Source organism: Phaethon aethereus (genome assembly GCF_964289735.1).
Source record: "Phaethon aethereus genome assembly, chromosome: 6".
In the NCBI taxonomy this organism is placed as follows: Eukaryota; Metazoa; Chordata; class Aves; order Phaethontiformes; family Phaethontidae; genus Phaethon; species Phaethon aethereus.
Window position 1 is genome coordinate 10700539 of NC_138580.1, and position 71381 is coordinate 10771919.

Consider the following 71381-nt stretch of genomic DNA (forward strand, 5'->3'; position numbering starts at 1 on the left):
GGGGGGTTAACTTGTCTGCTAAAAGCTGGACACAGGTACCTGACCTCGTGTGGGCCACGGAGCCGTCATGGCAGGGAGCGGCACCCTGCGCCTGGCACGGGCTCAGAGCAGCAGCACGGAAGCAAACGTCGCAAACGTCTCCATCAGCGCCGGAGCTGCCCTACGAGTCAGGTAGTCCAGCCAGCAGCCTCTTCCCATAATTGTTTGTCCTCTGTAATTAATTAAAGATGAACTGGCAAATAAACCCCACGCTCCCAAGTTTTCAATGCGTTCAGCATCCAGAGCTGGCAACTCTTCTCCACCAGCTCCCTAATAAATACCATCCATAGGAGTTTTGTGCGTAATTTCTGTGTAGGCTCAGCTCGAGCTGTACTTGCAATACAGTTTCCAGCTGTTCAGCTCCAATTTGTGCGACGAGCAAAAACTATTTATGAAGCTTCAGCGGCAGTTTATAAATAGTCACATGATAAACAGTGGGTTGTGCTGTGTGCAAGAAAATTCAGCAGAGACGTCGCCACGGAGTATATCATTGCTTATTAGGAGCTAAAAGGGGCCTCAGGAATGTTTCCCAGCGTGGCAGCTTTCTGCAGATCGGTACCCTCCTGCGCAGGCAGGACCACGGCAGATCTCCCTGCCGGGCTTCCCAGCGCCGGCGTGGTACCGGGGTTGGCGTGGGATGCGGAGCCGGGAGGAAAACCCGCATCCCATGGCCATGGGGTGCAAGTCACCGTGGCCACACAGGGAGCCCCAGCGTGCCTGCAGAGCATCCCCACGCCCCTGCCACCCACTCCCACCCCCGGACCTGGCGGGGCCGCCTCCGCCCTGGTTCACTTGAGGAGCACACCGCACAGAGTCCCACGCTGAGCTCATCCTGAGGGTGCCGGCAGCTTTCCTTCCTCCACAGCACCAGCTGTGTAAGGGACACTGAATTTAGACCACAAAACCTTTTTTTTTTTTTTTTGCACAGGCCGGCAAACAGCCATCATCTGGGAACAATGAGAGCTGTCAGGACGGGGGAAGGGAGCCGGCCAAACTGCGAGCGCGGGCTCGAGAGCCGATGGAAAGAAAGGAAACACTCCTCTGGAAAATTTTGTCCTGGAAAAAAAAAAAAAAAAACAAACTTCATTAGCTGAAAATGAATGCTCGGTCTATGGAGATGTGCCTTGTGCCCAGAGAGCAGCGTAACAGGGACAGGTGACCTATTTTCCTTGGAGAGGAGGGAGAGGTTGCTCTCTATCGATCCCACCCTTCCTTTATCAGTTTATATATCAGCTTCTACAGCCTGTGGAGGAAGCAGCCAGTAATGGAGTGAATAATCCACACTGAATAAATCATCTGACTAATTAAGCTTGTTTTTCTGCTCGTGGCTCTTCCATGAATAGATCACCATTTCCCCCAATTTATTCATTATTTAGATTTATCTTGTAGTTTTGGGGTCTTTTTTTTCTTTTCTCTACATTTTTCACTCCTGCAAGTTAGCAACAAATGCTATCAGCTTGGTTATGACTGGACAGATGAGTCGCGTGAGGCTCTTCCTAGCCCTGGACTGGATGAGCTCAGCATGGCTGTTGCAGATATTTGCATTAATAAACAGAAAGAAAAATCGAGTTCTGTAACCGCTAAAGTCAGCAGAGTCCAAAATTCAGTTTCTACAAATGCACAGGTCCTTCAGGGCCGAGTCTCCCAACATCTCTGTAACACAAACACCCACGGTGCCAGCACAGCTGAAAGAAAAACGTAAAATTGTCAAGTTTAGTGTAAGCATTTTTTGCTGCATGTGTGGATTTTAAAGCCAGAAGGAACCATTAGATCATCTGGTCCAACCTCCAGCACGAGTCAGGCCATAAAATTTCATCCCGTCTCTCCTGTATTGAGCCTGATGACTTGTATTTACCCAAAGCATATCTAAATCAATCTATATCATATTCTGGCCAGCAATCATCTCAATGAGCAGCATATGTGGGGTGATGTCACCTAGAGGATCACTTGGCTTTAGCTCTTGCTAAAACGATGGTAAAAGCAATGGCGAAAGCTGCGGTGCTGGATTCGGACGAGGTCTGTAGGATTCAGACCCCATGGTCAGCGTCGGACCAGATTTGGGAAGCCCGGTGTGCGCTGCGTCAGCTGCCTGCTGGCGTGGATGGAGGGTGCAGAAGGGGAGGGAGCCATGGGGCTGAGGGCTGCAGTGGGACTGGCGAGGTCCTCTTCTATCTCCAGAGATGCCTCTTCCCCCAGCAAAGCAAACCAGCAGAGCAAAACCCTGGTGGCTTCAGGCCTCAGTACAGGCCCGTATTTCTTTCAACTTGTATGTATATGTTTATGTTTCTTTTGCTTTCTCTACTTGAGAGCGCTGCACCCTTTCATGAAGATTCGACGTACATAAAAGAAGGAGCCAGGAAACAAACAGGCGGCAAACGCCGCCCAAACTAAAGCACCACCTGCAGCACACAAATACCAGGCAACTCCCACGCACGGCTGCCCCCACCCACCACATCAATGGGGAGCCTCGGTGGCGGAGCGCGGTGCTTGGTCCGTTAGCAAGCCCCAACACCCAGGAGCCGGGCAGAGAAAATTCCCTACTCCATAGAAAATAGGGAAAAGCTCCCATCCTTGCTCCGCAGGAGCTGCAGTTCAAGCACTTCCCAAGTCTCTGCAAAGAGAACTAAGCAAAGACATAGCATCCGGACATGCCAGATCTCAACCTAAGCAGTACTGATGAGTCAAATTTTACATGCAAGCTAATTGCAAGCCGATGCAAGCTGCAACAGAGTGGTGCAACGCTTCTCTGCGTGAAGGGCTGCCCGTGACGTGCGCGCTCTCCTGCGCAGCCGCCGCTCGCTGAACAAGTGCAGCCCCTCCTGATAGCTCTCTGTTGCCTTGCCAATCTGGGCTCAAAACGTAATCGCTGTGAGGAATGGATGCAAGATTCAGACTGGTCAGAAGCTGGGCTCTTCCTGCCAAGACCTGAGGAACTGGCCCATGGCCAGGTAACACTCAAAAGTAGATACGATCCTTCCTCCTCCCTCCTCAAGCTACCAGCAAATTAAGTGTCCAGTGTACTCACTTGACCAAGACATTTAAAATTGCTACAGCACAGCCATACAGTCTTCTGGGGAGTACTCTTCTTCCAAGCCCTCTCCTCATCCCTAAGCTAAGGTTCCAAGCCAACCGCTGACGTTTCCCATCTGAGTGTAAATCAGGGCTCAAAGACACAACTTAGATGGAAGCAAAAGTGGATATAGTTCCAAAGAAAGACAGAAAAGGAGATTAAAAGCTACTCTAATTTACACTACTAATTGTAGTAGCATCTTGGGCAAGGTAATGGAAACCATGTGTAGCTGTGCCATCTACGGTGTGACCAGCCACCGCTGTCCCAGCTGCAGAACAGATTTACCTCTGTGTACCTGAGGGTGCGAATGGGGATATTTTGGAATAGTAGCATGCCCTTTATCCTGGGCTGAAATGAGGGGGCTTTTTCCCCAGATTATACGCTACCCTGAAGGAAAAAAGAGATTTCTTATTCCAGAAGGGGATCATATGTATCTCTATCTCTATCTCTATCTCATCATCTCTATCTCTGGAGTGAATCCCAAATAACTCTTCAGCTTTTCAGTTAGACCTTTTCTTAATTTCCAGCTGTCTTCTGTAGACAAGCCTTGAGAGTAAACCCAACAAATTCCAGAGGTCAAACCCCGTTCCTCACTCAGTCTTTTCTTACATCATTTGACCAGCCAGCTCACCTGGTTGCTCCTCTGTTCCTCTGCTTGCAATATGCTACTTGACCATCCTTTATCTTTTCCTATTTAAGTGCTGTTAATTTTTTTTCCTAACAAATTCACACACTTGTTTACTTGTTTTCCCCATTCCAGTTTCACTTTTTCCGCTGTTGTTCCTGGGAGCCATCCTCTTACGGGAGGATAAATGACACAGTGCAGAGGACCAGACGTGTGCCTTCAACACTAAGGGGATGGGTGGGCGTACGAACAAGCCACCATCGCAGCACAGCAGCAAGCCACAGGCACAGCCCGGCTACATGCTCTTATTCCTCTCTAAGTACTAGGTCACTGAAAGCAGCTTAGCCTCCAAAGAAAGGAGCAGATTTAAGATGAGTACAGGGCTCCACATGACTAATGACTTGCTTCTCTGCCTGTTTTCTCAGAACACCAACAGGAAGCAAAAGGGAGGGGAAAATCCTGAAGATTCTGAATTAAAATAAGTTTTTAAAGTTTTTTTCATCACACTTTAATTTTTAATTTTTTTATTTTGGAGGAAGCAGCTGAAAATTGCTATGCAACTGTTTAGCCATGTCTAATTTGGTAGTACATTAGAAAGACTTTCAGCCTAATACTCTTGAGTCTGTTGTAAATACTCAAACATTCCAGTCAACCAGACTGATAAAAACAATTTAACGGGGCTATTGGCGAGAGTGATCTCAGATTTGCTAAAAGTCATGTCTATGTTCACGCATGCAAAGCAGCACATTTTCACTTACCAGTCTGATTGACTGGTAAAAAATCTTAATGCAAAATAAAGCTACTGACATACACTGAGAGTGTGAGCTTGTTCTTGGCTGGGTCTTGTAGGCGCAAAGAGCATCTAAGAAGTCTGAAGACATTTTTTAAGTGCTCTCAGAAGTTTTTCTTATGACATAATTGAAAAAAGGGTCAGTCATGGTTGCAAAATGAATGCTTCAAAGCATCTTTGGCAGTTTTGTAAGATAAAAATAAGCTCAGATTTTAGGGTGCTTTATGGTGGAAATAAAGTGCTGTGTTATTTGAAGTACACTGGAAATTAATGAAAGCCAAAGAAATACATAAGACTGCAGTAGCTTTTTAAAAATTTACACTGAAATCTTCAAGGTCAGGTTAGTTGCAAGATCTGAGATTTTGGGGGTAGGAAGGACTGTCAGCCTTTTCTCTGATCTGTTCATAATACTTCCTATTTTTTCCCTTTGTATACTCTTTTGGTGATATAGAGAGAACTCTTGTTCCGTGTTGTATAGATGGAAGTGATGTTTCTGGTAACGTTTCTGTTGGTGTAGATGACATGAAGTTATTAGAGCAAAAGATCATGAATTTGTGAGCTTTATGCAAAGAATACAAAATTTCAGAAAATAATTGCACAAAGACTAATTCACAAGCATTTCTCCCAAGACCGAGGTACCTATATGTTCAGTTAAAATATAAGTCATGGGGTTGTTTACAATACACTGTTCTTGCAAAAACTCCTCATTACTAATACAGCTCTGGGATTAACTTTCTTAGTTAACTTAGAGCCACGCAATGTATAGCTCGTTGTGCCTGGAAGTCATTCCTACCACTGTTTTAATTAGATGTACTCTGAGCAAGTCTAACTGATACTGACCTGGACACTGCTGTTGGAACCGAGCAGGTGTCTGTACTGGGTTTCTAACTTCAGCATTAATGTGAAAACTTATCAAGGGGGCCGGAGTTACACACCTACAGAAGAAAATTAAATGATTCAGTTTACCATTAACATAAATGTAGGATGTCTTGGATATTCAGTATTCTATATCAACCAGATATCTATCTCAAAGCTCGCTGTAATACATTATGTCAGAGAATTGCTTTTTGAGTTCAGAGAGAGGACAGATTTCATTACAAATGTCCAGAGATTCAACTTATGGTTTTGCAACATGACTAACTTGGATAAATTAAGGGATTGAAATATCATGTACTTTGGTGGCTAAAAACTCTCTGGAAACAAACTCCAAGTGCGGTCAACGGTACTATGAAATCTTCCTGGTGACCAAAGTCCTCTGGTGGCTTGGGTCACCTCCACCCTCGCTTTCACTAGCAGGCATTTCACAAGCCGTTTGGTTCATTTGCATCCATAAATATCATCATGATGGTGAATGGCGGCATGAAAAAATCGGAGCTATGTACTAAGTGTTAGTTTGTTGTTTGATACCTGGTCTTGCTAAGTGGGACAAAGGTGACGCTGTGTCTGTGAAATGGTCTGGAAGTTTTTGCGTTTCTTTCAGTCTCTCCATCTTAAACTGATTTTGTTCAAGCCATACTGCACATTGTTCTTATCAATATAGATGCTGCTAAATAGTAGATAACAAAGATGCATTGGAACCTTAGTATTTCAGACATGATACCTTAAGCAATTTATGCATTATGGAAATGATTACATGTATCTAATGTTCTCTTGCGTATCTTGCCCTGCGCTTGTCTTTATTACCATGTGTGCTAATGAAGGTTTTCAGCTCGTGTGACTTAAGTCCCACATGTCTTTTGCCTCTCCAAATCAGACAATCAGCACCAGATGGATTCCCATGGGACCTCCTGAGGGCTGACACTCTTGTTTGTCCCAGGTCAGCATTCATGGAGACCTCCTGCACCCCCAACTCCTACCTCTGCCAGTGACCAAGGCAAATTGGACATTATTAAAGGAGGTTATGCCTCAGCTGATTCTCCTGCATTGTCATACCCTATTGGATATAAATCATATGCAGCTGCAGCCCAAGAAGCAGCCCTTGGCCAGACGTCACTCACGTAACTCTAACTACAGCATGACCAATTCAGTCTTCACCTCTTAATATGAGTCCATACAAGATCAGTTAATGTTCCTGAAGCTTTCTTAAGGAGAGCTCTTTCTAGTTCTGAGACTTCTACTGATTCTGAGTATTTTTTACCCAGGCATGATTGCTCAGTATCTTCGTATTTGAGATGGCTGCTGCTTTTGCAAAAGTGAAGATGATATCCCAGCTTATTCTAACAAAATCGTTCAATAGCACATATGAAGCATATGTCTGGCTTTTACTTTGCCTCTGGCTACAGTGGTGGTTTAACTGTAACCCCAAAGATCCCACCATAGGTTACATCTCCTTGCTTTTGTGAAGCACATCTTGAGGCAAATGAATAGGCTTAGGGAGTGACTGAACACCTCCTCCATTGTGGCCCATTAATACAGATAAGAAGTACTTTGTCTTTGATCTGCTTTCTCTTCCAGCAAACAGATGTAGGCTCCAAAACAGTGGAAAAAAGAGCAGCATCCCATTTACTTATTTGGCCATGAAATGTTGTCTTTGGGCAAACCTTTGATTTGCCCATAGGTTCTGAGTTTGGCAACAGGTTCAGTTCTGGGAATAGGCTTTCTCAGTTCTCACGTTACTCTTCATCCTTTATAATTATGTTTGTGCTGTCTGTAAATTTTGAAGACCCAAAGTCTTTTTTTCCAGTTGACATGGGTGTTTTCTTACTCCTTTCTCTGCTAATTGTTTTACAGAATCATACAACCTATTCTAGTATCCACATAGATATCTCTCAAGAAATTGTCTTAGTCAATGAAATTAGTGTCCTTAATTAGACCATCTAGTTTGGAAGGCATTAGTGAGATCGGAACAGGGTGTTTCTGATTGATTACATTAGTTAGATCAATTTAGGAAGCAAAAGCAATGTGAAACCAAACTCTGTGCTGGTGGGAGGGAACCAAGGCATGGGGGAGCATCTACATTCTCCTGGTAACATTTCCATTGCTGGGCATGCTGACACACTCTGCTGCATGTATCTCACGCCAGCAGTGTCTCCACTCTGTAAAGAAACAGCTGTGATGGCTTTAGTGATGCTTAATTGATAAAGCACTTTGGGGAATCTATCATCCCATGCAAAGAGTCTAGTAATAGCTCTTCAACTTGTTATCTGCCAACGAACCAGTTGCTTTGTTCTTCCTTTCCACTGGCATTACAAGATCAGATATACTGTACTTGGGCTGTCACCTTCCCCAGTGTATTATTTTGGATTTCTCAATAGTACTGTAATGCTTTTTGATGTTTCTGATACTGCTGTTATTTTGCTAGATACACAGGTTCCTCCCTCCATCTTATCGCACGCACACCCTCTCTTTCTGTATTTGTATTGTGTCTCTATGTCTTTTCATGCCAAAGAAAGCCAGCACACTAAACACAGTAATGCCATGGTCTCCACATCATCTCTTTAAATATGCTTCAGCCATGGTGACCTCTTTAAACGCTGACTTTAGCCAAGTTTTTTCCTAATTTTAGTAAACACGAACTACGTTGTTCCAAAACAGCTCAGCTTCCTGATTTGTTAACTGTTCTCAGCGCCATCAAATTTGTCTGAACCACCAGTTCGATGTAATTCCATCCCCCCTGCTCACTATATACTCTTCTAGCCAACAGATCTCTCCCGAACACATCTTCAGGTCTGTATTGCCCAGCACACACCTCCATGATGAACTGCTCACAGCGCAGCCGTCCCCTGAACCCCCATCACACCCCACCCAGCCCCGCGTGGGAAGTGGTGGAGCTAACAGGCATCATCTCCCCCTCCATCAGGGGATGGCTCAGCAGGAGGAGACAGGGACCCTCTTCTCCACGTCATCGATGCGTACAACATAGGTGAGTTTCTTCATAAAACCTAAAGACATGCAAAAAGAGGACCAAGCTCAGCAGTCCTTGCCTTCTCAGCTGGGAGATGCACCTTCCCCACTTGCCCGTCTCCTCGCCCACAGCACCCGTGGCTGGACCAGCTCAGCAGCAGCTCAGCTGGTGGTCACTTCTCGGTCACTCACAGCGGTAGGAGCAACATGTCTGGAGCATGCTGCCCAAACTGCCCAGAGGATCTGGGGAGCAGAAGCCAAGGTACCCTGCACCCTTGTACCGCTTTCCTATGCCAAATGCAACAAGCTGGCACAATCTTGGTGACAAAACATCTGCTGTGGTTGTATTCATGTAAATAAAGCTAAAAACACATTTTGAGGTCACTCAATACCCAGGGAACTAAGAAAATAAATTCAGGCTTTTTTTACCTTAAATATACCTAGAAGACAAAAGCCAGGCATCAGTCGTTTAAAGAGGGCAGCAGCAACACACTACGTGTTATTGTGCCGAGGAGCCTCACAAGTGGTTGTAAAATCTCAAACAACCTGGCGTGGTTTATTTTGAAAATTGAAAGCTCCGCTATCCAGAGATCACTCTTCTCCCTTCTCTAAGAGGATTTCTAAAAAAAAAAAAAAAAACAAAAAAAACCCTTGCCGAAAGCAGCTGTCGGCTAATGTAACACACAGCACCGCTGCAAGAATGGATCCACGAGCCCTGGAAAACCGCAGTCCTTGTCAGTGCCCATGAATGGAACTGTGCCAGGGAAGCTGCAGAGCAAGGCTGCGTATTTAGGAAGCTCAAAAGAGAGTCAAAACAAAACCGAGCGGAGCAGGAAAAGCAGCGCAGACATGTCAAAGGGCTGCCCACATGGCTCAACCAGAGGCCGACCTAAAGCCACCGCCACACAATTGCTTGTGAAACTCACAAAGGAGCCAGATGCTCCTGTCAAAATTATACCTTCCGCAAATCAACATGGGAAACCTGCCTAAAAGGAGGAGAACTGATACCGTTTTCTTGACTAAAATGATGTCTTTTCAGTGAATTAGCTGAAGAAAGAACAAGAGCTGTTTGCTTTGGACAAGTATATTTCCAAGCATGTCATCCCCACAAAAGGTCTTTCTTTTGCTCTACTTTCATGCGACCCTGAAAGCAAATATCTGATGGATATGATCGGGCTGGCTCCACATCTCCAAACAAGGCGAGGGAGCTGGTGGCCACTGGGATTCTTCCGTTGCTTTGACCTAATAGATATTAGGAAGAAAAATGCAGTTCTTGTCTTGGCTGGCTTTGAAACGTACTTCACTTTTCATTCACAACGTGCTGCTTATATCCACAAAGCTCAACAAGGCAGTGACTGTCATTGGCCTGTTTCAGAGACAAGAGGAAAACGCGCTGCCCGAGGTCTCGCCACACGTCACAGCAACACGGGTACGGACGGCGAACCTGCGTCTCGGCTGCCGGGCCACGTGGCCCCAGTCCTTTCCAGTCCTTTCCATGGTGTTTTAAACCTTGATCAAAATTTAAGTTAGTAGAGGGCGTGCCTGAATCAGCTCATAGTCTCACAGCTTGTCCTGGTTCTCAGATTAATTGTTCTAATTAGCTACTCCGCAGGCAAATATATATTGACTCTTTCCTCATCTCAGACTTGGGGCCAAGCATGATTCAGAAAAACAATCAGCCGTGACTTCCTCCCAAAATTTGCCACCATCTAAATTGTAAACGTCGCAGCTCAACTCCCAGCTCATAACACGGGTAAGCAAACTTGCTTAGTGTTACCGGCTGGTTTTCTCCACCCTTTTTTTAATTTCAGAAGAGGGCCATCTTAATAAAGCATATAAAATCCCATACATTACAGCATGCAGAACTGCATTTCTGCAGTCCTGTTGAGTCTGTTCAAGTCTCGGTATGAGAACAGGAGGAGACATTGACAACCTTTCAGCCTCATCTTCTTGGAGACAGGAAAGTCAAATAAGCTCAAAATCGGCCTAGGAAGTTTTGGTGGGACAAAAGATTTCAAATACAAAACTCAAACTCCTACACTCTAATTCACGACATAGGAAAAGGGATTTTTGGCACAACCTCATCTCAACTCTTCTTTATATTTTTAATGATTTTTCACGATGAAAATATTTACTGTGGGAAAACTTAGCAATCAGTAAGTACAATATCGCCCACATAACGTGTGCTTTGTGTATGTGTTAGCTATAGATTAGATTGCATGGGCGGTGCACATACCTCATCTCTCTTAATAAAGTGCATATAGTTTAACAGATAACTAATGACAGAGTCATTTTCCTAGCTTTTCCGACGTGCTCTAACAATTCCTGTCACTCAGTCGTGTTTATAACCTCTTGTGCTGCTACAAAGCTGCACCTTGCCTTCCGGTGGCTTTTGCACTCACCAGAACCTCCTTAATTCTCTAAATGGGAATGAGGCTTAACTGCCAAGTCCAGAAATAACTACATGAAATGTTAATTGTCTATCTTGACAAAATGGTAAATGTTTGGTGGAGAAACAAAGACAGTTTGATGATAAACATAGATGACGTAAAGAATTACAAAAAAGGTGAAAGAGCAAAATAAATTGTACATGTAAATTCACCATTGCTATTAATATATAGGTCACATTGGGCTTATTTTTACGGCTCCTTTGTATTCATGCTATAGTGTTTTCTTGTGGTGGCAATAGAGAATCTGATATTTTAGAAGCTAAATAAATACTAAAATTTGAACTTGAGTAGAAATGTACTTGAGCTATCAAATATGACTCCAAATGGTCATTATCTTGTAAATTATGAGCACCTGAAGAAATTTAACTCCTAAATTTAGATTGAAATTTAGGGGGGAAGATCTCTTACATCTTTTCATTCAATACCTCTGAACTAGTAACCTTCTATTAATTTCAACAACTATCGCTGGAGCTCTTCTGGACTGAAATTGCCCACTCTCAGTTGATCATTTATTTTTAAGGTTGTATTTGTAAAAGAACAGTGCAGAAATAGACTTGGAAAGGTATTGTGCAGTGAAAACAATGTATGGGCATTTGCAAGAACAAAAAGATTTACGTCAAGTTTCTTCTGTGTTGGGAAGCATCTCTGTTAATTAAAAACAAATCCAGAAAATTACAGCTGAACTGAAGAGAGGCTTGCAAATGCTTTTCATTTCTAATCTGTTGATAATTACAACACAACTACAATTCAGTTAATCTTGTAAGGGAAGGACAGACAAACAAGGTAACTGTTGGGTGGTGAACAGGTAGGCAGGTAAACACCTAAAAATAAGAAAGTTATTCCCTGCAGAGGTAAACAGGAGCAGATTAGAATTGAAATATTTCAGCAGAAGCTAAGCATGGCCCTGCCAAATACATTTGTCTAATATTAACTCTGTACTGCCCAAACATGGTGTCTCAAGTCCTACACAATTTATTTGCTGGAATAAGGTCTTCAAAACAAATAATACAAGATGGGTGTAAAGGTATCTGGGCAAAAATGTATCGCTACATTAGTTTAACTTTTATCCATAGCTCCCACCTATGCTACTTCTGTCTTATTTAGTAGTCGCAAATGATTCCTGTAGAAAAATCCTATCCCCTCACTATTTCCTAAGCGGTCCTGCACACATAATACAAAGAGAGGATGTTATAGATAGTTTTTTATCTGTGTTTTCCTGCTTGGTTCCTTTTTTTTTTCTGCCGTAGCGGGATGTGCGTGTGCCTGTGCACATGGATGTCTGCGGCATCAGAAGTCCCGAGGCCGGTTGGGAAAGGAGCCGGTGGCTCCAGGTACCACTGCCCGCTTCCCCGCGTGGGGCACCGCGCTCGTCTTCTGCTCCCACAGGCGTTATTTACCTACACCCCACCCAGTAATGTGAGTTTATGCACACTCCTAGACTCCTTTGCACATTCTGTATTAATTTAGCATTTTATTGATCATTTGGGAGCAGAATGAATGCTAATCATTAAGTTTTATATGAATGTTTCTATTACGTGAAGCCTTATAGCACATGTGCTGAGTTAAGGGATGTTGCCTACGTAAATGAAAGATAATTCCACATTAAAAAGACATTTTCTGGAGCATCTTTATTCAGTTACATTTCAGCTGATCTAAAGGGCTCCTATCAGCACTAGCACAGAGGGGTAAGGCTTAGGAATGTAAGTGTAGATAATAGTTTGCTAGGCCAGGATACTATTTCTCTGCCGTGGATTTCAAAAAGACTTACTGTACATACTGGTTCTGGCATTTGAAACTCCAGGCTTAGTTGGGGGATGGGGACAGACGGAGGGAAAAAAACATTTAATACGAACAAAACATTTTTTGTGAAAGGCAGATTCCTTTTTGTTTCCATGTGCCATACAGTCACATTTTTTGAGTCTTTACTGATGCTCTCACACAAGCAAAGTGACTCTTGAAACTGCACCATTACAACTTAATACATCCAGTATGTAATTTGTACTTAACAGAAAGATATTTAGGACCATTTGCCTCAGCCATAAGACTTTCAGCTGCACAGTGGGAGGTAGTGCTTCAATGAAACCTTTGTTTTTAATCTTCTGATACAGTCACTAAGGCAGTTGGCTGGCTTTTAAAATTACATCAGTCTTCTTTTTAATCTAGGGTTTGCAAGCAGTAGTTGGTTTGGGGCATCCACCAAAGCACATAATTTCACGGGCAGAACTACCACCCTTTTTTCCTCTGTTGTGTAGGACGCACCGAATTTGGTGTCTAAAAAAGCAGAAGAAAGTTGCCTGGAGAGCACGCATCCTCCCGGAGACGCCGTCCCGGCCGGCGTGTACAGTGCAGCGCAGTTCAGTCACGTTTACTTTGTTTCCTCCACTTCCTAAAATTAGCTTACGATTCCCTGAGCGAGCACAATGATGCCGAAGCCGGACAACGCCGGGTCTGAATCACTTCAAAGCAACCCCCTGTTTTCACCGAACGTCACCCGTCTGCCGCAGCCCTGCGGAAAGCGCGTTGCTCTGCATAGCAAGTTGGGTGGCAGCGGGTCCATAATATAAAAGTGTTGCCTAGTGTTCCTCTAAGCTCTGTCCTCCCCTGGAAAAAAAAAAAATCCCTCATAATTCAGGCAACAGCTGGAAAGCTTAGCTTAATGGTCTGTGCTTAAATGTGGAAGGTCACAGGGTGCTGATCTAAGGCGCGGAGAAGTCTTGCTCAGCCGACTGTTGACACTTAGTAAACGGAGGAGGAGGGGACCGTGTGTGCATCTGAGAAAGCCGTACCCCGGCCGGCGAAGAATAGGAAGCAACTTCTATTCAAGATTTGCAGGGGTCCTGGACCCAGTAGGGAAAAGCAACAAGGCCCTTCACTGCCTCTAAGTTACCTTGTATTATAACAGGATTAAAGTACATTTAGCTTCTCTATTAGCATACTTTAGCCCCATTTAGGCTTACTTGATGTTTCCGATGGCCTTTGATCAGCCTTGCATGGTGCTGGTCAGCTTCAGGACACAGCAGTCAAAAAGCAAGACTGTGAAATTATCCTGATGTTGAATCTCACAGGAGATATTTCTGGCTGTTTTCATTCACTCATCCCCAATATCCGAGTTTCTTTCTCTCTCTCTCCCCCCCCCCCCGCCACTCCCCGCTCAAGAAAATAATTTACACATTGTTTAAAAAAAAGGGGGGGAGGAGAGAGAGAAAGAAAGAGATATTAAAAGAAAAAGGTAGCTTAGTGACCGGTAATAATTAGCTCCTTCTTTGAAATCAGTGCTGGCTTGTGAGCCGGTGCTGAAGCATCTATGAAAAATACTATCATTTCTACAGTGTCTGGCTTTTTATTGCTTACATTTGCATATAAATTAAATCCATATTGTAGCTTTAAGGCAAGCTAGGCTTAGAACGCCGTACAGCTCAGGGTCCTATTGTTTTACATCTACTTTCTATACTGTGGTTAAATGAAAAGGGAGGAGAAAGTAAAGGAGGGAGAAAGTCAGCTTTGTAGCAGTTTTAATTGCTTCTCTGCCAATTATGGCCAAATTAATATTTAAACTTTGTAGTGCTTTGAGAAACTGTTTACGAAATCCACTTCCTGGTGTTCGGTGCTCCCTGTGCCTACAGCAAAATCTATATTGGAATCTTTTGTTGAAGAAAATGAAAAATAATTAAAGATAAATTCTGTTCTCTCTTAAAATATTTTACGGAAACAAATGCTGTTAATTGAACCGTAAATATTTCAAATATAGGCATGATCCTTATTCCCAACAGTAGCCTGAAAAGCCATTACCAGCCCACTTTTTTTTCACCTGATACCATTTATGTGCGCAAAAAGATCTTGTATCATTTACATGGCTTGATCTTATTTTTGTCTTCCTCCTTTGCTTTACGTTGCCGTCTCTGCGCGACCGACTTAGGTTGGCCTTTCTGAGTTCCCGTTTCAGTGCGGCTCAGAAATCCACAGGCTGCTAACGCTAACACATCAGGACAGAGCCTGGGAAGACAAGAGACATTTGCAAAGATGAGTAACAAGAAGCAAATGGCGCCTCAAAGTCTCCCTTTAAAAATTCTTTAATGAGACACAGTACTTTTTTTTTTTCGTTCTTTTCTTGGGCTAATGCCTAGTATGTACCAACCACTGGGCCACATTTTTAGGAAACATCTAAATCAAAAGTCAGAAGATTACACAGGGACATAAGAAAATCTTAAGATGGCAGGAGGCCAGGAAGCCCAGCTAGGCCTACCCTCTCCTCCAGTTAACAGTTGTTCTCCATAATATACTGTTTCTCTCCCCCTCTCTCTCCATATGCTTCTTGCTCTATTTGAAATCTGGTCAGATCGGTCGCTTCTAGAGCAGCATCTGGTAGCTTATAATATACACCCTCTGGAAAAAAAAAATGTATTACATTTGTACAGTGCAAGACCTCACTGGAGCCGTGTCCCTCGTCCTCATATTTGACATTAGCTCTAATAACTGCAGCACTGCTCCCTGCGGTTCCCCCCAGAGCCCTCCGCAGCTCGGCGAGGTCCCCTCTTAATCTTTTCTCTTTGCGAGGGATACAGACCTAGTTTCACTAACCATTTTGGAGCCTCCAATCTCGAAGTCATTATGGGACTTTGTTGTACTATTTCCATTTCTGTAATATTCCTTCCGTAATTAGGTAATCAAGACTGTGCATCTTTCCCATGCGGCCTTTTGAGGTCGATCTTATTTATCAGTTTATTTACCCCTTATTCAGCGTTTTAAAATTTCTAATTGCAATGCCATCTAGCTGGGCACGTTGCTAGTCTTCGCAGCTGTCTGCTTGCTACCGTAATGTCCTTTTTCCTCTTGCTCATCACCCATTTGCTTGTTCTGTCTGAATTGCAGCTGTTCGTATGAATAGAGGATGTTACAAGTGCTCGTACGCATGGTGAATTTTATGAAGAGTCTCTTACGGATGCCAACGGAAGCAGGACGTGGACTGACGTGGCTGAAGATGTTGGCGGGACTGGTTTAAGGTGAATTCGTCTGGCAGAGATAGTCCCTGGCTATGGGATTAGATGATGCCTTATCCAGAGAAGTCCTGCCCCTGTTTGTACATGTCAGGACTGCCAGGCTGGAGATCGCACACGCTGCCGTGTAGCCGATTTCACACGCAGAAGGACAGGGCCTGCCAAGTCTGCATTAGCACTATAAATATTCTTCCCAAGGCAACTGACTATTGCCTGGACTGTGCTGCAACAATAAAAGTCTCACTTCTCATTTCCACCACAGTAAAATAATTGCCTTCAACTTACAGATACCCATCTGTACGTTCAGGGCTTTCTTATCAGCTATAAAACAACACTCTTGAACCCTTCCCCTCATTAATCTTTGGAGCAATACAACTGATAGCTGAGAGGAATCTCCATTTGTTTCCTCACCTATCATAATCTTGTGCTTATCCTTATCTTTTCTTTTTCTGTAGCCTCTGCCCTTCGCTGAGTGAGCCTCTCCTTTACTTCAGCGTACTTTGGGTCAAGCTCAAGCTCTACCCTTAGTTTGATAGCAAGCTACTTCATTATTTTTATCCTTTCTGCTGCTCAAGACCATCAATGTAAAAACCACCATGTTCTGGTTTCAGAGGTGGCTGCATGGTTCCTGGTCACTCCTGTTGCGATGACATTTCGGCACTGGATCATTTTGGGCCACCCCCAGCCCCCACGTCACCGACCTGGCTGCATCAGATAGCTTGGAACTCTTCTAGGGTCCTTCTTCTGGAGGTTCTGATGTGTGTCACTGACGGGACTCACAAAAAGCCTGGGGATCGGTAAGAAAATATCTGCGATGCCATTTTGCAGATGAAGGAAAGCAAGAGAGACCTCCCCCTCACGGAGCTCCCTGTCCCGCAGGGCCAGGGGAACTGAGGGCAGTCCCGCATCTCACCGGGTCCCTGGGATACCTGGGGCACAAAGCCTCATCACGTCCCATTCCACCCAGAAGCAGCAAGCCTGGCTTCCTGAAGGGGAAAAAATGTCCCCAAATTCAGGCTGTCCAAGTGCTTTGGTCTGTCAGACCTGATTTGCAGAAAGGCTTTTTCTTTGCCACCCGAGACTGCCTGTTCAGGGATAATTCCCCAGCCCCATGTATTGTACTAACGGACCTTGTAAGACAGTACCACCAAGCTCTAAGACCATACAGATACTGTAGCTACATATTTAAGAGATTTAATCTACCTTTTCCCCATATCGACCTATAAGTTATTTGTTTATTCCGGGTCTTACGCTTGATGTAATGCCCATCCTATCAATGTAAAGGTGACTGTGAAAACGGTATTTATTAAGGTTTTTTTGTGTATTGATGCCCTTTCTAAATGTTATAATTTTAAGTCTTTCTTTCCTTGTTTCCAAAAAGGGATAGTGAATAAGAGAACACGGACTCCTGGCAACACTGACCAAGGCTTCAACCATAACCAAACACAGCTTATTTTGAAGATTGAAAAAGTTTTTTCCTTGTTTGCCATTATCTTTGTTGCTTTGCTGTTTCATGCTCCTGCTCTTGGTGGGCTACATCAGAGCACAGGAGTCCCATATTCTGCAGTGCACCTGAAGGAGGATCCACTCAAAATTGCCCACTCTTGTGAAATTTTCAGTCTTTACTTGTTGACCCATGAGATTTAAACAACACAGACAGCTGCATTTTATAAGGGCAAAATAAATTGAGTCCAAACTCCACAGCACTTTATATTCCCCTATGAGCAGCTTCAGTGTTTGTTAGTCCTTCAAATTTTAGCTTTGTGTGTTACAAACCCCATCTTCTGGCAGTTTATCAGGTGTTGCCAGTGTTGGTTTCAAAACAGATATTAAACACCGCTCTCGCACCTTGTAAATGCAATCGTATTGAACAGCTTTTCTGCTCTTCAGCCGTCAAAGATTATACACTGAGAATAAATTACTCAGCTGGATATGTTGTTTGTAGGCAAACCCAGGCAGTGACAGTATCCGTAGTCCCTGTGTTTCAAAGCATGTACAACACACTCTCTTTTTCGGTGCTCTACATTGTGATCCTGGAAACAGCGGCTCAGCTACGTCCTCCGCACAAAGGAGGATGCTGGCAAGGATGTCCCAAGGTACCACGGCTGTCAGGCGGTCCCTCACGTATGGATGAGCCCCCCTGCCATGGGAGAGGGAGCCCCGTGGGAGTGGGGTGCTCCGGAGGACACGGGTGGCCCCTGGCTGCCACCCCGGGCAGAGGAACCGTCCCCATTTCATTCCTCACGGCTCCCAGTGACTGCTGGGCTTGGTGTGGTCTCTGGTTTTAGTCTCGATCCTCGCAGAAAAGAAACCCCACAATTTCCAGTGATCTCCTTTCACCCAACACTATAACTTGGATTTTCTTTTTTTCCCCCAAGGAAAAGTAATGTGCTTGCTGAGTATCAATCACTGTTTCCAACATCAGTCAGCTTTCTGAGGTTCCCCTTAATTATTCTCTTCCCTTTTGTAATTTCTTATTACAAGACCCACGTTGTCCGCTGCATCAGTGCGTCGCAGTGCTGTCCCTCAATGACAACATCACATTTCCTTTGAATTGCTGATTCACGTAAGACTGTATTCACAAACCTAGCACCAAACTAGAAACCAGGCCAGAATTTGTTTTATTATCTTTCCTTTCCATAACCCCCGCTTCTTCAGATGTTTCCATACAAGTGCTCGTGAACAGTGATTTCTGCCCTGAAGTTGAAAACAATGTAGTCAGGAGTTGAAATTTGTTTGGGACAGAAGCAGCAACAGTTCATAAATACTACATCAGCTTGCTGAGAACTAAAAACGGCATCTGAATTAACACCAACAGTCATAAAATATCTCAGATATCTTTAACCAGTCTAAACCTTGGCCTGCAGGTCCACAAGGTTTTTCCATAGGGGATAGAAAGAGATAGGTACAACCAAAGGGAATTCGCTCCTTCCTCATCCTCAGAATGAAGCATCTTTTTGAGACACCAATTTCTCTCCCTTTGATAACAGAAGATGCTCAGAAGACAAGTTTAGGTATATTCCTAACTTTTATCTAGCTGCAGCAAATATCTTTCTATGGACGACTGACAAATAATCCATAATTCAAATATGTTTGCAGAAACAATTTGTCTAACCATTTTGACAGAACAAATTTGAAGGGGAAAAAAAATCTGCTTTGCAGGCAAACCGCAAGCATAAAAGATGACTAAATTCCTTTAATTAAAAAATCAGTGTAAATAGTGCTCTTGATATTAAGTACATTTGTGAAGCAGAAATGGCTTAAATCAAACCTTACATATAATAAATACAAAGACAGGTTTCTCACTGTGCATACGATGCCTTCATTATTGCTAAATATAATTCTGCTCTATTCATCTTTGACTAGTAAGGATTGGAGAACTGATGTTTTTAAGAAAAATAAATGCACTTAAAGTCAAGAAACAGGCTTTTTCTTCTCCTGTTTTGTTTTACTTTATGGACTTTTCATGAGTCCTTTGGATATTCTTGATTCTGTCTGATACACAAGACAACCTGCCAGGGTAAAAGAGGGGGAGATGTTGCCTGCTCATTTGCTCTTGTCCTTTCATAACATAGCTGTGACCTCGCGTTATTTTATCATCTGCAACAGATCAGAAGCAGAAAAGACTGCCTGGCGTGACATGCTGCACTTTGATAGATCAGACATAGCACTAAGAAAACTCCTTTTCTTCAGAGAAAGTTTCTTGTTTGTAAGTGTTTGAGGACACAAACTCTTCTTCCAGGTCTCTCATGTCAATATTGCTCAGTGTTAACTCAGTTCCTTGGAGAAGGGTCAGAACACTTTTGGGGAAAGAAACGCAAATATCCACTCATAGTTTGTCCTTTTCTAGTCCTTGCCCCTGCAGTTCAGCCTAAGCAGACACCCAGTTTTCCATCACTGTCATGCAAATGCCTTAACCTGTCTCAAATTTAAACCCATTAAAGGTTTGTGTCTTCGGTATTCAGTACCACTTTGTTCTGGTTAATATGAATATTGGAGATGTAAGGAGAGAAATCCCTTGAAATAAAGACAGTCATGAAGAGATACTCCCAAGAGATGTTTCAAAAATAGATGCTGCCATTTTTATTAGCAAAGTACAGAAGCAAAAGTGGGAAAAAATAAGTTTAGAAAAACCACTCAGCTCGTCAAATACTATTGAGAAATTTGCTAAGAGTCTTAAGTTTAAATTACAGAGTAGAGTTTAAGATACTTTGAAATCTTACATGGCAGAACAAATTCTCTTTCCCACACTAATGTCTGTCTCTGTCTGTCTGTCAGCTCAGAGTTCAATCACGTATTCACAATAAAGTATGGGTCAAGTCCTAGAATGTCTGTGTCTTAGAGTCTTATTCTTGGGTGACAAGTGCTACATCTAAATCAGTGTATGGCATTAAGTTATAGCCTGAAAGCAGGCTAGAGTGGTAAGACCAGTTCAGATGATGAATGCTTCTTGTTCCCCTTAGCCTTCAACCTCACTCAGGCCACTGTTTCTCAAAGACACAACTTCCAGCATCACTTACCTAATTGTAATTCTGCAAAGTGAAAGCATGCCTCAATAGTAATACTGTATGCGACTTGTTTGGGCAAGTTCCTATCATCTGGCCCGAGTCAAAAGATTACACACCAATAATAGAAATTTATTCAGAGCAAAGATATCCTGGCATAATAAGACCATCTTGCTTCATGTAATTAGAATTCATGCATCCAGAGACAGCTGTCCATCAGATATATTGTATTAGCTGCCTTTGATTTCTATAATGAGTTTTATTAGTATATTTATGAGAAAGAACAGCCGCATATAAAGAAGTTATGAATAAGTTATTATGTGTGCAGAAACAACATTTGAGATCTTCTAAGCCTTGCAGAGAAGCCAAAGTCTGAATGGATATAGAGACTGAAATACTCCCCAAACATGGTCCATGCAGACCTGTTTCATAACAGTGTTAGCACTACCCATTACTTTATTTCACAGCCATGAAATCATTGGATTTCTGTAAACAAGAAATCTAAATGGGGTCTGAAAAAAAACCAAAACGGGGAACAAGAATGTCAAGGTTTAACTTATATTTTATATTAGTTTGATATGGTATAAAAGGATCCTCCTTCAAATACAAGAACAGGTACTGTTTGTCCTCGTTTCCCACATCCAAGAGCTTTCAGGCTGTGCTAGATGAGGTACGTTGAATTTAGAAAGTTTTGAGAGAGGGTGGTCTATTCTTCTGGCAAAAATGGTGGAAAGTAATGGAAATGTGGGACCAAAGTAAAGTGAAAGCCACTGAAATAACAGTTTATGAAGACTAAAGGAAAATAAAAACAGCCAGTGATGCAGTTAAATGACACAGAAAAAAAGAAAAAGGGACACGCACTAAGTCTCAGCAGCTCTGGACATACATATCATTGGAGATAACTTTCTCTAATACCAGTACACAAAGATAAAAGTCATTACAAAGTCTATTAAATAGTTAACTACAGTTTATGGTTTTGAAGCCTGAAATAAGACAGCTGATTTTGAAAATGTTTCTTCTTTAAGAGGACAGCCTCAGGACTATACCCTGATATCTGTAACGCTACCTGTTCCTCCTCAAAGGTTTCAAAGAGCTGCCTTCTGCAAAGATAGACTCTCCACCCCTCCTGCCCCCAGGTCTTCAACCTGTGCCCAGACCATCCATGTCATGCTGGTAGATTGAGAGACTTCATACACCTGAAGGCAGGTGCTGCAATATCTAAGGGAAAATTAACTCCCATGCCAAAATTTCCTGATAAAGAGTGTCCTGTTGCCCAATTGTACCTCATTAAAGCAGTTTGCCCAAATATTTCAGGTTTCCTCAGCTACCAGCCAAAAGACCAGATCTCTTGTGTAGCTGAAGTCTGGACCACACACCACCATCCTTCAGCTTTTCAAACTGCACTGCCAACAGCTAGTGCAGTACTTTCTGCATGAAATTTTGATAGGGAGGCCAGTACATCACACACTCTTCACAAACCCTGGATAGTTAAAAGAGTGATCCTCATGCAAAATGTCTGTTTTTAAGGGGACAAATATATGAGTAATCAAGGCAAGGTCTGATTAATGACAGGGTCTTTAGGCAATGGAAAAGGGTGCAGCATGCTTGCCGTGGACAAATAACAAGAATAATTGGATACTGCAAAAGCCAGTAACCTCTTTAGCACATCCTAGATAGGCCCAACTAAGGAAGAAAAGAGACCAGATAAAAGTCCTCAACTGAGCTACAAAACTGGCTAACTTCTCCTGGGTCTACCCTCGCTGGCAAGTCCATCAACCACCTCTAATACCTGTGTCTACATAGCAAACATCATGCTTTGCGGCCATTAGCTGGTCATGTTCGCTGTGGCGATAGCTGAGGGTGAGGTGTCCAGTCTGATGGTTAGATGTCAGAACAGACTTCTGCCTTGCTGGCCAAAAATGCCCCATTGACAGAAGAAGAGTTCAGCACACAAGAGCAGCTTGGTTTCACCACTCAAGTTCACCTACTGCCTAGCTGTCGGGTTAACCTGTCAGTAAGAAACCAAGCAGAGTCAAAAGTGATCCAATTATTTTGCCACAATCTTCTCAAAAGTCTTCCCTAAGACTGAGAGTTTCAGCAAGACCTGTGGTCTGCAGTTGTAGTAAAGATTGTATTTGACCGTCAAGAACTTATTCCACCTCTAGAAAGTAAAAACAAGTGTGGTGCTGAATGATCTTATCAGAACAGTAATTGGAAAAATCTCCACAGTAAGAAATGCTCGACTGTCATCATGTGCGAAGAGCCTTGATTAGCCAGGTTGTTTACTGCTCACAACCGTTGAGCTATTCACGACTTCGCTGACACTATGGTGAAGGGCACGGCAGCCGTTCTTGGCCTCATTCCTAAGCACAACATATTGTTTCCAGAGCCCTTTATGAAACCATCACTCCAATTAGGAGCTAGAATGCCTTCACAAATGTTCTGTCCTCCCACTTCATCAGACAGAGATGATCTGAATACCACAGAAACCTTTGAGAAGGAGAAAATCACAGAAGAGGGCATTTAGGGATCATAATGGCAATGAGTGGCAAGAACAGATAATTACAGAACTTCATAAATTTTAATCAAAATATCAAAAGAGTGTACTGTCAATGCAAAGATATCCTTCTCCTAATATGAGGAAAAACTAAAGGAGTAGCTTTATAATATCCTTTGATGCCCAAGGGCAGCAAGACCCCCAGAGTTGGCTGTTGTATCCCACAATAGTTCATTAGTATTGAGATTCCTAATTCCCTTTATTGGATCTGAGTTTTGGCTTCTAAGATCTGACCCCCGAAGAGCCAGAAACTTGAGTGCTTTTTTTTTGCTACACACTTCCTCACTTTAGGCATTTAACTCCACACTTTTAGAAATAACACAGGCCTTTGCCTCAGTGAGGAAAAAGGACTAACTGTGTTATCTCTTAGCAAAATATTATTATCATCACTCGGGCAAAGACCTGTACCACCAAATCATCCTTCACATTGCTGTTCTCTTGAAACTGTGGGGAAAATATATCTATATTAGAGCTGAAAATTAAAGACAGGAGGATGGAGGTTACGTCTTCTGCTTCTGGCCATGCGCTTTATTTAAAATGGAATTTTGTGACTCATCCTCTTCTAGTCGGGACTCTTGAACAGATAGACATTTCCCACAAGTGGATCTGAAGGGAGTATCCACTGAGTTAGAAAAGATAAGTAATTCCCCTGTCTTATGTAGTAGATTAAAAAAAAATAAAAAGTACATCAATGTTCTGACTAGAGAGAGTTGTCAAGTACCCTACCTAGAAACAAGTATCAGTAAGAGCCCACCGGTCCAGCCACTCAGTCCTTGCACGCTGTTTACTTTTGCCTCACATTTCTCACTCCACTGTCTCATAGAAACTCCCATAGAAATTCACAGGCTTCAAAAGAGCTGAAAAAGGTATTAATTTTCCTCCTTTTTTTTTTTCCATACAAGCTCTAAGTCCCCAGACAATGAGGGAATGAGGGACCAGACTCATATGTCCCTTAAAACCAGGACAAAGTAATGCACTTGGAAGAGAAGCTGGGAAAGGGAAGAGTTAACCAGGTTTATAATTGTTTCCAGAGAGCAATTATTCAGTCCCTAAAAACGCTGGTAGAAGAACAAAATGGAAAATGAACATGGTCCCAGCAGACAAATGATTAATATTTAGGAGAGGACTATAGCAGGTTTTCATCCAAAAGAAAGGGAAAGGAACATTTTAACGAGATTGGTACTCAGACTGTACAAACTCACTAGATCCGGGTTTTACCATCTCATGAAGAAACGAAGGACGTTTCCCCGTCCCACACCCGCTGGCTTTGACGAGGGGGTGTCATGGCTGCATTCGCTCCGCCAGCACCGGTGCCTGCGAAGGGGTGCGCGCCCCAGCATCGCGAGCACTGGCAGCCGCGTGGTACCGCAGCAGGTTAAACACGACCCGGAGCAAGAGCCAGGCAAATAACCGAGGCCGAAACACGCAGCTGATTAACACTGCCAGAGAATTTTTTACGGAGAATAATGTTTTTCCTTTAATGTTCCTGCCCCTCTGCAGCTTTCCGCAGAGGGGTACCCGTGAGCAGCCCCCGCTCCCCAGCAGACCGGGGTGCAGCTCCCAGCACGCGGCTGATACTGGCACGGTGACGTTTCAGCGGGTCTCGGTGGACGCGAGCAGGTGCAAAGCGTGACGCGCGGCAGCGGCGCTGCCCGTGCCTCCGAGGCGGGCGCGGAGGAGCCGGGCAGGGAGGCCGGCAGCGTCGCTGCCCGCCTTCAGCCGGGGCCGGTAGCTCCTGCCTCTGCCTTGTACCTCGTGTTTAATAAAGTTGTGGCCTCTTGGCTTTCACCACAGCAGTTTCCAGGTTTATTTCCCAAGGGTTCGTAGCAACAGTAACGCACGGTGGTTATAACGTGTCATAAAATAAATATTAGCAAAAGCACACGCGGATCTCCACTGGTTTGGAATTTGCTTGGCATCACGCGTCCCCTAATGCACGTCTCCGAAAGCAAAAGTTGTCTGCTGACGGAGGAGGCTTGTTTGTTTGCCTTAGCGTTGTTTTTCCCTCAGTCGGCTGGGCTTACACCGCTGCCACAGCTAATAAAAGTACGCACCGGTACAGCACTGCCTTGCACTAATCACACTGCTCTTGAAATTAAGTCTGTCAGCGCTTCGGCTGTAAACCCGCGTTGCGAGAGCTTAATAACTCCACTGTGAACAAAACAAAATTACTTCTAGACTTAAACCTGGTGTGTAAGACTTCTGCCTATAGGGCTGCATCTTATTTCTTGCAGGGAATATAAAGACGCCCAAAATGGTTAAGCAGATCGCATACATGAGCAGAAACACAATGTATGTGTGCATGTATGCACACTCTGGCATGTATGTGCACACACGTGTAAACAACCTCATGTGATATACTTTACGTCTCTACCTATACTGCTTGCATAGGGAGGAAATAAATTCTTCAGGAGCCTCTGACCCCCTCCCAGCAATCAATTTCATCAGGTTTCAGACTAAACTTTTTTTGACTTTTTTTTTCTTATTCCCAAGAATAATAAATTTACGCTCACCCACCAGAAATTACACCGGCCTGAAGCTGAGGCAGCCGAGGTAAAACTCCGTCCTAGACCAGCAGCAGTTGTTTTGTGTATCAAAATGTCCCATCTTTGAAGTTGAGTCTTAATAATGTCTTTGCAGGAAAGCCCCAGGGCAGAGCCTTTCTCTGCCACAGACTTCTTGTATGACTTTGGACAAATCATTTAGCTTTCTATTCCTCAGCTCCACCATTGAAAAATAGGACTCATGAAATTGCTTTACATCATCAAACAACTGTAATGATAACTACACTACGAAATGTTCCGAAATGTCTGTGACGAAGCTTACCTGCTGGACAGAGAGATGCAGAACTAGAAAGGGGAGCCTTGTTACACTAAATTACTCTAAATCCATGGCATTTTTAAGTCCAGAAGTGCTGTTCAAAATCAGTTTTACTGTTTATGTTCTTTAAAAGACACCGATCAAACAGATTATTCTATAAAAACACTATGCATATTTTTTTCTATTAAATTATAGTGTAGACTGCATGTGTGGTATGACACACAGCTTTGCCATCACAGTTTGGATGGCCATGCTGGAGCTGATGGGGCTTACGTGATGGATCTGAACAGCACTGGTGGAGATGTTTTGCTCTATCAGGTCTTCCTTAAGACTTGCACTCCTCACTCGGGTGCCAAGTCACACAACATTTGTCCACCCTCACAAGGATGGGCAGAAAATAATGGGGCTCGTGGCACCCCAGCACCAGAGTGTCCCCCTTCATCCTCATCCTCGCCTCGCTGGGGAGGCTCTGGTCCCAGAGCAGGAGGAAGGGGAAGCTGCATGCAACGGCTCTGAGGCACAGACCTGGAAGTTCATCCTGTCACTTAGACAGCTCATGCACCAGGAGATGACCTCCTCAATGGCCACAGCTGTGGGAGTGACGCTTCAGGAGAGCCTGGGGAAATGGGTGCTGCCAGAGGCAGAGGGTTTCTCTGTGGAAAGGGCAGGTGAAGTTGGGTAACGCTATAGCCAATGGCATGAACAAAGGGAAGGAAAATGGCCAGTGTTGGATTAAAAAGAAATTAAACACAGCATCATCACACAGTGTAGTTATGCTCATGGGAGTGACCAACGCAAAGGGATGAGTTGTCCCAGCAGAAAGCAGAAGCTGGCTCAGGTTCTTTCCATCAAACCCTTCACCCTCTCATTTTCCCTTTGCTTCGCCTCCTTTCTTGTGAGGTCTCGACACAAATTCTGAGTCTAGGGAAAGCTCACAGCACGTATCTTCCCATCACCCTGTACAAACCCAACCTCCCTCGATCAGCAGCTCCCTGTGAGACCCCATGCAATAAGCAATAACATTGGGACCAATCAAAAAGGTTTTCCACAGCTGCCCTGGCTCCATTTTGACCAGGGATGGCCACAGCAAAGCAGCACGGTCAGATGGTGGCCACGGACTGACACGCCGAGTACGGGGCACCAGCTGGGAAAGCCTGGGGTGCCAGGGCAGGGTCTCCTGGGTGCTGGCTCCTGCGAGTCCTTCACCCATCAATCTTAGAGCAGTATGCCGTCATGGATAAATAGCAGCTGTTGCAGTAAGCTCATCGGATAACAGGCACATATATTAAAGTACCTTTAGCACACTTACTAAAACATATATTTAGCTAGGGAAAATAATCTTGCCCTGCCTATAAAAGTCAAAGTTTGCCTTTATAAATAACTCCAGGAACTCTGCATGCATCTGAGGAAATGGAGATGGCATGCATGCTCAGCCTCCTTCCCCAAAAAGATTTCTGAATAAAATATAAACACGCTAAAATATAAAGAACAGTTTGGTGAAGATAATGAAATCTAGTGAAGCCAGTAATTTACTCTGTAAATCATATAGCTACTTCTTCCTTGCAGTTGCCTGCCCTGATTTACATCATGAACCTTATTTCCTCACTTCTCCCCGCCTTACTGCAAGCATGGGAGCACTGACTACAGCTTCTGCATGTCTTTGTGGCTGGTAAAAAAACATTTATTTATACCCACGAAATGTCCCGCTCTAAATACGCCACGTTAGCTTGCTATGCTTGTTCTTTCCAGTCTTCTCTCAGGTCTTCTCGAGAAGGGAAGGCAAAGCAGGTATCCAAAAATGCCTGTTTTGCACCCATTCTCGTTGTCATGGTAGCTGGGAACGGGAGCAGTCCGAGCGCTGCCTTGGCGGGAGCTGTGGAGAGGATCCTCCCGCGCTGCGCGGGGACCCCGTGGCACCCCCAGTCTCCCCAGCCTCCCCGCTGACTCCCCCGTCTCCAGCACCCCACGGCCCTTTCCCCTCCTATTCCCGGCACCAAACCTCCTCCCACGAGCACGCAAAGACTTCGAACTCTTGGGCTTTCCTATGTTGCACAGAACGTCGTAAGAAGGGGCTGGAAATAATTGGGTGCTATGGCCTCAAGAACGCCGCCGTGTACACTTGAGCGTATGGAAATCCGAAGTAGCGCCGGACGCTCGGGGGCGAGCGGCAAACCCTGCGTGCCACGGAGCTGCGGCACGGGGCTTAGCCCCAGCCTCATTTCTTATTCACATCTCTCCTTTAAGTCTAACCCCTCCGAGGAGAGGCTACATCTCTATGAATTCAAGCGGATTTGTCTCCCGCTGTATGCATGTACGTTAGGCAGGCATATTATGCGTACGTATCGCTCTGCCTGGGTCTACGCAGGAATAGAGACTGCAGGGAAAAAATTATATCTAGATGAGTCTTTATGATGTGTGTTCCTTCAGTATTAAGATCTCTTCAGGCTTTGTATATCCGGTAATATTGCTCTCATTTTAAATTCTCCTAGTAATAACTTTAAGAGAAAATTCTTTGTGACAACTGCTGTTGATTTAAAACTAATGTTTAGCCAGTAATGGGTAATTGTATTAGACTAAAAAAGCTGCTGTAAAGTCGACTCCAGTCTGATTTTTAATTTACTGCATCATCAGCTACTTTTATGATACTATTTAATCTGCTGAAATAAAACTATTGCTGTACGCACATCTCTAACGTTCAAGAAAGATTGTTTTTAGCCGTTCTGCTCTTGGGGCTGAAGAGTTGTTAATTATTGTATGAATAATTCCCGTGAATATATTTATTTTTATTTGTTTCAATTGTCACAACACTCAGAGAAGTAGGGTGTTATATTTCGCTATGAACTCACTTTTAACCCTTAAACAGGGAGAGGGAAAATGCCCATCGCTACTTTGCACCCGTATTGAGTTCATAAAATGCGTTCTGCATATCCATCGGAAAAAAACCCCAAAGATGCCAAAACAATTTCCCTGTAATTTTCCCCGTAAGGACCTGCGCCTCGCTCAGCCGGGATGGTCGTGCTTGCAGCCGCACGCAGCACAGCGACTGCAACGCTGCGAGGACGGCCGGGGCTGCCTCTGCCAGGAGCCTGGTCCGCCTTTCCAGGACCCTTTCCAGCCGCGGGAGCCTGGCCCCGCGCTCTCCCCGCTGCGGCTGCATCCCTGCCCAGCGCAGCCGGGGCGCAGCGCTGGGGTTGCCTCCCCCAGTATTAAGCGATCAGCCCTGGAGGGCCTGTTTCAACCCCCCCGCCCCGGCCCTGATGGAAAGACCCCCGCTGAGTCGAGTGGGCTTTGGGTGGGTCCCCGTAGCCTCCGCGTGGGTATGGTCACGCACAAAGAGGCTTGTGAGTTACCTTTAGATAAATCATAAAAACCAATGTTATAAACGGGCGTCTTTATGTTTTTCTTGCTTATTAACTTCACGTAGAAATAACGTGCATCAAGGTCATGCAAAATCGCTTTCTGCCTCTGTCTATACCTAGAGTCAGTGACCTTCTCAAAACAGCACACTACCAGGTTAAAAGAGCATCCAAAATATTGTGCTGATCATTTTGGATGAAAAAGAAATCTTCATTAGAAAAAAAAAAAATCTATCACAACAAATGATCTGCACCCACCTAGTTAAAAAAAAAAAAAAAGAGGGTTTTTTTATTTGCTACCGCTTTTAATAAACAGCAGGCTCTCATAAAGATTACCTGGGAGATAAATGGGTCTGTTGGAAGAAAAAAGACTCAGGGTGTGACCAAAAAATGTCTATCTGTGGCGCGTGAGTTGCTGATTTTTAATGTTCCCAATACATTTATATTGTAGCTTTAGGTTTATTTAACCTGATAAACACTTGATTACCTGCCTGCAACAACTGAGGGAGAAGGATGTTGTCAAATCTATTATAATACGATCAAGTAATGGTTACAAGATAAAGTAAGGTAAAACAAATAATTCCTAATACTGTGCAACCACCTATTATTTTATCCAAACAACTTCTGGTTTTGCTCTCTCCTCATGGTCGAATGCCTATTCCCTAGAAAGAGAGAAGTAGTCTCTTTTTACCTCAGTAATTAGCTTGTTTGAAAGCTCCCACAAATTCTTCCTATCATAAATTTTGCATTGCTCCATGCACAATAATGCACATAAAATTAAATAAACAATTTAATTAATTTAATTAAAATTAAATATTAAACATATTGTGTATAAGAAGCCCATGTCTTTGATTTAATTGGGCAGGAGTACCCAAAGCAGTTTGGGTAACAGTGAAAAATAATTAAAAACAACAAGTACGGTAGCCTCTGGGTACGAAGAGTAGTAGGGAGCTTTCTCCTGAGAAAGGTTTATTTAATTAAAACTAAACTAATCTTTGGAAAACACTTGATAAGCATTTCATAATACAAATCATAATCCAAAAATGAAGCTTATACTTCGTCTACATGATACTGGAAAATAATATTAAATAATTCAATTCTGCCATGAGCTACTTTCCCAGCACGCACAGAATAATTCAGCAGACGGCATGTTTACCCCCTTTAAATTTTCTGTAACATTTAGCTCATCTAGATAAATATTAGTAAATTATATGAAGGCATAATGGATCCATAAGTGATAAGGCTGAGAATTAATGCTTTATTTAGACTGTTTATTGCTTCTTGTAGATATAATATCAGACAAGGAAAGCCCAGCTAACTTATTTACAAGGCAAGCTGTGCCTGCGCTGGCAGGTGAGCCATTTGGCTGTGTTCGCGTTTTCTAACCTATTCTTCGACATCTTTCATTCATATATTATTTCCAGGATCTCATGCCACTGGAGGAGGAATAGATTGTTTATAGGGCAGTGTCTCTATCAATATTTCATGTTGCCAAACGCTAGTATTTCTATACTGTCCGGTGATAATTTCAGCTCCCTGAAAAACTTGGATCCTGCCCAAGGTGGCAAACTATCCGCCTGGACATCAAACAGCCTGCCTTGCACAACCGCTCGCAAGCTGGATTGCAAATGCTGACAGGCTTTATAGGTCATTTCAAAAACAAATGCTTCATTTTAACACCTTAGACTGCAGCAGCTACTACAACAAGCTGCCGATGCCAACTGGCTTTTTCAAAAGTGAATGTATCCAAAGAGATCCTAATTGACACTTTCAGGCAAGTGCCCAGCATAACTGAATATTACTCAGGCTTCTGGAGAGCGGCTTTAAAGTGACCATATAATTTAAGTGACCTTTGAATATCATTTAAAATGCTACCGTAGAGCCCGGTTCCTCTCCCGCTGAATGGGCTCCATCAATGGGGAAACTCCCATTGATGTCAACGAGGGCAGGAGCAGGCGCTTCCACCACGGGCTCCCATGGAATTATCCAGGTTGCTTTTTTTGTGGGAGCTTTTTTTTTTTTTGATACATTCCTGGGATGATCCTGTTAACTGACTTGGAGTTACTTTGGTTTGTATCATACCCGCAGCTTTTTAGCGGAGGACCCGGTGATTTAGCAGAGATTTCTGTCGAACAGGGGTACAATAGGGCCCTTTACAGGGTGTGGGAATTTCCCGCATGTTCATTAACCTCGTACTGTAAAAGACCGTAGGCCAAATCCTTCAGTCCTCACGCAGACAAAAGTCCACGCTGACTTATCCAAAATCTCCCTGCAAATGCTCATTAAAGTCAATGGCATTTTGCTACCGTAAGGGCTGGGGATTTGGCCCGGTGGTTGTCTTTGCGATTGGGCATCTCCAGGAGAAGGGGATTACCGTGACACCGAGTCCGCAGCGGGGATGGGCTTGCCCAGACCTCGGGCACCAAAAACCTTCCTTCCAGCCCCAAAAACCCATAGCAAAATCACACTGTTGGCGCCAGCCCCATGCTCCGGCGTGCGGTGCTGAGGGATGCCCAGCATCACCCCTTGGGCCACCACCCTGGCACCCACGCCGTGCCACTCCGGGGAGCCTTGCCACCCGACTGGCCCCGCGGGGCAGGCAGCAAGCAGGCAGCAAGCAGGCAGGGTGTTATCCACCAACCCACCAGGCTCCTGTCCTCTCCCCTGAATCTGCTATCAAAAAAAAGTGGTTTACATCCCCTCAGGGACAAGATAGCCAGAAATACAGAACCACCTCAGAGGAGGGTACATCTATCCGGAAAATAATAGAAATATAACAAAAAAAGAAAAGTGGGCTGGTTTCTATTTGTTTGTTTTAGCTGTATCATAGCTCAGACCTTCCTTGCCATTGTGGTTCAATATTTACTGATCAAAACTATAGACTAGCTGCGAGTCACAGCGTTTGCCAGAAAGAATGATTATCATCAGAAAGAAATGGGCATTAAAAGAATAGCTCTTCCATTTCCAGCATATAAAACAGACATTCAGAAGAACAAACAGAGCAGAGAAGAAATGATGGTCATTTGCAAGTAAAATATTACTAAACAATGTAACATTGGATTAACTGTTTCATGTATTTATTGTGGAAGAATATATAGAACTTTACACGAGAAGCTCTCAGGACAAGCAAGAAACAATGCAGCCCTTTAAAGGGCTTGCTTTTAAGCGTAAGGCTTCTGCACGTATGGTACACGAGCTTGCTGCCGCCGGCGCCTACGCAACTGCTCCGCTTAGAGCTCAGAGGGGCCAGGATCGGGCCCCGGGGCTTTCAACTGCTCTCCTGTAACGTCCCTCTCAATAACGTCGCGAAGCCCCTGGTCTCAGTAACGTTAATGCGCTTGGGGCATATCTATGGCTGAGAACGGGCAATACGGCAAAGAGGCACCACACGGTGCAGTTTGGGGGGCTGCTGCTGAAAACTGTGGGGCAACTTTCTCTTTCCACGTACATTCAAAAAGAAAAGGAGGGGACGGGGGGGCAAGATAAAGAGAAAAGGCAGGCACATATTGAGTCCAGTCCTGCATTCGTGTGAAGCAAACCATTGAGCCCGCAGCACGGTAGCGAGGGCGGACTGGACCGGACAAAACCTGACTCCATTTATTGTCTTTTGTTGTGGTGTGCCAGGAATGCAGGAGCTGTAGTTATTCTGAGTTAGGGCTGGCTCTGGGGATGGCTTTGTACTCCCAGGACCTGTGGATTGCTGAAAACCGGTGCAGCTCTGATCTCTGGCTTTAGAGATTTTTCTTCCTTCTAGGGCTATTTAAAATGGTCACGTAATAATTCCAGTAACTTTGTGGCAAATAATAAATTACGTTAATTTGTAATTAGTTCACTACTCTTACATAAGCTCAACTTGAAATAATTTTATATTCTTTCACTCAAAATGCAGCTCCAAAGAAGGATTTCTGACAAACGTGATATGCAGGTCTATTCTAGTACTTGTCCTGGTTTACCCAGAAAACATTCCAAAACATTTGCCATTCAATGAATGCTTTAACACTGACAAAAATTAATAGAAAGTTAATTCTATTATTTAACTAAACATTAAAGAGCTACTGAGATTCATACACAACTACATTAATTTTTTTTATTTATTTATTTAACTGACCAGAAAACCCATTTAACACCTGACTATTTTCCTGGGTCTTATTCTAAATGAAAGAACCCTTGCAGAAACAAAAACATTAAAAGAATTGCAGTGGTAGGTACAAACACAATAACTGCTTATTGAGATAATTAAAGCACCAGCAGTAGAGATGCATAAGATAAGAACGGAGAACTTCAGAGCTGGATTACTGCAACCTTTACACTGTGTGATGCAAAGGGTTGGGCCAGATGACTCAAGAAGTTGTCTCCAAGTCCATCTTCTTTCATTCTATGCATGGGGAAGAGTCGTATTTATTTTTAGCGCCTGGACTCTCCCTGCAAGCGCTCTCCGTCCAAATTAAATTAAATTCTAAGACTCTTCTGAATTGCTTGGAAACAGATCCTGAAGTCCTGATTTACTTTCAGCTTCATACACACAAAATTCCTAGTCGTTTCAAGGACGATTTTGCCAGACATACGAAAATGATAAGTTCAATTCTCAGGCTCGCTACTGCTATAACAGGGGATTTAGGAAGAACCCAAAATAAAGGAGTCCTTAAAAAAAAAACCACAAACAGGATTTGGCCCCTAATACGTAGTAATAACAATAACGATGTCATTCATGTTCAGTCATGTACATATTTTTGTAAATCATTTTTAATAATTTATTGGCTATATAGAAGATCTTGAAGCGTGACAAGCATCTGTAATTTTAAATAAAGCTTTCAAGTAACTTTCCAAGCTCAGGGTAGTGAAACCCACTGACTGAGTTATGCGTATCTAAGTACAAAAATCCACGGCAGAGGTATAAGCCTTCTTGAAAAGCAGAATCACGGGCTGGATGCTGCGTCCTCCTCTTCACCCAGCATCACCACTGCCGGGACTTATCTGGAGCTGGTGTAAACCAGCATACGAGGGAAGGGAGTCCGTGCTGTTTGCATTCACCTTGTCGCACAGCAGTGAAACCAGCAGAGATAAACCACTTTAAACCAGCTCTCCATTAGGGCACTGACTTTGAAACCAGTTCTTGGCTGGATTTGGGGGGCGATGAGGGGAGCACCCAGGAATTTCAGGCAGTGGTCAAGAGTTAGTGGATTAAAGGGGATCTGCAGGATCCTGAAGCTTTCTGGGTTTCACACTTGCGGGGAAAAACCTTCCATCTGTGCTATTAACCTCCCTGGGAAGTCAGAGCTTGTCCCTGCCCTGCGATCGACCACACTGCATCTCGGCCAGCTTAGAGGGGCTCAGCATTCCCACCAGGCTCAGCACTCAGGAATGACCTCAGGCAGGAGGATTAAGCGCTTGGCACTGCTAATGGCAACTGCACCTTCACCTGGGCGCTCAGGAAGGTCCAAGATGCAAGGCACAGCGGAGGGCTCTACTTTCTGCTGGCACTGCTAGATGCCTGTTATTTTTGCCAAGATTTATCCTATCTACAGCAATATTCAGGCCACTAATCTATTGTTGTAGCTCAGGCTAAGCTGATGGTCATTTTTAAATTAAACCTGAGGTGAAAGTTGGCAAATCCACGTGCATGTGTGGTTGGTCTCTGCTTGCAATCCTGCGTGCATGCACCTTAGCGCAGTGCAGCTCCTCTGACCTCTGGCTGGTGGGGTTTTATTCCTGACAGCCTAGATGTGAATAAAATCATATGGAGCTGTGTTTTTACAGTTCAGCCTTCTGAGTCCCATCCTGCTGCTATTGAAATCAATGGCAAAACTCCCAACTTCGCTAGTCATATCAGATTAGCTTTGTTCCACGGACTGAAACAATCTAATAGATACCAGGTGTCCTCCATAGAGCTTGTGTGGTCTACAAGTAAGTGGAACATATTTTAAAAAGTCAAATATGAAACAGCTACATCACAGAACCTGTAATAACTCCAAACTGGTATTATTATCTATGGAGGACATGATCAGTATCTAAAATGTGACTCAATATATATTTATATGATGCATCCTATAACAGACATGTTCTGGGCTAAACTCAGCTGCATGTTAAACCACTACAGAAAGGGATCCATATTTATGCTCATTTCCACAAGAAAGCGTGGCTCTCGTGTGTTTTTACTTAGGGAGAGAGCCCCAAACAACCTTAAATTAATCCAGAAATCCACTTTAAATATATGACCCTGCATGTAAAAAGACCTATAGAAGTTAAAGGCTGCATGTGAAACCTCTAGGCTGCTGCTCGAACATACAGCTACCTTTTTGCTCCAAGCTGTGAACCTCCACTGTGAAATTCCCTGTCTGCTTTTCCACAGTCATGGAGCCTCACCAGCTCTGCCAGTACGGACTGGAGGAGGCGACACAGTGCTGTAAGTGCCCACACCTGGGTTGCATCAAGACATCCATCGCTGCACAATGGGTGTAGTTGGAAAACGTGCAAGGAATTCCCTCATGCTGTCTTCTGGTGTGGAGGTGGCCCAGCTCAGGCAAAACTCTCAGTGCCCTGCTCTGCACCAACGTGACCAGAAACCACTCTGCCCACTCCAGGGCCCGACCCTGATTCACAGCACCTGCTTGTTTTGCCTAAGGGAGGACCAGAGCTTCCAGCCCAAGACCCATCACACAGGTACAGCCAGGTCAATAACGTAGGAACACACAAAAGTGGAGACTCCAAGGAAAAAAATCAGCCCTTCCCAGGGAACAACAACAAAAGGAAGTACTGATTTTTCAAATCCAATTAAAGGTCCTCTAATGTGGTAAGGTCAACCCCAGTTCCTCACCAGGACGATATCTGCTGGGGCCAGCTCTTGGGGCTGTCTGCATGCTGGTGCTCCAGTCTTCTGCTCTGCTCTTGCCTTACAATTCCATGTCTTGGGGCAGCTTCCATGGATGTCCCTGACTACAAAGTTGGCCCAGGGCTCTTGTGGGCAGCAGCAGTACCTGAGGGATGGGGAGCTGGAGTGAGAAGGCTTCAAAGCTCTTTTCCTCCCCCTCTCTGCAAAAGGAAGGGGGAGCAAACCTCACCTCAAGCCTTCCCCTTCCACCCAAAGCACTGACTGTTGTCTCCCAAGGGTCGATGGGCAGCATGTGCTTGCCCCCAGCCTGGCCTAACAGGAGGCACCTTCCCAGCTGGGGTCCAGGTGCTGCTGCAGCAGCCCCCTAAGAGGAGAGTGCTGTGGGACCCGAGGTGTGATACTCCCAAACAGCGTTTTAGGCAGCTGAAGCTGCCAGTGAGAAGGGCTGAGCTGACAGCCCTCTGCCGCAAAACTGCTGCTGGGGTCACTGCCCAGCTCCTGAAGTCAAAGGGTACACGTTTTATCTTTTTTTAAAAAAGCTGCACCAGGGCATCAGGAAAACACCAATCCCCTTTAAAGAGGCATGATCCAATTGGCATCTGAAAATCTAGTGCTATCTCCAGTCTTATCTTTTACCAGACATCCTCTTTCATTATGGACTCATCTCCTTAAGAGGCTTAAATACTTGTACTTTTCCAATAAAAATCTTGAAAAGTACGTTCAAGGGTAGCTTATTTTAACATTCATCACATTTAACAAGACTTTTACCAGAGCAGAGAGAACGCGTAACTAATTGTTGGAAGATCTGGTCAAGTTTATTGTAACGGGTAACTGTCGGGCAATTATGATTTATTTATTCAGAGGGAGATAAGGCACGCATTGTTCTCTGGAAGAAAAAAAACCACAGGACTGATCTTAAAGTTAATATTATTTCCCATGCCTTCTTCAATCTTTTTATAACTGAGGGGACCCACCAGAACACGATCCTCATTGGCCTCTGTCACTCCCCAGTTTTGGGGTTTAACCTTAGCGTCTCCCCAGCCGCAGCCTTTCCCGGGGAGCAGCGTGCCCTCGCAAACAGGGACGCCGGGGAGCACCTCCGTCGGCACCGGGAGCGGTGGGAGGCACGGCAGGGCCCGGCCCAGCCACACACAGCCCCACTGCGAGCACAGCCCTTTCCCATACCCCACCCGCGCAAACAGATCCCCAGTCCGGCACCCCGGGGTGCTGCCTGCCCCCCCTTCGCCCGTGCCTGCCCCTCGCTGCCCCCCAGGTCGATGCGGTGCCCGTGTGCCCGCTGCCAGGGGACTCTGCCCGGTCCCGGGGAGCCCCGGGGCTTCACCGGGGGGCGGGAGGGCTCTCCCCGCCTGGCAGGGGGGTGCTCCTGGGCCACGCCGCGGGGGAGCAGCGCCCCGTGGCACCCCGGCTCCCTGCACCGCCGGGGCTGCCTCTGCTGCCGGCGGGACCCCACCGCTCCCCCAGCCCGGCGGCTCCGAGCAGCCCAAACCGCGGGCGAGAAAGGGAAAAGGGGAAAAAAAAAAAAATAACCCCGAAACGTGCCCGGCCCGCCCGTGCCCCCGCATCGCCCTGGCGCGGTGGCTCCTTCCCGCGTTCCACCGCCACAGCCCGGGGCTGCGCCCAGCGTCCGCCCCGCCGAATCCCCTCCCCGACCCCACGGCCACGGGCCGCGGCGGGCTCGGCTCGGCAGCCCCGTCCCGGCCCCCTTAGCCCCCTCCCCCCGACGGCGCTGCCGCAGCTAACAACGTTTTTATTCGCGTCCTCGTTATCTCCAAACTGACAAAGTGACCGAGAACAAACAAACAGACTCTTTCTAATGTAAGGGTTGCTCACCTGGTGCAGTAAAGATCAGATCTCAGAGCAAAGGGCTTCTACTTCCAGCAAAGTCTGGTTCAGCGACTTTACTCAGCCGGAAGAGCGAGTTCCATGAGCCAGTTTACATTCACTCTTTTAAACCTGGTTCAAAGGCATTTGGTGTAGAGCTTAAGGATGCACCTTGCGCGCTGCTGTCAACAGCCAGCCCGCGGCTGAGGCTCAGGCGCTGCCTGTCCAACTTCCCAACGGAGGAAAAGTTACAGAGGTTTATTTTTTTTAGCTCAAAATTTATAATATTTTTCCTCCAAATTTCAGATATTTGGCCATTCGGCAAAGTTTTTTTTTTTTTCCCAACGGTTTTAGATTTAATCCGAAACCGTTTGAGTTGTGTTTTGATCCGACCGCCGCTCTGCTTTTATTTGTTGGAAGACAAAATGAAAGTTAAATCGAATCGGTTTCACCGACAAGAAGCCGGACCGCCGGGGTTGGGGGGTGCTCCGGGCCGTGCCCCCGTTGCCGGCACCTTCCCGCCGCCCACCCGGGACTCCGCGGGTGGCTTGGGAGGCGGCTCGGCGGCCCGGGGCAGCGGGTGGGGGCGGGAGGAGCAGGGCAAGGCCGGTCCCTACAGCCCCCCCTCGCCGCGATCGGCTCCGGACAAACAAGTGCCAGCGCCTGCTTGGCGAGCAGAGCCCCTACCTCCACTCGGTCACTTGTTAGCCCTGTCTCGGACCTGACCCGACGGGGAGGGAGAGGTGCGGCGCTTGGCCATGATCACCCTGAACCACTGTGAGATCCACTCGCTTAATTCCGGCGTGGCCTCGAGTACTGCAGGAGGGGTGCGGAGGGAGCCCGGTACCAGACCCTGAGGCCCCCCTCCCGGTGCCGCCGTCCGGCTACGAGCGCCCTTCGACGGGGCGGACGCGGCGCCCGGTGCCCGGGGGCAGCGCATCTCCCCCCCGGCCGGAACTGAGGCGAAGTCCCCCCGCACCCCCAGCCCTCCAAGCAGAGGGGAGGGAAACGGAGCCCTCTAGCTCCTAGCCGTCGGAGCCCGCAAGATAAACATCATTAGATATCATTGTAATTGGGATTGTGAAATCTGACCTCTGACCCGCCGGGCTACGTGTCACAACCGTGTCTGCTTTGATTCCTCGAAAGGCGGCACAAAGGAACAAGCTCTGTGACAGGAGGCAGCGGGATCTGCTCCCCGGCCCGAGGGGACCGGCGGGGGGGAACCACGCGTGGCCTTCCCCCGCGCCTCATTTGCATATGCAAAGCAGCAGGCCGCCGGGGGGTGGTCGCCGGGCCGGGGCCGGGATCCTGGAAGTGGTTGTGCCCGGCTTTCGGGGTGCGTTGGGAGAGCAATGAGCGTCGATGCGTCCTTCCAGCAGCGGGGGGAGGGGGGGGCGGCGGGTCGTCGGTTGGGTGCAGGCCGAGATTCACAGCCCACAAACACGCTGCCTCCTCCCGAGAGCCGGGGTGTGGGGGAGCCAACCCTAATTTCCGACGGCAGGGAGGGAGGGCCCTTTCCTGGAGGGCTTTTCCGCCTGGGACTGGGGGTACCCCCTCCTGGGGTCTGGGATCTCCAGCCCCATCAGCCCCCTCCAGCCCCCAGCTTCCCGGCTGGAGGCCCCGATGCGTGTTCCCCACCTCCCCCCGCCGCTTCCCGCACACCTGGTCCTTCTCCGACGGGGAGGAGTTTGCGGCTCCTGCTCTCACCCCTCGGCTTCTCACAGCCCCTCGCGAGGCTGGTGCTGAGCCCCCGAGGTGAGAGACCCCCCCGGACGCCCGAAGAGCTTCCCCTCACCGGGCTGTCTGCCCTCTACACCCACAGAGGACCGCAGTCACTCACTGAGCCAGCGAGGGCAGACCTGGACCGCGCCGGCCTGTGCCCCTCTGCTCAAATGCCCCGCTCAGCTGCTCTCACCGAGAAAGCCTAAAAGTATAATTACATTAAGAAGCCTGATTTGTTTAAATAATCCTCTTTAGGCTCCCCTTAGTCTGCCCCTATATTTCTCCCGTCGTCATTATTCCTGACGTGTCCAGCTCAGCTGAGCTTGGCCGGACTCCCCCGCGGCTGAGGAAACCCCTCTTCATCCTGCTCCTCCGGAGCCCCCCCTCTGCGGGCGACCCCCGCACCCGGAGCCTGTCCCCGGCTGCAGGTAGGCAGCGGGCCCGGGGGTCTGGCGGTGGCGCGGGTGGCGGCGGGGGGCCCGGCAGCCCCGCTCGGCCCAGCGCCGAAAGCCACGCTTAGCATAGCAGCACCCGTGTCCGGTGGGCGGGGAAATTAAAGAGGGCCGGTGCCCTGTCCCCGCGGCAGGGCAGGGCCGGATCCGGCTTTCGGGGAGCGTCATTACCCCGTTTTTAAGAAGAAATTACATTTTTCGCCAGTATAGTTCCAGAGGAGTGCGAGGCGGGGGCATATGAGGCAGGCAGAGAATGGAAGTGAGATTGGAGCTGGGAGGGCGGCCCAATCTCTCCGCGTCCCCCGGACAGCAGCAAGTGAAGGGGGACGTGGGGGAGGCTGTGATCGTGCCCTCCAAGCCCTGCAGCCGCCCCCGGCCACTCCCACCCCCCCGAGCGGTGCGGCTCGCACTTCGAAGGACGGTTTCTTTTCCTTCGGTGCGGAAGATTTAAGTTTATGTTTCAATCCCATCGAAAAGAAACGCAGTTTCAAGCGGTGCTGCACGACGTTTATTTAAAGCCCCCGAGTATTCCCGGCTCCTCGGCCTGCAGAGAGGAGCAGACCCCTCGGCGGGCAAAGGAGGGCCGGGCTGGGCGGGGATGGGGTGGGGTGGAGGAGGTGTCCTGCCCCACCGGCAGCGGGTGCGGAGGGCAGGGTGCTCTCGCTGTGCAGGGCAGTCCCGGCCTGCGCCTCCGTCCCCGGTCGGTGACAGCTAACTGCAGCGCTAAGCAGAAATAGGTAAAAAGCAAACAAAAATGACAGGGGCCATCTCCCGCTGCCCCTCTGCTCCCCTTCCCCTCCAAAAGACGGAAGCCCCCCCAACGCCTCCGTCGGGGCGGGGGCAGCTGCTCTCCTCCCTTCGCGCCCCTGCCCGCCCGGTCCCGCTCCCCGGGGCACGGCCTCGGCACTGCCCCGTCCTCCCGGGGGGATGCGGGAGAGGGGCTCCCCTGGCTGGGGTCTCACCCCGGCTCTAGCTCTGCCCGCTTCTCCCCTCCACCCCGCCGGCTGCGGGCCTCGGAGCGGGATCCGGGGGAGCGGAAAGGAACAGAAAGGAGGGAAAAGGCCGACAGACAGCCCCGTCGGGGGCCCAGCGGCTGTCCACTCGCCCCGGCGCCCGGTTTCTGCAGGGGCCGCGGGGAGCGGATCCCTGGCGCCCGCCCTCGGCTCCGCGGGGCCCCACGCAAGGCCCGCGTGGGCACCGGGCCCGGGCATGGCGGTCCTCGACGGCCCGAGGACAAAGCCATGGGCACGGCCCGATTCCCCCACCCCTCGGTGCCCACGGGCCGGCTGCGAAGGGCTGCCCCCGCGCCGGGGAGCAGCCGAATTTAACCGCGGGCGGGCGGAAAAGCGGAGCTCGGAATCCCGCCGTGCCGCCGGCCCTGCACGCCCCCACGCTTCCCACGCACACGGGCAAACGTGAGCCCGAGCCCTGAAAGGGGGAGTGGAGGGCAGGGGCGGGGAGCGCAGAGCCCGGTGTCGAGCGGCAGTCGCTCCGATCCTCTCCTGGCCGCGGCTCTGCCCTGCCCGGGGAGAGCTCCCTGCTGGGGCCGCGGCGTGGGAGCTGCTCCTCCCGGAGCCGGGCAAGGAGCTGTCGGGCAAACCCCTTTTCAACACACTCTGGAGCTCCAAACGTCCCGACGGTTCCAGGCATTTTTTTCCTGCAGGATCTGGTGATATAATATTATCAGTATTACGAGATGGTTTTTATTTCTTTTTGAAAAGAAGGGAGATGGGGAGGCGAGGCATGACCACAATAGCCAAAGAGAATTTTTTTTTTAAAGAGGCTAGAAAAATAAAAATTAAAAAAAAAAAAATCGAAGGTCTCAGGGTTTTAAACAGGGGACAAGCAGTTTTAAAATTGCTGCACTGATCCATCGAAAACAAAACCTAAATATCCCATCGAAATGGCACTATATATGCCGCATATTTTGTATGTATATATATATATTTATTCTTCATATTTGTGTATATATATATACAAACATCCATACGCTAAAATAAAGAATTAGAGTCAGCCTGGATCCTGAACACAGTCTACACTTTATTTCAGACTACAGATTTCTGAACATAATAAAATCTTTGGCTTGTAGCGGCGGGTTCAGTCTCGCAGTCTGTGGATCAGAATTTTTTTTTTTTTCCCCGGGAAAAGAAAAAAAGAGACAGAAATTCACGCACACACACACACACAAAAAAGGATCAAACGAAAGATCAGGAAAGTCGGACATTTACTGTAAAACAAGAGCAACGGACATCGAGGGAAGGGGGAAAAAAAATGAAAGAAAACAAAACGAATAAACGAACAAAAGAGAGGGGAAGAGAGAGAGAGAAAAACTGTCCAGCAAATAGAGATCGCTACACATATTTCTTACCTGAAATTAAATATATACAAGGTCATATGCTGTTTGGCTATATAGAGATTTTTTTTTAAGTGTTCATATTTTTTTAAATTTTTTTTTTCTTAATCGGAGTCCTTATACTATGGATAGACAATAGATCTGCTTTTAAATAGCACCTGTCCACCTCCCGGCCCAGGGCTGGGGCCGTGCCGCCTCACTCGCTCTCCTCTTTGTCCTGCACGGTGGTGGTGGAGTGGTTGTAGAGTCCCTGGGCCATGAGGTGCAGCGCCAGCCCGTTCTTGATGCCTGTCGCCTTCTTGATCTTGGCTCGTTTGTTCTGGAACCAGATCTTGATCTGGGACTCGTTGAGACTGAGCTCCTGGGCCAGGCTCTGCCGCCGCTGCTCCGTGATGTACCGGTTCGCCTGGAACTCCGCCTTCAGCCGCTGCAGCTGCTCGGCCGTGAACGCCGTCCGCGGCCGCTTGTCCTCCTTCTCCGTCTTCTTCTTCTTCAGCTTCCTGGTGCGGGGGCCTGCGGGCAGGGCACACACACGCCGCTGGGCAGGGCCGCGCCGCCGACCGACCGACAGACCGACCGACGGACCGAACGACCGCCCGCCGCCCCCACCCCGCCGGCCGCCGGAAAAATGGCCGACGGGCGAATTTGTGCCGGTCCCCTGTGTATGTGTGTGTGTATGTCCCCCAGCCCCGGCACCGCCGCCCCGGCACGGCGGAGGGAAGGGTGGGGAAGGAGAGGGGAGGCCGGGGCCGAGCACGCCACGCAGCCGCCGCGCCGAGGGGCGCGGAGCCCTGCTCGCCCCCCGCCCCGACAGACGTCGGGTGGCCGTTTCGCCCGCCCCGCCGGGATGGGCCGCGCTCCCTCTGCCCAGGGCCACGGCCCGGCGGCCGAGTAGCGGCTCCGCCGGAGAGCGCGGGGATCCCCGCGGCCCGGCACCGGGGAGCCGCCGGGAGCAGCCTCCTGGGCCGGGGTCTGTCCCGGTCCCTGTCTGCGGGGGCAACAGCTCCTCCGCAAGGCCGGCCCAGCCCCGGGGGGGCCTTCCCCGCCGCTATCCCGGAGCCCCGCTGCCGCCCGGGTCGTCTGGGCTCTCCGGCGGCCGATCCTTGCCGGCAACACCCGGCCCTGCGCTGCAGCTCCCTCCCCGAACCCCAGCTGAAAGCAGTGCCCCGAGCCGCACCGCTCCCGGGCCGGGGTGGGGCCAGGTGAAGTGCCGCAGAGCTCACCCCGGGAAGCAGCCCGGCCCCGGGGGCAGCGCCCGGTCGGAGGGCTAACCCCCCTCCCGGCTCGGCCCGCTCCGGGCCGAGGGAAACAGAGAGGGGAGGGAGCCCTGGAGAAAATCCCTCGACAGCTACCGGGCTCGGCGGGCAGCCCCGGGCCCGCAGTTCCCCGCCAACTGCGGCCGGCGAGGCCTTCTGCCCGCCGAGTAGGCCGGAGGCTCCTCGCCCGGCGTAGCCCTGCCCCAGCGGGGGCCTTCCCCGCGGCTCGGCGGCGGCTGCCGGCGGGGGGAGGACGGGCCCGGCGGGGTGCTGCGGGCTCGGCCGGCGGAGGGGCAGAGAGCGCGGGCAGTGGGTGGCTTTGCCCCGGCACCTTGCAGCGGGGTGCCGGCGCCTCCGACTCGCCGCAGCCCGCTCGGCCCTGGAGCCGGGAGAAGCGGCCGGGGCCGGCGGGCAGCTCCGAGCACAACAAAGGCGGCTGCCGAACCGAGCCAGCCGCCCTTCGCCCTTCTCCCCTCTGGGCTGGGGTGAGCACGGAGCTTCGAAGGGCGGGGGGGTGCGGGGAGAACCCGCTGCCCTTAGAAAAGGGAGGCGAGGAAATAAAGGCGCAAGTGCAAAACGCCTGGCGCACGGCGGCCCCGGTAATCGGTAGCGAAACACCCGCAGCCGGGCCGGCCGGGAGCGAGGGCCGCGCCGTCTGACAGCTCTATCACCTCATCAATCACCCGAGTCAATCAAAGTGGCTTTTCTGAGTTACAAGCCGCTGGACGTGTCAATAACTGGGGATGGAGACGGCTCGGCCGGTGGGGCCGCACTGACCGCGGCGGCAGCCGCCAGGTCGGGCAGCGCGGAGCGGAGCCGAGCGGAGCGGGGCCGGGACCGGGCAGTGCCGCCCTCCCCGCGCTCCGGAGCAGCCCCCGGGCCGGCCCATGGGAGGCCACCCCTGCCCAGCCTGTCGGACCCCTGGCTGCGAGCCTGGGGTGCCGAGGGGAACCCTCTCTCCTCGCCCTCCGATTCTTTAAAAAAAAAAAAAAAACACAATTAAAAATAGAAACTAACGGTGATAAAATAAGGGGCTGCCGAGGGCACGGGGAGAGCATAAACAGCGTGAAGGGGGCGGCAGAAGGGGGCCGGGGCCGGGAGGGCCGTGCAAGCGGCTCCTACCCGGGCGGCCCCGGGCGAGGCACGTCTCGCCCCCGGGAGCCGGGCCCCAAACCGCGGCGGGGAGCACCGGCAACGCGCGGCCTAAGGGCCTGCCTGGCGCTGCCTCGCTGCAGAGGCCCCCACACCCAGCCCCTCCGCCACCTTCCTAAAAAAACCCCAACCTTTTCTTCTCCCTCCGAGAGAACACCCCCCCCCCGCATCGCCAGCGTCCACTCAACATGTGGCTCAGGTCCCGTCCGCCCCCGCCACCCCAGGAAAAAGATAAAATAAGGGGAGAAAAAGCCCCAAAACAAGGGAGCGGCCAGACCCGCTGCCTGTTCCCGCAGCGCTTCGGCCCCACGCCGCCGCGCTGCGAACACCCGGGGCTGCGGCACGGCAGGGCGCGCGGGGGCAGGGGGTCCGCTCCCCGCCGGCTCTCTGCATCGGAAGGAGGTCGGATCGGGCCCCGGCGTCACATTCAAATTTGGGAGACTCGGAGGAGGAAGGAGGGGTGGGGTGGGGGGACACGCGTTTCCTCTCGCCCCGGCTGACCCAGGACACCCCCCCCTTCCCGCGCCTCCCCACGCGAGGTCCTCGGCAGGCCGGGAGCCAAAGCGATGGGGGGACGAGGGGAAGGGGGGGGGGGGGCGACCTTGTCACGACTTTAACAGCTCCCAGATGCGCCGCGGTTCCTTACCCGAGGACGGTCTGTCTGAATACCTAGTGCAGTAGACCCAGGCAGGCCACACCAGCGGCTGTTGCGAGTCGGGCTTTATAACAGGTCCTCCATTATTAGAGCCCATGAGGAGGATGGCGGGGCTGCCGTGCTCCCCGTACTTCGCCGGGTGAGTCTCGCCCCCGTCGGCGGGGGCCTTGGCCGCCCCCGCCGCCGCCGGCGCCGCGGCGGGGCTGCCTTTTGCGGCGGCAGCGGCGGCGGGCGGCGGCGCGGAGCCGTCGGGACGGCAGTTCGAGTCCGGGCAGAGGAGGGAGGGCGGGTTGGGCGGCCGGGCCAGCAGCGGGTTGACGTTTTCTCTACCTGAGCTCTGCCCCCGGTCTCCGTCCCGCTCCCGGCTGCCTCCTCCTCCTCCGCCGCCGGCCGGCGCGGGCGGCTCCTTCTTGCAGCCGAAGTCCGGCCTCAGGATGTTGTCGATGAAAAAGTTGGTGGTGCGGTGGGGCGGCGGCGGGGGCGGCGGCGGGGGCGGCGGGTGGCGGCGGCGGGGCAGGGGCAGGGGGCAGGGCGCGGCGGGGGAGGCGGGCGCGGGGCTGGGGGACACGGGGACGCTCTCGCCATCGCTGCCGCTGCCGCTGCTCGCCGGGCCGGGCGCCGCGTCTCGGTGGCCGTGCCCCTCCGGCGGCTCTTCCATGCTCAGCCCCCGCCACGGAGATCGCTGCCTCTTTTCCCCCCCACCCACCCGCTTTACGCCCACCCCACTTTGACGGTGGGTGGCGGGGTGGAAAAGGGGGAGGAAAAATTTAAAAAAGAGGAGGAAAAAAAAAAGAGAAAAACAGGAAAAAAGAATAAAATCCACTTGTTGGGCTGGAGCTGAGATTTTTTTTTTTTTCTCCCCCTCGCACTGATGGTTCCAAAACCGGGGAGACACTCGAGGGCTTCTTTCCCCCTTCTCCCGACCAGCTTATATTTCCACCACCGAAAAAAAAAAAAAAAGAAACCAAAAAAACCAAACCCAAAAAGGTGTGCGGCAACGCCGCGGACCCCCCACAAAAACCCGCCCCCCGAAAACCCGTCAAAATCTGCCCATCTCCCCGCCGCCGCCGCGGCGGCTCCGCGCTGCCCCGCTGTCACGCTCCACTCTGCCCACGCCGCGGGCTGCCGGAGCCCTTCCCCGCCAGCCTGCTGGTGCTCGCTGCCCGGGCCGGTTTATTATTATTTTTTTTAAATGCTTTTTTTTCCCCCTTTTTTTTGTAGGGTTTTTTTTTTCCTTAAAAAAAAAAAAAAAGGCCAAATCTCTGACAGCTCCGGTCCGTGCAACAAACTCTCCCTAAAAAATCCCTCAGCCACACTTTTTTCACTCGCACCGGAAGCACGTGAGGCGGCTCCGCACGTGGGGGCGGCCAATGGGGCGCCGCCGCCGCCGCTGACGCCCCACGCCGCGCCCAATGGGCGCCCGCCGGGCCGCCGCCATAAATACCGCGTGGGGACGGGACGGGGCGGGCGGTGGGAGCGCCGCGACGGGGCGGGGGCCGCCGCGCCGCACCCACACGCGTGTATCGGCGCCCGACAACACCCCCACCACCCCCCCAAACCATCCCCGTAAACAACTTCTTCCAGCCCCCGCCGTGTCCTGCGCGAGCCGCCGCGGGTGGCGGGGATTTGGCCATCGGCCGCTTCTCTATTGCCCCTCCTAATAAATTCCCTCCTCCCCCCCCCAAATCTGTGGGTGCTCTTCTCCTTCTTTTTCTTTTTCTATTCTCCCGCGGCGGGGCCAGGCGGCGAGGGGAGGTGGAGAGCGGGGTGGCTGTCGGAGTGGAAACTTTGTTTTGCAGCAATAAAAAAAAGAAAATAATAATAATAAAAATAATAAATAATAATAAAGGCAGAAGTCAGTGCCCCGGTGAGCTGGGCGTAGAGCTGCAGCCGCCCGGCTGGTTTGCTACTTTATGGAGGGTTTCTTTTTTCGGGGTATGAAGCAGATCAGCCGCCAGCTCACAGCTGAATTCGTAGCATGTTTCCTCGTCTGCTTTTTGATGTTTGGCTGTTTGGGTTCGGTTTGTTGCTTTTTTTTTCCCCCCTGGTATTTTTTTTCTTCCCCCCTAGCAAAGACTGAGCACCTCGGGACGTGTGTTGAGGTAAAAGGAAAATTTAAGGATTTTAAAGGGTGTGGAGAAAAAGGCACTTTCCGAGGACTGCCGCAGCTTTCTAAAAGATTAATTTTGAGTGGAAAAAAAATAAAAATCCCTGGGTTTGTCGGACTGCCGGGGCCGCAGGGAGGAGGCACCGGAGGCGGCAGGGCCGCCCTCTCCGCAGCCTCGGCGCTCTCCTGCTCGGAGGGCCGAGCGGCTCCGCAGGAGAGAGGTGTGGGTGCTCTCACGATGGGGCACGGGGAGGGTGGGGGTCCCACTGCATCTCACGCTTTTTGCACGACAGGCGTGGCTCCAGGCTGCCCGGCGCCGCGGCCGCTGCCGCAGGCACCTGCTCCGGGCTGGCGCCGCAGCCCGTTCCCGGGGCCGCGGGAAGAGCAATTCCCGGCGTTTTCACCTCCTGACGTAACCGAAAATCCCCATCTTTCCCCTCCTTAACAAAAAACAACAACAACAACAACGGCCGGGACGCGGCGGGACCGGGGAGGCCGCGGGGCTCCGCGCACCGCTCCGCGCCGCTCCGCGGGGCCGAGCCGCGTCACGTGCCGCCGCCTATACAACCTATATGTGCATGGGTGCGTGCGTGCTCAAAATACACTTCTCTCTCTCTCTCTCTCTGTACATGTCCACATCCTCGCGTTTCCTTGCGGGCTGCGTGGGGTGCCGGCCGCGACCCGCGGCTCCCCCGTGGGAGCGGCTCGGCCCGGGGCTCCGACCGGCACCGGGGAGAGTAGCAGCCACCCCTGGGCGTCCGGCAGCAGCTCCCCGGGTGCCCGGGCGGCGTGCGTGTGCCCACGCCTCCGAGGCACACTCGGTTATTTTCCCTACCGGGGAAACATTACCGAATCGTTACCTCCAGCCACACAATAATCTCCTAAAATAATAGCGGGCAGAACACAATCAGCCCTGGAATCAAGAGCTTCATCCGCAATTAAATGAATGTTAAACCCACCCACACCCACATCCTCCCCCCCCCCCGCATTCACAATATCATATCATTTACTCGCACCGAAATTGGGTTTATTTATATTTAAGTTAGCAAAATTGAAATCTTTATCCCAAAAGCGAGCGTGGGTACTTAATTAAATTCTAATTAGGACACTATCAATATCCCATTTAGCCACGTAGCCTTTGTGAGCCGCGGTCCCTTTCAGAGCTGTAAATGGGGGCTCGCTGCCTTATCTCTCCTGCAAGAGACGCCTTGAGAAGGGCTGCAAAAGATAATTTATAGGTTTTAATTACTCTTCATTCCGCCTGATCAGCTTGGCGTTCATCACAGGACGGCGAATAAAACCTGGTCAAAAGCACTGTCACTATTCCCTGGCAAGACGCTTAATCAAAGTAAGCAGGGCCATATTACACGCTGCGAGCTTCTTCACGTAATTTCCCAGCTGCTGATAAAGCTAGTTGAATAATGCCGCAGTCCTTCGGAGACACCATTTACAGAAATGACTTTATTGACGGCTTAACGTCGGTAATTCATTTTACCTTTCATGTATTGGGAGCCCGGATTTGTTACAGTAATAGGATGATAAATGTCCTGGCGGCCCTATAGCTTTTATTATTGAATACAATACACACACCCATCCTTAAATGTTCCAAAATTGGGTAACAAAAGGGAGAGAGAGAGAAATCGAAGCCTTTAACTATTTAATTTGCCTTCGTGAGAGCGGGGTGGGGGGCGAAGTGTGTATATATGCGTGGTGTGTGTGTACGTGTGTGTGTGTATGGGGGGGGTGTGTTATTTCATCCGGAGTCCTCCCTTCTTCTAGAAATTGTTCTGGATTTTAAAAGCTTCTCTATAAATTAAGGAGGCTTCTGTACGGAGGGGGTTGGGGGCCGGCTGGATGAATGAGGAGGGGTTAAAGGAAAAGACGATGTGTATTTCCAGGCTGGATTATTTTTTTCCACCGCGACCCTTCCTATCTAAATAGATAAATATTACTCTCCGGCTAGTAGATAGTTACAGTAATCGGGGTAATATGTCTACACTGCGTCTTAAGGGCGGAAGCTTAAAAAAAACCCCAAAAAACCTTCTTAGGAAAAAGTTCCCTCCGCAACTTGTGTGTGTCGCTGGGTTTCCAGGCGCCCGTCGGGGCAGGCCGTCCCCGCGGACCGGGGGCACGGACACACGCACGGTCCCGCGGAGCCGCCGGCGCCTCCAGCGGGGTCGGGGACCGAGCGCTGCCCCAACAGGGCTCCGTCGGCCGGGCCGGGGACCGAGCGCTCGCAGCCCCTCGAAGCTCCCCGGTGCCGTCCGAGCCTCTTGCAGGATGATGGTTCCCGGCGCTGGGGCTTGGGTCTGCCATCCTGGCGTGGGGAGGCGGGGAGAAAATGAAATCCGGGTGGTGGAGAGCAGCCGAGGGGCGGTGAGGCCGGCGAGCCGGTGTGGGAGCCCCGGTGCCCGCCGTCGGGCTGCGGGAAGGGCGTCCGCGTCGCTCCTGCCGCACGACAGCAGCCTGCGCCCCCGCAGCCTCCTCGGAAACCGGGCGGAATCATTCCTCCCACTTCGTTGTATTCACTTTCCTCTTTTTTTTTGTTTTTCTTCTTCTTCTCCACTTCTCTTCTTTTTGAGGAAGGCCACCAAAGGGAAAAGGGTTTTAAATTGAAATTAAAAAATAAAATTAAAATCGGATCCAAAATCCTTTGCATTTTTTTTTTCTCGGCGCCCTTATAGGAAGAAGGAAGTATAGAAACGTGGTTAATATACGCTGTGCTAATCCTATTTCTAGGTCTAGATCAGATCTCATTGGGGCCTTTGCTGAAGGACATAAATGAGTTGTTCTAATACAATAGATTTCATCCTTCCTACAGGGACTGGCTGACCAGAGGTTTTGTTAAAAGTGAATGCGAATAGATTTCTGCTACAAGTGCAGCATTATTATTATGAGCTGTAAGGTCAGACTATACATTCCGGGTCCCCAAAGCCTATAGACCCTGGGAAATGCGCGGGATATACCACGTCATTGTACCTGACAGTCTCTTCAATAGACTAATTCAATTATCGCTTGGGGATTCGGTCTTCATTGAGAGCAATAATAGCGGTGTAATTCGTTGGTAAATAGGTATTGGGGGCAGCCCCGCTTGAAACTTTTTTCGGGGCACAGGTTTGTACCTCTGGGATTCAGAATCTCCCCCGGTACCGGCGGGGAGAGAGGAGAGGGGTGTTTTTTGTTGAGGAGGAGGGCCGGGCTGCGGGGAGAGCCCGGCGCGGCCGGCCGGAGCGTCAGCCGCCGCCCCGCTCCCCCGAGAAGCTCCCGGGGCGCCGGGGACGTTGTGCTTCGGTGTCCCGGTGTCCGGCTGTGAACCAGTTACCACCCGGGACCACCTCCACCCCAGCAATGCAGCCCGGCTCTCGAGTCACAGGGAACTTCAGGGGAAAGGGAAAGATGTTAATTTTATTTCTTTCACTGTCTGTCCGGCCTCCTCCCATGGGGGACGGAGGCGAAAACACCCCGCAGAAGTTTCTGAGGAGGGGAGAGAAAACTGTCGTTCGTATTCTTAGCGGTATTATTGGTTTGTTTCTTTTCCTACAAGAAATTAAAAAAAAAAAGGGGGGAGAAAGAAGAGGGAGAAAAGAGAGAGAAAAAGAAAAAGGAAAAGAAAAAGAAAAGGGAAACGAAAAGGGAAAATAAAAAGGAAAAAAAGGGAAAATAAAAATGGAAAATGAAAATAAAAGAGAAGAAGAGAAAATTAAAAAAAAAGAAAAAGAAAAAGAAAAAAGGACAAAGAAACGGGACAGAAAACCAGAAAAATAGAAAGAAAGGAGAAGAAGATAGAAACCATGAAAATAAAAATGAGAAAGAAAACGGAAGCAGGAGGAGAAAGGAAAAGAAAGGAAGGGAAAAGAAAGGAAAGGAGGAGAAAGGAAAAGAAAGTAATGGAAGAGAAAGGAAAAGAAGGGTAAAGGAAGGAAAAGGAAGGAAAAGGAAGGAAAAGGAAGGAAAAGAAAAGAAAGGAGAAGAGAAGAGAAGAGAAGAGAAGAGAAGAGAAGAGAAGAGAAGAGAAGAGAAGAGAAGAGAAGAGAAGAGAAGAGAAGAGAAGAGAAGAGAAGAGAAGAGAAGAGAAGAGAAGAGAAGAGAAGAGAAGAGAAGAGAAGAGAAGAGACGAGACGGAAATAAGGCAAAAAAGGAGAGGAGAAAGGAGAGAGAGGAGCTCGCTGCTTTCCAGTGGCCTGGCCGCAAACCCCTTCCCATCTGCTTCCCAAGCCCCCTCCCGCCTCCCACCCACATCTGCAGCCCACCCTACCTCGCTGCCAGCAGCACAAGTCACCTGGACCGGCCCCTGACGCCGTCCCCGCTGCCGGAGGTGTCCGGGCCCGCCGGTCGCAGGAGCACACCCGCGGCGGGCAGCGGCCCCCCCGCCCGGGCAGCGCTCGCTCGGCTTCCCCCGGCCCCCTCCGCCGCCCCGGCATTCTGGTTTAAGCTACCGGGGACGTTTCTCGGCGCTGCTTTACCCTACTTCGGGGCAGATACTCCGGTCCCCTCGCTACACGCGTTACGAACGCGGGCTGAAAGTTTTGCAGCAGGCGCTGGGTCCGCACCCAGCCCCGCTCCACCGGGCTGCTCCCGCCGTGCGCCGCACCCCCCGCCCTCCGCCACCGTCGGGCTGGCTCCAACACATATACATTTTTAAGTATGTTTTCAATTTCCTCCGGCTCTCCCTACCTATGTCTTGCCCCGCTGCTGTCTCTGCTCGGAAGGGTCGGGGATACCTTCGCCCCCCGGCCCGGCGGGGTGGCAGTGGGGCCGGGGCCGCTCCGCGGGGCTGCGGTGGGAGGGAGGGGGGGTCCCTACCCGGCCGGAGTGCTGGGGCTCGGCGTTGGGAACGCCCCCCCTTCAAGACTTTTCCCACCTCGAGTGGGTTCTTCGTGGCAGCAAAGCCTTTCTCTTTCCCGGCTTCTTGATTTTTGTCTGACGAAGGGGCACACGCAGGACCGCCGCCCACGCTGCACACCCGCTGCTCTGCCGTGGGTGTAGGTGCAGGGAGGGTGTGCGTCCAGCTCCACGCAGACCCGCCGTGTCCCCCAACCCACGCGTGCAGGGCTTCTGTGCGTGTACTCGCGTGCGAGGGTTCGCGCGTGCATTTGTGCGTCTGCACGCGGGTGCAGCGGGCGCGCAGGGGAATACTCTCTTGTACACACGCGTGTGCAGATAGGTGTAGCTGTTAGAGGGTGCACACGAGCGCGACCTCCCCGCCCCGGTCCCCGGGGTGCGCCCTGAGGGGCTCCTCCTGCAAACCACGCGCCCGTCCCCCGCCCGGGAGCAGAGGGACAGTCGCTGTGGGAAGTTTGCTCAACTCTTTTGCGTGGAAGGGTGCTTCCCGGGGTCCTCGCCCCCTCTCCTCACAGTCGGCTGAAGGTGCCTGCCTTGTGGGATGGCTGGGGCTCTGCAGCAACGGCTTGTGCAGATAACAGCCCCGGGGAAGGAAAGATGATCCAGGCTTTTTGAAATTTTTTTTGTTTTGTTTTTTCACCCGGAGGTCCAAACAACAGCCCCGGTGCCGGCGGACGTGGGTGTTCACACACGCACCCCCCGCCAAGTCTGCAGGCGGCTCAGGGCTTTCTCCCTACCAGTGCTTTGGAAGAGAGTCAAGCCCCGTGCCCCTCACCACGGCGAGGGGCTGCCATTTCACAGAGGCCCCCCTCTGTCAATTTCGCAGCCCCCCATCACCGGGCCGCTGCCCCGGGCCGGGCCCGGGAGGGGATGCCGGGGGCGGGGTGGGGTGTCCCAGCCTGCGCCGGGCCGGGGTGCGGGCACCGGGGGAGCTTGAGGACGGGGAGAAAGCGGCGGCGGGGGGTGGGGGGGGAATCCTTTGTGTTTTTGTCCTCCTTTGTTCCGGAATTAACTTGACCAGTGGGGCTGGAAAGCAGCACGATTTCGATTTGAAAAAGCAGGGGAGAGGGGGGCTCTTGTGATCTTCATGGGGGAAAATGATGCTCGGGGAAGTGGCTGGAGGCGCTGGCCCCGACGCCGGGGTCTCTCCGCGGCGGCTGGCAGCCAAATTTCGTTGAAGGCACTATTTCTGCCGTGCGTGGGAACTTTCGGCGTTAATTATCCATGTTGCTCCTACGAGCCAGGCTTGCTCCTCTCTGCTCATCCCTTCCCAGGGAGAGAAAACGGTGTGTGTAGGGCTAAAACGCAGCAAGACGAAATAATCAGCTTTAAAAGTACGTGTTGGCTTGGCGGGGGGGGGGGGAAAGGGAGAAGGGAAAGGGGCAGAGAGTAAAGCAAAATAAGTCTATTGCCTGGAGAAATGATGCAATGTTACTGCTGCCCAGTGGCAGTAACCGGAATTGGGTCATTTTAGGGACAAACGCCGGCAAAATTCAAGTCACGTCCACTTTTGATATAAGGATGTGTCCTCTTTAAAAATTGTTATGCAAAAGACTCTTCGTACGTGATCTTCTTGCGATAAAAAGCAGCACGCCAAATATCGGAGCCCGAGTCAATAATGTATGAACAGATTAAGCAACCTTTCTTCCAGGCAATTATTTCAGCAATTGAAAACCTCGCTCGCTCCAATTTTCAAAAATAATAATAACAATAATAGCAAAAGTAAATAAAGCCCAGCGCAAGTGCTATGGTCTCTTGCTCTTTGCCCCTTTGCTCGGCAAGTGTGGGCGTTTGTTTGTTTTTTGGTTGGCTTTTCTTTTTTTCCCAGCCTGGGGGGGTAGCTGAGAAGGTATGTAAAACAGCAGCAGCCTGAAAATCACAACAATTCATAATTATCTGTGGTTCGCGGGAGTAAACAGGCGTACCGCGGGGAGACCGGCCTGCCTGTATTTATCTGTCCTTAAAGCTCCGGGTACATTAAGTTTCCGGCTGTGTAATTCTAACAAAAGGTGGTAGAAAACGCGCTGGAGGAGCTGGTGGCACCAGGGATCAGAGCGGGGAACGGGTTTAATGCGGATCTGTGTGCCGAGGGCCGGGGCCCGCAGCCGCCACGGGAACAACGCGAGCGGCTCCGCGGGTGCGTGTGCTCCGTGGGTGCGTGGGCTCCGCGTGGGCTGGTCCCCCCGCTTGGGGAGAAGCCACCGGCGGGAAGCGGCTGGTGCCCGCGTTCCTCGGGAGGCTGCTTCCTTGCGTGGGGAGAGACACGCGTCCCTCCCCGTTCGAGACCGCCAGGAGACCACGGGGCGGGGGAATAAATTGGGCTACAGGAGGAGTGCGGGCAGGGGGTCCGTCAGGAGGGACGCGGGTGCCTCTGCCCTCCCAGCAAGGGGCAGGGGCAGGGAGCTGGTTTCCCGGAGCCACCCTTGCGCGTAAAGTCGCTGCGAAGCCGTGAGAGAGAAAACCCTCCGACACCCGCTGCAGGCTATTTTTATAGCCCCCCCCGCCCCCCTTTTTACTTTGCACCACTCGCCCCGCGGCTGCCGGGCGCTGCCGGTCATGCAGCGGGCAGCGTTTCTTTTGCGTGCTTATCTCTGGCTCCACAAGAAAAACTTTCCCTCTTTGACACCAGTTCTGATCTTGGTCTTGAACTTGGTGGCTGGTGCAGGGGCAATAACTAGCCATTCGTTTAGGTTGCAAAAGCTGAGAGCGAGGCAAAAGCAAAGAAACAGAACTTTCTGGAGACAGCCTGTGGTCTGTGCCCGCCAGGAGAAACTGCCACCAGATTTGAAGTGAGGGATGGGACTTTGGACCCGTTTGGGGGTTGGGTGGGAGGAAGATGGAAAATTATTTGGGAGCAAGGATTCCTTGTGGTGCATATGACTGAAGAGGTCTTGCAGGAGCACTGAGATGTAGGAGCACCCAGCTCCGTCGACCTGCTACAGCTGAGAGCCTTCTCCAAGACATGCCAGAGTACAATGGAAATACTCGCTAGCATGGCACTTCACCTGCACACCCAGCCCTGCAGCCAAATCCCACATCCCTCTCCAGACAGCAGCCTTACATTCCTGAGCTAGACAAATGATGAAAAAGTTCCAGTTACCGTCTAATGAAAGGCCTCCATCTCCCTTCCCCCAGAGGTTTCCGATGCACATATAATTAGCTCTCAATATTTCATGAATATGGGGTTTTACTAATTCCTTTTCACTCAGGAGATTTTGCCTTCACCGTTTTACCCTCTCTGTCATTTTGCACAAAGCCGTGACTGTGGGAAGGGTGGTTACGGGTTGGGGTGGGTTGTTCTAGCTGGATACACAACATCCCTCAGCCGCCTCAGGCCTCAGCCCAGACATCCTGAGAGACACAGATCCCAAATGAAGGACCACAGCTTTTTTTTTTTTTTCCCCATGCAGAAAATTAAATGTGCTGTGGGATTTTGGTCTTTTGGGGCAAGCATTTCTTTGGATGCGTAGTGATTCAGAGACAGGTCTTCTGCTTCTGAGTTACAGCACATTTTGGAGGGAAGTTTGTACTTTCTGACCAGAAAGAGCAGTCATCTCAGACAAACCAGGAGGTAGAAGTCAAGCTAAATGTCACCAAGAAATGTCCCTCTAAATCTCGGTGATCTTCCACAATAACAGCTCCAATTTGTCTGATTGCTACACAATTGTATTAGTAAGATCTAATACAAGTTTATCTAAGTTTCCCATCTGTGTAATGAAGGGAGAAAACTACCCTGGCATCATCTTTTTTATTTTTTTCTTCTTCTCTTTGGTTCACTGTAAAGCAGCGAGGTAAAAGTTCCCCTGTTCATAGTCTGCATGGAAAAAATGTTGGGAGTCTTCTCTCCCTCCCTTCACCTGCCACTGCGGAGAGGCTCAGGGCACAGACACTGTGGGTGCCCTTCACGTGCAGGGCTGAAGCATGGTTGGTCAGGTCTGCCACGAAGCCACCCTTCTCATGACGATTCCCCTGCCGGAGCTGCCTGGCTGTCACAGAGGGTCTGACCCTGTCACCCACATGTCACCCTGGCATCCAGCATCCTCTTGCCTCAGCCTGCAGGTAGTTGCGCTAGGCAGAAATCTGCTGGTCTCTGTGGGAAAAAGGGCTTTAAACCTGTTCTTGAGAGGCTTAGGAGGATCTTCAGGGGCCACGGGGCAGGCTTTGTGGGGCTGGTTGTGCAGCAACAGCCATCCTTCCTCTAATCATGCCATAGATACTGGATACATCTTTTTTTCTTGTCCTGCTCCATCCAAATGTACGTATGTGCCTCGAGTAAAGTGATGCAACGATAGCTCAGTCCTGGGGTGGAGCAAGTTTTCCTAAACACACTGCAAGAACAAAGTTTGGTCCTTCTGTTCCAGCAGATTTAGACTAATGGGCTTTTCACCACATTGCCTTAGTGCTAAACACTGGCATTTGCACTGCAGTGGATGAATTTCTGTAAAGGCAACCCCCCAACCAGAAACAGCTCATTAAAAATCCCATTATCCCCATAACTTGCTTATTATTAATTTAAATGACTGTCTTATGATTTGTAAGAAGGAAAACAAATCCTAAAACAAATGATACTTAGAATCACTGAGCCTGGTGGGCAATGGATTTTATTTGTCACACATTTTTAGTTGGATGTGAAAGACGTTTTCCAGTTTACAGTAACTGCTGTCTCTCTATGTGGTCCATTGAAGGGTAGCTTTGTTTTCTCATATTAAACTTTGTGAATTACTAGTTACTGTGATTTCCCTATTTCTTAATAACAACTTTACACTTATATGGGCCTTTTCCACCCTACGATTCCCTAGTTGTTTACTAGGAAGCCAAGTGGAGCTGGTGAAAGGGAGAGGAGTTCCCCGAGTGACTGACATGGATGCAGGATTGGGACCTGCAGGCATTCTTCTGAGCTCCGAGTCACGCTCAGCAGGGTTTTGCCCTGTGCCAGGGACAGGCGTTTCGTTCCCATAACGTCCATCTGTGGGTGCGCTGCAGTGGGATTTTTCTGTGCTCATCAGTCCCGGCAGGTGATAGCGCAGGTAGTGACACCCCATAGGAGTTAGGATGTTTTGAGGTTATTGAACCCAGGCCTATGCCACCTACAGGGAACATCTTAGAAACTGAAAATACCTCCTTTAGCTCCCAGGAGTGACCTGCAACAGAAGCAGAACCCTAAGGGAGAAGGGGATCATCCAGTGCTGAGACCCCGGCCAGCTGCAGGCACTGCTGGCTGCGACCCACCATGCCCGCGGACCCCGGGGGATCCAAAGCCTTGCAGACACCGCTCTGGTGTGCAGGGAACACGTGGCAGAAGGGCTCCCGGAGAGGACTGCTCCTGTTTTTACAGTTTCCTGCTGCGCTGTGATTATTCTTTAATCTGGTTTTCAGTGCGTGCGCTTTGCCGTTTGTCCCGCGACTTCAGAAGCCAATATAGTTTTTAATCCACCGGTGATTTTACTGATCCACAGTTCCCATCCGTGCAGTGAGGAAGTGTCATGGGTGCGACTTCATGGGCCGAATTCTCACCTGGAGTAAATGGGGCTGGAGAGGAGGCTTCGGCAAGCGGGGCTGTCCCAGCTCCGGGGCGCCAAGCACAGCCCCACCGGAGCGCGCATCGCCGGGGCTCAGCGCTCACGACAGATGGGAACAGCCCGGCCCCCTTCCTGGGGTTATTAATGCCGGATTTCGTCCAAATGCTGGTTTCCAGAGACATCTTGTGGCTCTCGCCAGCTATCACAGCTGAGCTCCTCACCCCAGCGCGCTGCTGCTCCCGCAGCGCGGCGTAGCCAAGCACCTTCACAAGCTGCTCGCTCTTTGCCGCCTGCACGAGATTTGTTTGGTGTATTTTCGGCTTTGTGGGGCTCCCTTCTCACGTACAGCCCAGGCCAGGGTATGAGTGTAAGCATCAGTCTTGCAGGAGAGGTGACCTCAGCAGAAGTGTCAGTGGTGTGGGAGCACTCCCACGCAGCTCCCCACGCAGCACCCAGCGCTGGTGCATCAGCAGCTAACGCAGCACAGGGTTTTTTTCATTAGCCCCTTTGATGACAGTGCTACGAAGGCGGAGAAGTGTAAAGCGAAAGTACTTTTGTGAGAAGCAAGGGAAGGGCAGCCTTGGCATACAGGCAGAACCCCGCTGGTGTGCAGAGGATGATCCTTTTTGGAAAGGGGATAGTAAGCAGTAAATAGTGGGGATTGGACCCTGTGACCATGAAGGTCCCATCCACACCCATGCTGCCTGCACAGGCCCCGGTGCAAAAGCAAAGTGCTCCCTGACTGCAGAGAGGGCAAGACACTGCTGGGTTTTTAAAATATTTTCAGAAGTAAAGAATTAGCAGTAATTATTCAGTAGATAAAGGACATTTAAACCACTTGGTGTCAACAGATCTTTTCTGTGCTTGTAAAGCTCTTGTTCAGATAGCTAGCCCATCATTTTGTCTACCAGGGTGGCTTGTACCAGCAAGCACGGGCAGCCCCGCACCCCTGCGCACTCGCAGTGCTGGCAGCCGACTCCTCACTCATGGCTACCCAGCGCAGGAGGGGGCTGCTGGGTTCAGGCAGGGAAACGAAGGCTGTTCCTCCAGCCTCAGGCACCCCAAGGATTGCCACAGTGCCACGCTACGCAGGATCTGTCTGTCCAACACCCAGTTAATCCTCTTTCCTTTCAATGGGGCGATAGCAGCTTCGGCTATGGTGTCTAGGCTGGCAAATAGCTTGTCTCCATCCAGCTGGGGATCCCCTTCCGATTGCACAAAAAAAGCTTCATAGGCGGGGTGTGATTTTAAATGTGTACCCCACAGCCACACAGACTCTGGCGGGGTCCAAGCCATCTATGCAATCTACTCTTTCCCACTGGTATATAGTTTTCTTGGCACTTTCCTTGCAACAGGTGGGCTGCAATGTAAGGAAGCGTTATGTGACTGTTTCACTCTTGACTAAGAAGAAAGATTTACTGCAGAAGACACATTGCTTACAGTTTTATGGAGATTTCTTATCTAAAGCCATGTAACACCCTATGGCGGGGGTCCACAACCTCGAGAAAGTCTCAGAACATCCAAACAAATGTTTTCAAGCAGGAAAGGAGCCAAGTTACCGTGCCTGTGCACAACATCAGGATGCTGGGCTGGGAACTGTAGCTGAGATCACAGGGTGCTGTAACGCCATTTCGTCTGTCTGGGGTCCAAGGAACCTTACGTAATTCATCCAGCCCTGGAGGAGAGAAGAGATCTCAGATGAAAAATGACTTCCCAGGTGCCCTGGACAATGTGCTGGCTGTGCTGGCTCTGACAGCTTTCTGCGCTCTATCCTCAAGCTAATCATGGGCGTCCCCATCCAAGATGTGTCCAAGCCCATAGCACAGCCTCAGTAACAGCAGCTATGGACTTGAGCACAACGGTGGGTGAAGAGATCCGTCTCCTGGCCTCTTACAGATGCGAGACACCATGTAGAGAGGATGAGCAGCCTGGCAGAGACACAGATGACCTGCGTTGCTGCTTGACATGATCTTCCCCCATGGGGTTGCAGTTTGGTACAACGGAAACGTCTGCAGTGAGAACCAGCCCCTCTGTCACGGGCACGGGTGCAACAGCAGTGCCGCAACGCAACAAGCACATTGTGAGTTACGACCACTAAACAGCAAGGCAACGCTAATAAATCTTAATCTGAAGGCTGATAAACTGTAAAACACAACATAAAATATGATGCATGGGTTGGTGTTGAGCCTGCAAGCCTCTGATCTGTTCCCACGGGGGCAAATTCTGGCTGATTTTTCCTGATGAAGCTCAAAGTGGGCCAGCTGCAGTCACCCAAGCTAAAGCCAGCCTCCTGGCTTTTATCTAAATAATTCCTGGTTATTAATAACTTTTATAGTTGATACGTGGGACTGAATGGCGTGTGATTTTTCAGTGAGGATAAACCATTCAATCACGTAAAGCCTCGCCTGAGAGATGTTGCTAGATGAATCATTTAGGTTGATTGAGGGCTGTGTAAGTGATATATTAAAGATTTGCCAAGCAACATTCCTTGATGGGGAAAATTATGTGTTTTCTGGCAGATTCATAAGCTAAGGAATTCATCTGTGGGTTGTTAAGGAGATTATTGTCTGGTATATGGGAATGGGAATACCAGTTGGTCCAGTTTAATAGATATCCACAATAATCTGGTTTTGCTGAAATGAAACTGCCAACCCGGGCTGATGCTGGGTAAACTTTTGACTCCTCAAATCAAACTGATTCTTTATGTAACTCATGTCAAGGACGAGTTTAATCTATGGGCTTCAGAGACAGGAGCTGGGTGGGACATGACTGGCAGAGATGACTCTGTGAACATAGCTCCCCTTTATGTCAAAAATATTCTAGGACCACTGAAAGAGAGGTTAAACATTTCTATAATTACAGCTAAGTTTAGGATCAAGTGAAAAGTGCAATAGTCATTGCACCTGGTTCAATTCCTCTTATTTTGATCCACACATTAAAAAAACCCCAGCAACAACGCTCTTTCATTTAAGGTGGTCCAAGAGGGAACTTAAAACAACTAACCCAAAGGAGAAAAAAATAATTTTAACTCCACAAGAAATGTTTGGTGCTTGTGATGCCACCCCAGTGCAAGCCAAAATGCCTCCAGCTTCTCAACCACTCTTTCAGGAAGGTGTCCACCTGGGCTGGCAGGGCTGGGGACGGGGTCTGGCCACGGGTGACCTTCAACTCATGCTGCCACCAAAACAGCAGCTTCCCGAGGGAAGCACAAGACACCTGAACTGGTGGCATTTTGCCATCCACCAACACTCACATCAAGGGCAGGAGAAAAAGAACGATCAGAAAATATAATTTGCAACATATACGTATTTGTAAACCCTTTTTTTTCTTTTCCCTTTGCTGGAAATCGTGTGTCCCCCTGCCCTTTGCACTCCCACACTTTGTCCTTTCAGCTGAATCTTTTCTTTTTCCACATGTTCAGTATGGCCTTGGTTTGGATTTCCATTCAGCTCTTCGGGCTATCTTTTAAAAGCTACTTGTTTCAATTTATTCAAATCTGTATGTCTGTTTGAAATATTAAGACAGCACTGAAAATAGCAGTGTGCTGTACAATCTGAGCTTGGTATTATCACTTTCATCAGTGATCTAACTTCATATCACTTTCAAAGCAGAGTTGATTTATTGTCTCATGATCTGTTTTGTAGAATTTCCTAGTTTATAGTTCTTACTTTTCCATGCCTTCATATCATACTGTAGTTTTATAATCTTCCAGTGAAGGATTTTAAATCACTGCTTAGTTTCTGTCCTGTGTCCTGCATCCAAGGGCACATGGCACTCGCCTGCAAGCCTCCTCCTCCCAGTTACAAAAGGAGGGGAAAGCCCCTCTTGGCATGTTTCTCCCTAATATTTCGTCTCCCTGTTTTACTCTACTTCTGCCCGCTGTGCCCAGGCTGCAGCCGACGACTGGAGGGACTCTCCTCTGCTCGCACTCGGAGAGCTCTGCTCTCCCCAGAGAAGAGAGAGGCAATAATTAATACTGCTAACCCCGCGTCAGGGACAAACCCAGCTTAGGAAGAGCCCAGAGAGCTTGCAGACGGGGAGGTTATGGTCGCATCAATCAGCTGAATAAGCAAATGAGAGAGGCAGGCTCTAAGCCCATTGACTCCGTGACTCGGTACTCCACAGTACTCAAGTACTTTGGCTGTCTCTCCGTGTGCTTTATAAGGTTATTGTGGCCATTATATATCTCACCTTCACATTATCTATTATGGCTTTGAGAGATGTTTAAAGTGAACTTCAAAGAAAGTTTAGAGTTGCTTAATGCTGCAGAGGAAACTTCGGCAGCCAGTAGCTTGGGCGAGGTTTAATCTGCAGGGAAGCAGGCTGTGTTCGGGTACCATACCAGGCTGCAGGTCTCTCACCTTATGCAAGGAGGGTGGGCATGGTTTGGTACTGCTCTGACAGGAAGACAAATCCTGGTATGGATGCAGCCATGGCCCCTGAAGGGAAATTTTTCTGGCTTAAACCATGGAGAGGGCACAAGGTGCAGATAACAAGGTTAGATCTGCCTGTCTGCAGCGTGTCTGCGCAGAGGGCTCTGCCAGCTGGCGGTGGACAAGCCTTAGGTGACAGTTACTCCTTTACGGCGATATAAGTATAAACATACTGATTAAAAGCTTCATATTTAAAAGGCTATTACTGTCTGAACGGCCTCCCCAGTGATAGTTGGTGCTTTTTCACCATCACGAGGGTGACGATGCTGAGAATCTCTCCCTGCACCTCTCTTGCCTTGCCCAAAGGACAATCAAGTTCAATTAAACATGTCAAACTGCCCAGTGCTGTCTGAGTAAAGAAACTAGTTACACACTCCCAGTTAGCCTCCAAAAAGCCTCTGCTGACCCAAGAAGCCTGAAGTCCTCAGCTGGCCAAACCAGATAATATCTTTCAGCTACTTGTTGGGAGCACGCATTCCTCGGGAAAGCTATGATAAACCCGGCACTTAACAAGGCTCGCAAACCAACTAAACAGCTGTGGGAGACATTTGGTGCATTGGACAGTAAAGACAGGAATGCTTTGAAGACCGGGCTTGTAAGGCAGAGCTCTGTCAACTAGCTGCGGAGCAACCCGGCGCGCGGCTGAGGCGTATGGAGCGAGCTCAGCCTTTATGACTCCGCAGCCCTGCGACTCCCCTCCTGGCCGGCGTGCCCGTGATTTATCCACCCTGCACCCCCGGGCTGCTTTGGTATTCTCGCTCCCGGCATTTTCCAGGGCTCTGTTTCACATTAACCCATCAGCAGGTTGCAAAGTCAGCGTGCCCGGGGAGAAGCTTTTTAAGAGAGACCCTGCAGATCATCATCTCTCTGCCACAGAAGGAAGCGGGAGGGAGGAGGTCACCTCCTGCTCCTTCTAGCCACCAGCTCCACCGGGGAGCGGATGGGAATAGTCTTCACGCCTTGATACCCAAGGGAGAAGCGCAAGAGAGAAAGGGACTCTGGGCTAGTCAAAGTCATTGATGGCTTTACGTTTTTAGAAATCGTTTCTGTTATTCAGAGAGTGCTGAAGAGCACTGGAGAAAATGCAGCCCTGGGGTACGAGGCATCTACTTGTATTTTTTATGGTCAGTGTGTGCAGAAATACACACATTTTAAATTTTTTTTTTTTTACAAGATACAATATTATGCCATCTCCCCTCAAAGAACAAGGACTGACGCTGTTTCATCTTTAACACAGGGCAGGACGGTGCTGGGTTCCCACCCGTGTTTCCACTTTGCCAGGTTTCCATCTCTGCTGCCGGGAGGTGCTGAGTGTTTTCTGTGCCCATGGCCACGTGCCAGGAAGGTCGCAGCATCAGACCTGGGAGGAGAGAGGTCGGGCTCAGGTTATTCTCCTGCAGATTCTTTCAGAGACCGAAGTACACCTGGGTCTTTGAGAAAAAAGTCTGGTTTACACTGAATTGTTACCCCTAAAAGGAAATCTTGCACTATCACCTCATTACAGCTGAATTTTTTCACTGAACTGATTGATAATCAACGGGGTTTAGAAATACCTGTTTTTTTCTGAAGACCTGTGACTACTCACAGCACTAACTGAAGAATCATGAATGGCTACAGCTATTTTGCTTGCAAAGCTCACAGATCACCTCTTTTTGAGACCCTTTTTGCAAAAGCAGCAAAGGAGAGGGTACTGGCCAGCTGTGGAACACCTCTGGGAAGTGAGTGACACTTTAGTGATACTTTGAATTTTCTTTATATATATATTATATATATATATATTTTTTAGGTATCAGAACCACAGGTTTCATCTTTCCAGAAGGAAAGATTTAAGCAACCTCACACAAAAACAAACCCGACAAACATTCCCTCATCTATCCAGGACTTCTTCCATACCTTTCAGTGTCTGCCTAAAAGAGGAGGCCAAGCACATGTTTATGTACCTGTTTGCAGCGAAGGTCTAGTCAGGGTTTCGAGGTGGGTCCGCGCCGAAGCCTGATGGCCGGGTGTCCCTGAAGCCCTGGGGAGCGCGGAGGGGCCGCGGAGGCTGCGGGGCTGGCAGGCAGTCCGGCGCCGCACCACAAGGTGGGGATGCTACAATGCCGAATCAGGGCAGCGCCGAGCTAATTGCGTTCATCTCTGTATGATATGAAGTTTCTAACAGCCAAAAGCGAAGCCGTCACTTCATCACTTAGCCCTGTATACCTTTGCTCCACGCCCCGGGAAATTGCCTTGCATCGTATCTCCTGCATAATCGCAGCAGTAAAGGTTTTAGAAAATGTCGGTGCGAGTGCAATGTGGTTCTGGGGGCCAGAGAGCTTTTTCTATCGCCTGGAGAGCCAGCACCGAGGCTGCTGCTGCGGCTGGGGTGAGCCGGCAAGACACAGCAAGGCTCAGGGGAGAGAGGGGAAATCAGATGTGCCTCTTTTGTTTTTTTTTTGTGCAAGGGCAAGGTGACACCACCGTCACAGAGAGGTGATGGATTTCAAGCAATTAAGGCAGCTTCTTCCTTTAGAGGCTCAGCTGGGCTGGAAAACTCAGCGCTTCGTGCTCCCGCTCAGTTTTACTGGGTCTCCAAAGAGGCAGATGCCACAGCGAGAGCAATTCCTGCACAGAGGCAGCGGGTGATTGCTCCTTAAAAACTGCCAGACAAGTTGTCGAGCCCTGCCTTGCAGGGCAGCGTGCCGCCGGCCGGCAGCATGGAGGCATTGCCCTCATGTACACTGATCATCAGCGCCTGCTCCAAAACACCCGCTGCCAGGAGTGCCAGCAAAAGTGCGGCCGGCTCAGGGCCGTGCCTGTGATTTCCCCCAGCATCCTGCTCTGCCTACACCCCCCCCACAGGCATCATATGGGCTCCATGCGTTTTGGGCTGGGTGAGCGTGATGCTTCCCACCACCCCCTGCTACTGTTCTGCTGGGAAAGGGACATCTGACATAATGAACATGGGCAAACAATAGCTGTGCTACTTCTCGGATTTATTTGACAGCCTAGAAAAGAGAAGTGGGAACTAGAAAAGAGAAGTGGGAACTTGATTATAGTCTTCAAATATGCAAGAGGTTATTATGAAGAGGCAGCAGTCAATTGCTCTCCGTAGCTACCAAGGGGAGGACAAAAAGGAATGAGCTCAGTGTTTAGCAACAGAGCTTAGTAGTAGGCATTCAGGGAAAATATATGTCCTTTCCATACTGTGAAGGTCATTACGCATTAGGATAGGTTATCTATGGAGGACTTGGAGCCTTTGAGTTTTAAGAGCAGATCACACAAACTTATGTCAGGAATCATCTTAAGACCTCCCAGACCAATACTTTTTGCTTTTGTGATTTTAAGGGTGCCTTGCCCCAGGTCTTGCCTTCACATGTCATATCCCCAGAGACGAAGCTTGGCAGAGAGGTTCTCTGTGTCTGGAGAGGGTTTTCCCTAGTCATTCCCCATCTAGACATGGTCCTGGGAGCCTTTTTGGCATCAGTGGAGGTGTTTCAGCCTCTCCATCCAGTTCTGTTAGCTCATACGTTGCCCTGGCCCATTTTGCTGCCCAGGAGCTCACTCTGCTCTGAACATCCCAGCTCCTTGCCCCTCTGCTTGCAGGAGCAGGCTTGGGTTTTATCTCAAGGTTTCTCTGTACGGACTTCCTTCTTACTAGTCTAGGAGTGCATAGGGGAAAGCACTAAGTCTTGATCTTTTCTTAGTGGAGCCAGTGGGGACTTTGGTTATGCTATAAAGGAACACAGGATGGGGCATGGCCTTTCCTAAACATCAGTTCAGCAGCAGTCTTGGCCACCCCAGTAAAGCTGCGTGGGTGAACATGATCCTATAGCTCTGCTTCAGCAATTGATTTCAGCCCAGAATTAAAGCAGGGTGAAGAACATTCTGCAAATCAGGGCTTCATGGAGCAGCTGGGCACCTCTAGAGCCGTGGGGACAGCATCACCCTGGGGCAACTGGGCTGGGGTTGCTCCACCAAAGGAAGTAGGTGGTAAAAGCTGGCATGATTCAAGCAGTGACAGCATGAGTTCATTGAAAAAAGAAATATGCTGAGAAACAGCAAATACACCCAGCCAGAACAGGAATTCCCCAATCTGAGAATGACTGGAGGCTCAGAAAACGGTTGGGAAACATCATATATAAGTTCTTATACCCTGTTCTTCTACTCTTTCCTAGGCACGCACTTTTGGCAAACCTCAGGCAGGGTGGGGAGCTACATAGGCTTTAGTCCATTTGAGCCAATGTGTCCACTCATATCCTTCTGCTAATAGAGGGGTTGAATGGGGCTGACTAGGGCTCTGCAAATTACAGGATTTATTCCTCTGAGTGGGTTTTCCTCCCACAGGCCCCGGTGAGAGGTGGGTGTTTCAGCGTTCTGACAGTGCACTATTTTTGCTTAGTTGCTTTTCAGAGACAGTAGGATGTGGTCCACAGATCACCAGGCTGAAGCCTGCAGGAGAAGAAAGTGGATGAGCTCTGCAATAATTTACTACTGCCCCTGGCCATTTTTAACCCAGCCAAAGAGCTGGCAGCTGAAATTCGACAGTGGCGGCTCAGAAGAGGAAGGCAATGCTCTGCAGAGCGGAAGAGAAAAGAGTTACAGCCTGGCCACTGCAAGCATGAGTGAATCAGCCAGGGATGATGGGGAGAGCTTGAAGTCATAAAAAATAACATGGGGGATGTAACAGAAAGGTCATGAATATTTTCACACTGATAAAATATCCACAGTGTGAGTTTTTATTTTTGGGACATAATAGAAAAGTTACGTTGCAACAGCAAGGAAGAAAGTTAGTTCTACCTGAGATTTTATTTATACACAGCTGAGGAGGTGAAGGTGTTCATCTGTGACTGTTTTATCTCTGGGTCCATCCATCCCCAGATTAAGCATCATGTACATCAGTCTATCTCTATTCTTTCTCTCACTCGTGTGGTATGAAACACTAACGTCATGGCTGGAATTAATGTCATTGGCAGGAGCTGGAATTTCTTTGCCATACTGCTGTAAAGCTATCCCAGGCAATTTATATAAGTCAGAAAATTAAAGGTGCTTTTTCAACAGAGAACTCAGCCAAGGAGGAGCTTGTACGAAGAAAGGGCACCCTCAGTCACGCTCAGGTTGAAGAGCACCGGCAGATCTGAGCTGCACCTGCCTGAGAGGGTCCCCATCCCTGTGAAGTCCTGTCCCACCCAAGGCCAGGCATTGCCACGAGGGGCCACAGCTCACCCCCTCCAGAAACACAGGCCCCAACCAGCCCTGTTTCCCCCAGCCCTGGGGCTATCCTGCAGTGAGCAAGTCTCTGGGGAAAACCTGATAGGAGAGGTAGGAGTTTGCTTCTGTCCCAACTTGGCCAACTGAGGGAAGAGGATGTTGAGGACAGAATGAACCTGTCTGAGCAGAGACAGCTGCAGGGCTCTTGTCAATATTATAGAAGTTCAACTATTGCTCCCTTGCTTACAGCTGTCATGTGGATGTTTTATTTTTACAGAAAATCTGTAATGGAAATATGTCAGCACTGTCCACTTGCACAAAGCAGAACATGACTTGATGTGACTTCCTTGCAGCTGGGCTGGCCAAGAAACCAGCAGCAATGTGGTGGGTTTGCTGAGCTTCCTCGCAGCAGCCGGCCACAGATGGGCAGCATGAGCGGGTGGGCATGCATAACCACCACCCACCGTGGCAAAAGTGGAGCTCAGAAAGTCATTTTCCCTAAAATGTCCATCCTATCTCTATCAAACATGGCCAAGTCCGCCATGGCTTCATGGCTTCACACAGGGGAAATCCAAGCCGGTGGAAAACTGCTGGGCTGTTTCTAGCCTCCGTGTTGAGGTCTCCAAGCCTGGGCTGTAGATGCATCAAGAGAAAGCCACAGCTTCAAGCCATAAATCCAGAGCAAGTCGCAGCATGGCAGCTGTGCGCACATGAGCAGGCTGAGCATTTGACAGAGAAAGAGATAAGCAGCTGTTGAAAAACAACGGCAAGTTCAGTTCTCCCTCAGCTTGGGCCAAGTTTGCCACTGTGGGACAGCGCTAAATCGCAGTTAGAGACCGAGCTGTGGCCAGCGCTTTGAAAAGTGTCTGGGTTTAATATGTGCTCATGGCCTGAGTTTGACCTAAAGGATATAAAATGGTGAGTCTGAAGACTGTGCATCAAGGTGAACATTTGCAAATGAACCCAAGTTGTCACCCATGGCTGAAAGTTGTTGCTGGTGTTTAGAGTGTCATTTAGATTTATCCTGTGAAGTCACCTTTTCTTTGTTTTTTTTTTTTTAATTATTTATAAGACAACCTCAAGAAGACAAAAAATAATTCTTCAACAATCCTAATAGTTTATTTTCAATTCTTATCATTGTAGCACTGCAAATTTGTGGCAAAGGGCTCGCTGCACTGGCGAATTTGGAAACCTGTGATGGACTTTCCCAGGGAAACAATGTGCCAGAGCAGACACTGCACTGGTGGGAACCTGGCAGAGGTCTGCTCTGCTCCCAGCTCGCGCCTTGGACACTCACTGAAACTTCTCAAAGCATTCAACTCTGGCACCTATGGGTGTGAAGGAGCACAGAAGGAAGACAAAACTTAATCGCTCTAAACAAGCAAAGTGCTGCGGAGCAGCTCAGAGGAGCCACATACCCGGAGGCAGCACAGCCAGGTACCACCCCCACCCCACGTCCCGAAAAGAGAACTGCCACTGGGAAAAGAAACTGTGTTTTATGGTTTGTTTTTTTTCCTTCTTACTTCTCACTATCTCTTTTTTTCTGACAAAAACCAAGACTTTAGCAAATGTCCCACCAATGACTTCTGGTCATCTCAGCTCTTTTTCTTCCTCACGCGAGGCCCCGGGCCGCTCAGGAGGGCGATCACAGAGGGTTTCCTCCTCTATCAAAACTCTCAGCTGCTAAGCAAAGAGAAAGCTAGGAATATAGGTAAAATGAAAAATTTACTTATTTCTTTTCATCCTAAATCCTTGTCCTTTCCGTAGCTCCAGTAGAATTGCTTTTCTCCCACTGCCTTATTGATTACCCATGGAGGACTGAGGGGTGCCCAAACCTGAGCCACGCTCACCCAGTCAGCATCACACTCTTGCCGTCTAATGATGGACAAAAATGCCCATCAGACAGAACTTGGTGTTAGAAATCCAATAGGACTTGCTTTGGCCTTGCTGAAAATTGGATTATAAGTTATATCCCTTCGCAGACAGATTTTTCAAGGTGTGCCTGTAAAGGTGCATCTTCATCTATTAGCCTCTTCGTGCCCTTTGCACCAGGAAGGTTTCTATTCTGATATTATTTTAAAGCAGGAAGGGTCTGGCAGGGCAGGCAGTATAAAAAAAAAAAAAGTGTGTTAATGAAGAGTGGGAGGGAAGGTAATTTGCCTGTTATTTGTAACACAGTACCTGATAAGAGGTCATTAGTCATTCAAAGCCCCTGAATTACTTTAATTAAAATTTGAGCTTTGAGAGCTGGTACAGTCTGCTGAACAGACTTTCAGGGCAAAAAGACAAAGAGGGAGGGAAGGAGAGTGGGAGTTGGCCAAAATGGCAATGAGCTTAATTAAAGCCAGGAGGAACACTGGCAAACTCTCATTTCTGGGCTCCCTGGTTGGGTTTTATCCTGGTGCTCCAGACCTCTTCCTTGGGTCCGCCTGGCATAGTGGCCATGGCTCTGGGCACCAGGGGCTTGGGGGGCACATTCCTGGGCTCATCCCCAGGGGACTGTGTGATTTATCAGTCTGTGTAAGACACAGGGTTGGTTTTTTTCAGAATATTCTGTGTTTTTAAAAGTAATTGTATTTTTAAAAATAATTTTGCATTTGGAGATTTTCCGCTCTGTCCCCAGCCCAGGACAGTGTTGGGAGGTATAAATGAGGCTTTCACCAGGGAAAGTAAAGGCAGGAGGATTGCGCGCTTGGGATGCTCAAGGTCAGATTTCCCAGAGGTGCTGAAGTTTCCTGGCATTTTTCCCCTCGCTGTCACATAAGCCTGCCTGGTGGCAATACAGCAGCCGGTCCTCCCTGCTCTGGGTCCAGGATGGTGACAGGGGAGAATCAGTGCCGAGGCAAAAGGGCAGCTGGTGCTGTAAGGAGAAAAACCCTGCAAAGAACTATAACCAAATTTGCATTTAAGGAGAAGGAAAACAGCTTGTAAAAGGAAGAAAACAGTTCTGCTCTGTTTAAGGGTAAATTTGAGACTTCCCCGCCGCAGCTTCTCTCTCCAGGGTTGCATCTCCGGCACCTCCGCTTGCGGTGGGATGCTGAGACATGTTGATATATGTGCTCTGAACAGCTGTGAGGCAGACAGAGCCACGCTAGCCTGTGAGAATAAAGGCGGGGGGGTTTGTCCCCTGCTATTTGGTATATGCAACATATCATAATTAAGTAACATGAGCTTGCTGCCAGCCTGGGGCACTGCTACAGGACTGGGATGTGTTTATTTCCTAGGACAGGAGATATTTCTACATGTGGGTTTTTTTTAATATTTCTCCAATTTTTTCATGTGCACGTGTGACAAATGAACCTCAGAGGGACTTGGCGGTACATTGAGAACCTGAACTTTGAGTGGAGGCTACACAATGCAACACCCACCATGAGATGCCGGCTGTTGTCCCCTCCCCGTGCTGGGTCACTGATGTGCTGGAGAGCTTTCCAGGTATATTATTCACATGCCAACAAGTGTTAGGACTTATCCTCACTGGGGGCTTTATCTATGCCAAGCCACACAAAAGGCCCATCTCTTGCCCTACTGCCCATGTTGGTACCAGGGGACAGAGCTGGGAGCCAGGTACAGTGTGGGTCCTCCCTCCTCTTGCCACCAGTCACTCGGGCTCATCCCCAGCCAGAGGCTGCGTGCAGACCACCAAGAAAGATCTTGTTGGCATGATGTATCCTCTCCTGGTAAGGACATGCCACTGGAGACATCACATCAGACCTTTGCAGGTACCAATTTAGGATTTTTCTTGCCAGCAGAGCTATATCATCTCTACTAACAACATTGCTAGGCTGACAAAACACTATCTGAAACAAAAGTTTTCTTGGCTCAGCTTTCCATCAGGAGGTGCAATGTTTTTTTGCTGTCCAGCCAGCATATCCTCACCAGCAACACATTGCACTATAGACCAAGCTCTACTGCTATTGCAAAAGGCAGCCAACTTAGACCGGTGCCTAACTTTCCATCTGCTTGTCATTAGTCTGGATCTT

The 71381-nt window shown here is 49.3% G+C and overlaps 1 protein-coding gene across 1 annotated transcript; it reads right to left on the reverse strand.

Moving 5' to 3' along the window:
- Nucleotides 1-40321: 40321 nt before the first annotated feature.
- Nucleotides 40322-48002, reverse strand: EN1 (engrailed homeobox 1). Its single transcript, XM_082001479.1, has 2 exons — nt 45302-48002; nt 40322-42760 (listed from the first exon to the last, which is right to left on the reverse strand). Exons 1-2 carry the CDS (start codon nt 45966-45968, stop codon nt 42444-42446), a joined length of 984 nt encoding a protein of 327 aa, XP_081857605.1. The 5' UTR covers nt 45969-48002; the 3' UTR covers nt 40322-42443.
- Between the last annotated feature and the right edge of the window lie 23379 nt (nt 48003-71381).

Excerpts from the sequence above, each read along its gene's own strand:
- EN1 (XM_082001479.1), bottom strand. The coding sequence starts at position 45,968 with ATGGAAGAGCCGCCGGAGGGGCACGGCCACCGAGACGCGGCGCCCGGC. Across the intron at positions 42,761-45,301 it reads TTCAGACAGACCGTCCTCGG|GCCCCCGCACCAGGAAGCTG; the intron begins GTAAGGAACCGC and ends CCCTGCCCGCAG.